The sequence below is a fragment of the Thermobia domestica genome, chromosome 14, assembly GCF_964235325.1.
Source record: "Thermobia domestica chromosome 14, izTheDome1.hap1.1, whole genome shotgun sequence".
NCBI lineage: Eukaryota > Metazoa > Arthropoda > Insecta > Zygentoma > Lepismatidae > Thermobia > Thermobia domestica.
Window position 1 is genome coordinate 165,541,920 of NC_137467.1, and position 72,089 is coordinate 165,614,008.

General features: G+C 35.8%; 2 protein-coding genes across 3 annotated transcripts; one reads left to right on the forward strand and one right to left on the reverse strand.

Moving 5' to 3' along the window:
- Window positions 1–2,603: 2,603 nt before the first annotated feature.
- Window positions 2,604–19,269, reverse strand: LOC145670443 (uncharacterized). 2 transcript variants are annotated; one of them, XM_081739121.1, is made up of 3 exons: window positions 17,925–19,269; window positions 5,231–5,355; window positions 2,604–2,772 (listed from the first exon to the last, which is right to left on the reverse strand). In XM_081739121.1, the coding sequence occupies exons 1-3, from the start codon at window positions 17,940–17,942 to the stop codon at window positions 2,610–2,612; spliced, it is 306 nt and encodes a 101-aa protein (XP_081595247.1). In that variant the 5' UTR covers window positions 17,943–19,269; the 3' UTR covers window positions 2,604–2,609. The 2 variants fall into 2 exon arrangements, with proteins under 2 accessions (XP_081595247.1, XP_081595248.1); XM_081739122.1 differs by lacking the exon at window positions 17,925–19,269 and adding an exon at window positions 13,826–13,919.
- Window positions 19,270–21,018: 1,749 nt separating this feature from the next.
- On the forward strand, window positions 21,019–57,205 carry LOC145670444 (uncharacterized). The gene is made up of 2 exons (XM_081739123.1): window positions 21,019–21,479; window positions 46,482–57,205. Exons 1-2 carry the CDS (start codon window positions 21,118–21,120, stop codon window positions 48,178–48,180), a joined length of 2,061 nt encoding a protein of 686 aa, XP_081595249.1. The 5' UTR covers window positions 21,019–21,117; the 3' UTR covers window positions 48,181–57,205.
- Window positions 57,206–72,089: the final 14,884 nt, after the last annotated feature.

Here is a 72,089-nt window from a genome sequence, read left to right on the forward strand (position 1 = left end):
TTACCTCCTGTCTACTTTGGACCCTCCTTGTAATCGGGGTATATCTGGAAACTCTATTGAGAGCATATCTGAACATTGCACCTTGTATGAAATACCATGTATACTTATTGAAAATTAACGAAACATGCACTTTTAAATTGTGTATGCGTGGCTTCCTTTACGCTGATAAGGACCAACATGCACAGTTTCTGGAATTCGAAATAGAACCTATTAAAATTTGGTTTTTTCGTTATTTTGGACAGCCCTAGCACTGAAATTATGCATTTTTCGCCATAGGTCCATATGAACTTTTTCTTATATCTTGATGTAAGGAATGACCTCTTCTAGTTTGTCGGTGTAGATCATTAACACTCTATAATATATATATATATATATATATACTGAGACAGCAAGTGCAATTAAAAAGAGATTACATCAGTTAAAAAGAGGTTTTAATACTTAAACATCACTTAGATTTCGAACTTTGCGTCGTTTTGAGGAGAAAACACGTCCCTGCCCATGTATACTGAAAAATTATTCCAAATCATTTGTTATTTTCTTTCATAATATGGTCCACTTTTTCAAAAACGTACATTGCTTGAATAACTTTTTTGCATGAATTTTTCATCAATGACTTCTCTTTAAGTAAAATCTAAATAAGGCAACAGTTGTCTATGACAACATTTTGACTTACACTCCTTTTAGACTCATATATCGACTACAAAATACCAGAGTACGTTTACAAGCTCGCTAACTATGGAAATTCATAGTTGCCCCACCTTTACAATAACTTACACATACATCGAAGGATTACTTCTTTCCTAAAGAAACATTTTGGCTCACACAAGCTGACAAACTGTGGGGTGCTTTACTTCTATTTTTTTCCACTTCGCCAGATGCCGTACGCTTTTTAGAATATTGATGTTCAAGTATGAACGAAGATTTTGGGGGTCTACCACTTACTACACACTTCCTTCCAGGCATACTACTTTTTCTTCTGGCAATAGCTGTTGGCTGAACTGGTATGTAGGTAGCATTTTTTCTACGGTAGTCATGAGCGCTGTCAAAATTATGCAAAGCTGATAAAATACCCGCCTCTGTTTTCAATTGGAAGTATTTCTTGTGAAAAGTTTTAATTGCTTGACAGAAGTGTCCTGGGTCGTGTTCGTATTTCTGCTTTAAATCTATGACTACTTCGTCAAGCATTGAAATTACACCCCCTTTGTCATGAAATGAATCGACACACGCGTCACCATCCATTTGATGTTGTTCTTGACGGATTTCTGCTTCAACATTACTGGTTATAATTGGGTTGTTTGTCTTGCTCGGGCTCTCAAAATTAAGTGAACCAAATCATTCCTCTGGGACATTGCTTTTGTTCGTTGCCACACAGAAAAACACTTTCCTCGTAAGGGAGTCCATAGGCAGCATGTTCCGTACTGCAACGTTTTCCTTCACTGACACGGCGTGTTGGTGTTTACACGGTGCACCAGTTTTTCCAACAATACAATCACATAAACCAACATCAATATCTACCAGATATTTAACATTCTCAGAAACAGATGAAGTTACTTCATACAAGGATCCTTCCTTGTGTTTCACTTGGAGCTTATCTGTCTTTGATGAGTCCGCCTTATAGCGGGATTGGAGGTGCAATTCCGTCCTACCATTGCAGATGTGAATTATTTTCCTTTCGTAGTATGAGCACATATCAATAGCAATAAACTGCATCAACTGAGGTATACTAAGTGCCCTTTTACGGAGAAGCACATTGTCCTTCAATACTCTAAATGCGGCTTCTGCAATGTTATTTGCATTGTTACCACATACCGGTAACTCTAATCTGTAACACATTGCCCAAGCCTTAGCTCTTTTCAGAAGATGATGCAAATACTTTTCGAACTTGGGGTATTTTCTGATCAATTCGGATTTCTCCTTTAAAATGTCTACAAATTCCTCTTCGCTTCTTGTATTTACTAGTGTCTTCACAAACGAAAACAATTCTTGTCTAGCTGGCTTAGGAATTTCATTGTTAGCGCTGCATAACCAACGCCATGTAGCTTGTAATATATAAAATATATAAAGAAGCAACGTAGCGTCAGGAAAACACTGGCGAAGAGCATTTTGCTCACTGGCGCTATCATCAGTTAGAAACAAAGATGGGCCTGCCGCACCACGACCACCAAAAGCCAAGTCAGACAAAAGTGAGATGTACGATTCTAACCTTACTCTTAGAACCTCCTCCGCTTCAGAGCTTGTGATGATGGCACCCACAAGAAGTCCACCCACACAGCTGTCCACCATTAATAAAAATATTCTACAATTATGTCTGTCTGCATTTCCCGTACTGTCAACAAAACAAATATCACTGCTGCTTTTCAGACGGTGCACCCTATTCATTAATGGTGTACAGATTGAAACTGCGAAATGATTGCCGATAGAAACAATTTTTGCAGATATGCCTTGTTCTTGCAGCTGTTTAACTTTTTCATCTATACTAACTACAAGACCTTTAGAAGAACAGCCGTCTTCCTTTTGCACAACTTTATAGTATAGTCTATATATCCAGTGAAGATCGGGACACAGTTCTCTATTTGCTGCCGCGATGTAATAGTCATCGTGTTCCTCCATTAAATCTTTCTTATGCACTTCCAAAGCTTGAGATGGTGATAGATTTGAGTATCTTCATTTGGCTCCTGATACCGCAAGGCTTCTGCTGCCCAAATCCTGTGATTGTGTTTATCGTAAATTGTAACAACCGTTGGATAATCCAGTAGAAATGGGTCCTTCGACCTACAAATCAAAGAAAGTAGATTTTAATATAAAGCAATTCTCAAGGTATAATTTTAAATTTTAAAAGCTAATCTACTTGCGTTTTTATAGAGGTTGAACCATTTATTTTTAACACCCTAATAACTTTTAAACTAATAGACCAAAAAGTTGACATTATGAACTATTCAAATATCGGTAGGGCGATATTGACATACTAGCTAATATCACTAAAATTACAGTGTTGTCAACTCATCACAAACTTCTTTTTTCAAATACCTCGCGTCAGGCTATTACAAACTTCAAATTTACATCCGAAACGAAAACACATAGTACAATACTTATTGTTCAGTGCTGCAAACTTAGGATGCCACTATCACAAAAACCATAAAACGATTCAATCTTGGAGGTCTCTATAACAGTAACAACGCAAATGAGACGGACGAAACATTGCACATCGAAGAATACTATAATCAGGATATAACATTTCTAAAAAGCAGAAACAAAGTTACAAGGAATTCAAACTTTGACTTTATTTCGAAAAAGTGTTCACATAGGTATCATATCTTATATCTAAAGAGATATGATAATTATGGTTAAATGAAATGAAATATCTAGTTTAACGTCCAACGATTATGCACTGAAGCTAATGGAACGGTGATGATGAGAAATGAATGAAATGATGAAAATGGGAAGCGGGAGAACCTCGAAACAACTACGCACACGATGTTTGTTCACAGCAAAGCCCACTTGGCGCGAGCTGAAATTGAACCAGGGAACCCACTCATCAGAGGTAAACGCTCTACCGCTGACCCACCGCGGCCAAAATTAATTTTAAAGTTGGCAGCACTGCATAGTCATGTAACTGCAAGAACATGTAGCAGTCACAAATACCAAAAATTATTGAAGTGTCAACGAAACAAAAGAGATTGTGAAATTTTGTATGTATAAAATAGGATACATGACGAATCGCAAGTATAGATGGAAAAATTACTCTTATGCATAAATGGATGTAATATACACTAAATTAAACCTGCATTGCCATATGATACGATAAAGACTGATTAATGTAAGGTAAACTACAAAATAGCGGTATAAATAAGGTGGGATGGTGTTATTAAAAGTTATATAGAAATGACCAAAATAGATATTAAAGCGACAATCAAAGAATCATATTAGGTATATCAAACTAGATAATCCACTCTAAGGGCTCTCGAAACACCTTAGGAAAGTAGTACTCGGAGTTAAAAGAGTAAACTGGAGTACAACAAACAACTATTGGTATTATATAAAAGTAAGGAATCCGCAATTTAATTTACATACAACAACTAGTAACGATCTACTTAAATAACTAATAGATCTATATATCAGGTGCCTCACGCAAATTCAAATGTAAACGCCTGTCATTGTGTTTCCATGTAAACCCTTCCTGTTATCTATTACCGTTCTCATTCTATGGCAAACACTGTTAAAACCGGAAGTGGCTAATTTCTGTAACTTTCGATTTAAATAGAGCATAGGTGAAGGAGGTGGAAACTATTCTTTAAATGCAAAATCGATTGCAGAAAACAGCTTCTTTCTATCTTTCATCATTTCTGCTCTATCTAGATTAATATGGAAACCGGAAGCAGTAGATTTCTACAACTTCTGCTTATAGCAGGAATATACAGATCAGGATGGTATTTTTCCTTAAGATGCCGAATCAATTCCAAGAAACCGTTTCTCGATATCTGGTACCATTTTTGCTCTATGAAAATCAGTATTAAAACCGTAAGTTGTTAATTCATACCTCTTTCGTTTTGAACAGATTATCGAATGAAATGGTACTTATTTTTTACACGCTTAATCTATTGTAGAAAAAAGCCGCTTTTTGTTTATCTTTTACCGTTTCTGATCTATGGGTCAATCTTGAAACCGGAAGTTATAGTGAAATTTAACCACATCCGGTTCTCAGTTTACTGTTACGCACTTTGATAGTGACTACGATGAAGAAAAAAAACGCAGTGAAGTTATAGTTGCCTTCACTGGTAGGACGTCTCTGTGAGAAAGGTTTGAAAAAGTTGATCAACCGCTATTACAAGTGTCTGAACATTGGTGGAAATTTTGTCGCCTAGTAATATTAATTTTATTTTGAGTACTTCGTGGTTGATAAAAAAAAAAGTTATGAAATTTAATTTGGTGACTGGCATTAAGCAACATTTTGTTCAATACCATTCAAGAGGAAAAAATAACGAAATCTTTCTTTTAACTTTCCACGTTACACACTGTATGAGTGCACCGTAATTGAGACATATTTTGGAATTCTGATTAACGAATTACTGGAATGAAAGTTGGCGAAAAACGTAAGTGCCCCGAAAAAGCACAAGCAACAGTGTTCGTGTAGCACATACACACTATTGGGTTCGAACTGAGGACAGGAAGTACCCATTTTTCACAACTACTCCGTCCATCACCCACCAAACAAAACAAAGTAAATTCATACCTATTTCTGGCATTCACTGCTTTAATTGTCACATGTATCTCTGCCGGACATCCTGTATGTTTCTTCGAAGGTTGCTTCTTTCCACGATATTCCGGATAGGTATTATGCTGACATCTGTATTCACACTAGAAAAACAAGGAAGTTTCACAACATTACACTTTCTATCCTCATAATGTAACACGTTAAAAAACACAATGTTCAGTATAATGTGAAGACGAAGATACGTGTGAATAATATGACAGTTTACAAAGAGAATAAACGAAAAACTAGTCCTACGACAGCAAAAGCTGCGAATATACCCGATGTCATTTGATTACACTAGTTAACAAATTTGAAGTTTTTGTTTGTTACATGAGAAAAATCACCTGATCTTAAAGGAATTTTTTGCGCTGAATTCGAATATGCACTCGGTTTCTCTCCACCACGTACAGTTTTCCCGTAACAGAGGGATTTTCGGGAAATTCCCTCAAAAATTTCCCTTTTTCAGATATTTTATTCCCCTAGCTCCTGTCCCCTTACATATAGTAACATAGAAATTATACCTAAGTATACCTTGATTTATATCTAATAAACCCTAAAAGTTTCGTAAAAATCGCTTTGTTCTTTCTAGAGAAATAAATATATTTGTATGTATACTGTGTGCACTGTTTATTGCACCTGATAGTAATGCTTTCAGATCTCCTGAGTTGGGGTAAAAACGATTTCCTTTATTACTACAAACACAGGCATAAAAATGAATATTTAAAATAGTCAATAACACACTTGTATTGCTCTCTGTAAATACTTCCAACGTAAATTTTTTTTAAACGTACAGTATATGTATATCTTAATACATATATATACAATTCTCCAAGTTTTTTCGTTTTGTTCATGAAATGGTTATCAATATTTGTTATCAAATGTAACAGAACGCAAAAGAAAGAAAGAATGGAATACAGACTCATTGTTTACAACAATGAACTAATGCAGTCTGAATTTTCCACTACGGTATCGTTTCCCCCCTCCCCCCGCGCATTTCTTTCTTTCTTGTGTTCTTGACACCTGGTGAGGGAGTTTTGTACATTTTTATATTGACGTGTGGTTTAACACTACTTCACTTTCAAAGTTGTCTTTGCTGCTAAGAGTGCTTTCATGTTTGATCTTAACGGCATTATACCCAACTAAGACCAGAAGTTTAGTTTGTGATCAGTACAATGGCGTCAAGAGGACGGCGTTCGTGTGTTAACTCACCAAATAGTTTTTGTTATGGATGTGGCCAGTTTGTAGTTAAAGGACAGTGTAGATCCATTACGCCATCGGTGAAACTAGCATATAATATATATTTCAGATGTCGTGTGGGAGATCAGGACAAAACTTGGGCACCGTGCTACGTCACTTTACTTGCACGGGCCAAAGAGAAACGGAGGTTCATGAAATTTGCTGTACCAATGGTGTGGAGAGAACCCACCAACCATCTGGATGATTGTTATTTTTGTCTCACAGTAGTTAAGGGACATTCTAAAAAAAGCAAATACACAATAAGTTATCCCAACGTTAAATCCGCAATTAGACCTATTCCGCACGGGGATGAACTTCCACTTCCCGAGCCCCCTACCAACTGATTCTGATGATGGCCAAAAGATTCTGATGATGATCATGACCTTGATGAACCATCGACATCAACATGTACATCCAAGGATCCAACGTTCATCCCTGACTGTTCGCGAGCCACATTTCATCCGGCAATGTGAACTTAATGATCTAGTCCGTGATTTGCACCTGACAAAACAAGAGGCGGAACTTCTGGGATCAAGGCTCCAGCAGTGGAACTTATTGGATGCAGAAACGAACATATCAGTGTACAGGAAAAGGCATGTTCAATTTTCAAGCTCTTTCTCAATGCAAGATAATGTGTGCGTATGTACGGATATAAATGGGTTGATGGCGGAGCTAGGAATTCCTTACGTTCCAGAAGAATGGAGGTTATTTATCGACGCGTCAAAGGTCAGCCTTAAAGCTGTCCTTTTACATAATGGAAATAAAAAACCTTCTATACCACTTGCGCACTCAGTGAAGATTAAGGAATTCTATGACACCATGTCAACTTTGCTAAATCTTATAAATTACAAGGACCATTGTTGGCAAATATGTTGTGATCTCAAGGTAGTTGGTATTTTATTAGGACTGCAGTGCGGTTACACGAAGTACCAATGTTTTTTATGTTTATGGGATAGCCGAGCTGATGACAAACATTATGAAGTGAAGGAATGGGAACCTAGAGTGAATTACGTACCTGGAGAATGCAACGTCAAATACGCTCCTTTGGTAGATCCTAATAAGATATTACTACCGCCACTTCATATCAAGTTAGGACTTATAAAAAACTTTGTCAAAGCCATGGACATATCTGGTGAAGGTTTCAAGTATTTGCGAGATAAGTTCCCTAACCTGAGTGATGCTAAGATTTCAGCGGGAGTGTTTATTGGTCCCCAAATTAGTTAATTAATGCTTGATGATAGCTTTGACAGCAAGTTAAACAGTGCTGAGCTAGCTGCCTGGACAGCATTTAAGTGTGTTGTGCGCAACTTTCTGGGCAATAACAAAGCTGAGAGTTACACAGAAATCGTACAGGACATGATACAGAAATACAAAGAGTTGGGTTGTAGGATGTCTTTAAAAATCCACTTTTTGCACTCCCACCTCAGCATCTTTCCTGCTAACCTAGGTGCTCTCAGCGACGAACAGGGGGAAAGATTCCACAAAGATATAATGGCAATGGAGAAAAGGTACCAGGGACGATGGGATCCTTCAATGATGGGGGACTATTGTTGGGGTCTTGTTAGAGGATGCAGCATTTCTTACAAAAGAAGGAAGTAGTGTACGTTTTTGTAACCCAATGGAAGTTTCATATATTGTGATAGTTTTGATTGTCTTTTCATGACCTTTTGGTACATTTGTATTATTGTTTATTGTAAATTGTCACACTTGTAAATTATATTGTATTATATTTTATATATGTGTTTGTGGTAATAAAGCAAAACGTTTTACCTCAACTTAAGAGATCTGAAAGCATTACTATAAGGTGCAATAAACAGTACATACAGTATACATACAAACATATTTATTTCTCTAGAAAGAATAAAGCGATTATTACGAAACTTGGAGGGTTTGTTAAATATGAATCAAAGTATACTTAGGTATAATTTCTTTGTTAGTATATACAAGGGGACAAGATCTTGGGGTGTAAAATAAACGAAAAGGGAAATTTTTGAGGGGTTTTCCCGAAAATCCATCTGTTATGGGAAAATCGTACATGATGGAGAAAAACCGAGTGCATATTCGAATTCAGCGCGAAAAGTTCCTTTAAGAACAGGTATTTCCTTTTATCTAACAAAACCTTTGTTAATTAGTGTTATTGCAAGCGATAATTCAATTCAATTCAAAGTACGATCTATCAATTATAATGTTGTCATTTGATATGTTCATGTTAGTGTAACAGTTACTTCGGTCCTACAATATACAGGTACAATAATTATTATAGAAAATTATCACCTGGGAGAACGTCTTTTTAGCACCACTCTTTTTCAACACGATCTAGTTAATTTGATTGACAAATCAATCTAATTTTATTTGAAATATTATTATTATTATTTGTCTAACACAGTATAACAACACTAAACAAATTTGAGTTGCCAGGATGAATTGGAGTTGTTCGTTTCATAGCACTGAGTAACGAAACCTGGAAGTTGGCCGGACATTCTTTTAAAGGAAGAACCACTGGGAAGGGAGCTAGGAAGAACCCTTTTTAGTAGCGGAAAACTCTTATAAACATACATCTCAACCAAGATTGGTAAAAAAAAAAAAAAAAAAAAAAAAAAAAAAACATAGCATCGGTTACTGAAAGGTTGAAGTGATTATTCTAATTACATAGTTAATTCTTTTTGCAAAATATATTATTCATTTCTTCACATATTTTCAAGTTTTTGATTTTGACCTTATAGCAAGGTTACGTTTAGTTCTGAATTTTGCCTTGCAACTATGGAATCATTAAAGAAAAAAAAATCAGCTCCACAAGTTACTTACAATATAGTTACGGGATTTTCGCATTAGATAATAAAATTCTGAAAACTTTTTCGTGGGAAACTAATAACGACGTTAGAGGAAATTTAGTGCAATAGGTATCCTAGTGAGTTTTAGGGCCCCCTCAGTTCTATGGTGTAATTGCACGGTACCCCTATAACCGCTGGGTGTTCTAACTTGGAATACTTATCTGTAACGTCTTTAAAATTGTGTAAGCAGTTATTTTTGAAATGAAATCTTTGAGTTTTACGTCCCACGGTTATGCCGATTAGGCTAAAGGAGACGGTGATAATGAGAGATGAGTGAAATGGTGGAATGAAGAAAGTGGGAGGAAACGGGAGAACCCCGAGAAAACCCACGAGGACGGTGTTTGTCCACCACAAAGTTCACTTGGCGGGGGCTGGGATCGAACAAGGGACCCCAAGCACCAGAGGTGAAAGCTCTACCACTGAGCCACCGCGCCCCCCGCAGTTATTTTTAGAATATTTTAAAATTTTATCTATGGAAACCCAATGGCATCCCTAATTCCTACTGGAATACCTAATTATATTTGCGTTTAGTTTCTCCTAAAGTCGTTATTACTTTCCAATAAACAGTTTTGGAAATTTTACCACCTAATGTACAAACTCCATAACTCCATAGTGTCACTATTTGACAATATCTCGTAGCATTTAGGTGTATGGTGTTTTCGTTTTCGTTGAACGCATGCTTGTGATGTCCTTCAGAGCTGTGTGGACATTTTAACAATTGCTTACCAATGGGGGGAGGTAGGTTCAGCGACTGTCCCAAGCAGATTTTGCTTGCTTGAGGCGAGAAAATCGCGAAAAAGGGATATTTTGTAAGAAAAATCCCTTTTTTGTACCTTTAGCCCCTCTAGACTCCCCCTGTTTTAACTCAGAGATCTGAAAAATACTAAGGGTCCACGGAATGTGTGTGCAAAATCTCAATCTTGTAGGTGCAAACCCTGCCAAAAAATAATGTTTTGTGTTTCAATTACCGTCAGGTGGACGGTTCGTTATCTTTTCCGGAGTTACGTTACTACATGCACTTTTAACAATTTCCCAAGTTTTGTTCATCTTCACCCCACCTGACGGTAGTTAGTTTTAAATAAATAAATATGTAAATTCAGTGAATTAATTGATTTTCGAACTCGGAGCTATCAAGGATGAGTGCAGCAGGAATTTTTGCGGATGGCATTTAGTATCTCCCCCAAAGTCCATCGACGGTTTCGAAACTGATATTACGATTCATAGTAAGCCGTTGTTATCGATCTCATTTATGTGTATAAAGACTATCGCTGACGCGCCTGCTCGTACGAACGCACCCCATTTCTACCACTTGGGCCTCACTGCTGCGCTCCTGCCCTGGCTCAGTTAGGCAACATTCGTGGTAATAGTATACATGAGAACCCCCTGATCTGCGTTTCTTCTGTGTTCTGTTACCACTTCTACATGAAATACCATAAATTTTCTACGTAGTGCAATAGTAAGAAGTATCCATGTGCACAAGTCATGCGATATGCTTTAATTCCCCCCTCCCCCACACCCACAGTCATAGATAAAGTACAACGGCACCATACATGCAGATGTAAGGTACAGGTACGTTCTTTTTATTTTCGTATCAGTCGATAAGTAAATAAAAGTCGCTTTGTTACCCCCTTTGTAAGTTCGTACATACTCAATGATTAATCCCTAAAAGTATGAGCGTCCTGCTCCTTCGGGAACTGATACAGCTTCATGGATACTATATCCCACTACTAAATGAGCCACATCACTAACAAGTGATTTGTGGAAGATACTAAACAATGCCCGGTTCTTGCAATGAAGTCGTTGGAATGAATGCATTGGCACTATAAGGGTAGTCACACCATTTTGACTATTAGAGCATATGGACCAGATACACAATGCATTTTAATATTGCTGCCAGGAATATTATTTGCACACAGGGGAATTAATTATTGCTTGAGTACCAGTATTCGTGTGTAAATGAACTTACAGATAATAGAATTTAACGAGGAAAGAATATAATCTGATTTAGCCCCCACATAAAAAAAAGTCTATCAAAAAGACGACACTTTGAATAATATGCTATTTTAAAGTATTCCACTGATACTGATAGTACAAGCATACGAAAACCTTTCTGGTGTGAATGTTGCCCTTTTGATCTTGGTACAAGATACTCAAGCACGTATCGGAAATATTGGACAGTTTTTTGCTACCTCTAGAAATACATTTAGGTGACTACATTGCAATGTCATGCCCTTTTACTTCAGGATATTCGGGTAAAAGACGAAAATCAATTCGATTTTACTTGATTTTCATACTCACATATCTTGATTAATACAAAAATCCTAAAGGGTTTCACCTGTTCTTAAGACTATATAGTAGCTTTCTCCCGCTAAATTTACTATTAAAACCGAAAACCACATTATTTTCGGTTACATTATAATTAATGCTACCGGTACCTATGGTTCTATTTGTTCAATTTATAATTATTTCTAGTTCTTTTCGCATTCAAACCGTTCAGGTTCTGTAATTGGTTCATTTCCTTCTAATTTATGCAGGTGGTTCAAAATGATTGGTTCTTTAGTAATATTCCTGGTTTTCCCAGTAATAATCCTGCTTTTACTAGTTTTCCTATGGCAACAGGTGAAATAAATAATGTTAACTAAACGTGTTACCTTAAAGATGTCTGACATTAGTCTTGTGGCATCACTCGAGCAAGAGATTCTATAAAATTTTGAAACATTTCTTACATTTTCAGATTGGGTCACAGCTTGTATTTTTTTGGCGGAGCATACACTAAATAAAAAGTTCCATCATTACTTGCAGATTCAGTTTTAGACGGCTCAGTATAAATACAGTGTGGATGTATGGCATAAAAAGTACAGAGAATAAAACACGAACCAATTTGTGCTAGGTGCCCACTAAAAAGAACGAATGCTATCTACCCGAATCGGATCAGGAGCGCAGCAAGGAGGCACGAACGGCAGCGACCGGGGTGCGTCCGTAAGGAGAAGGCGCGTCAACGATGGTGGGTATATGCATAAACGAAGTTTTTACAACGGCACTTTCTATGTTACAATATCGGACCATCCCTTCATTTAATCAAATCTGTTGCAATCGAAGATATAAATTGGAATACTGAATTGTGTGTGTCATAAACTATAATTCCTCCGCATCTTGTACCTACGTATAAAAACGGAAGTTAACCTCCGCTGGTATAGTGATTAGCGCGTGCACCTTTGGTGATCCAGGGTTCGATTCATGGTGTGAAACCACAAAACAATTTAAATTTACTTCACTATCCTCTAACATTAAACTGAAATTTCACTTCATCTGTCTTCAAAATTGGAAGTTAGTTAAAAATGGCAATACGGAAACTAACAGCTTCGAAGGTAATCATAATACTATATGCGAAGTATGATGTATGAAGTATCCCATTATAAACGTCTTTCAGGAAGCAATGTTATTTTTTTTAAGAAGCAATTAAGTTTTAGCAAACTAAACCTAACTTTCCCTCGTTAACTCTTACACGTAAACAACTTATTCGCCATATATTACTTTTGAAATGAATTGGCTTAAGTAAATATTTGCCATTTCGACTATATCGGCACGAAATTTAAGATCTGATCTCAGAAGTCAGACTTGCGCTCGACTGTCCATTCACAATGTAAAAGGCAATATTCCTATCGCCGAATTACCTGGTCCTCAACTGCGATCAGAAATTCTGCAATCAGTTTTAATGTATACAGTTCAATACGTAAAGACAAATAGAAGTAGCAGAGCGATTTTAAATTTCAAGGCACAATTCATTTTTTATTTACTTCGTTACAATAACCTACCATTTGGATACCTTTTTTCGTGCTGCACAACTTTTCAGGAGTATGCTTAGCAGAAGGGGTTCAGGAGCATGTAAATTTTTTTTAAAAAAAACAGGAGAAATTGATGATGCAGGTAGTTAGACGTAACATAACATAACCTAAACTAACCTAAGCTAACCTGAACTGACCTACAATTAGTAGAAATCAGAAAAACTCTATTTTTTTTGTTTTTGGAAAATTATGCTGGACCCCTACACTAACCTAACCTAAACTTACCTCAACTAACGTAATGTGAACAGAAATGACCAAAATTTTAATATTTTTTAGAAAAACAGAAATGGATCCCTCTGTTAAACATAGGCCCCTTTTTCACACTGTTTCAAGAATTACAACACTCCTTAGGATGTAATTTTAGGAAATGCGCTACCTTAAAAAGAAAGGAAAAAAGGCTAACGTTACAACGCCCGCTCCAGCAGGTATACTCACTGAGAAACGTGAAATTACACACTAATAATTTTATGAAAATGGATCAAAACTTACTCAACTTTAAACTAACCCGTTCCTAACTCCTACCCTACTTATTTACATCTTACTCTACTCTACTCTACTTTTTAAAAAGGGTAGTACTTATCGATGCGCAGCTGGAGCATGTCTTGTAAAATGTACCCAAAAATAGCACCTCCTTTGAACTATATTAAAATGAAAATACTCACCTTGAACAGCATGTATTTGCCATTTATCTTGAAAGATCGAAGTACTCTAAAAATTACGTAGGACTCCTTTTGGTAGGATTTAAACCTTCTTTTGTCTTTGTTCTTAACCCTAGAAAGGTAAACTACGTAAATTTTACGTGTACGAGTTGGAAACACTGATGTGACGTAGCAGGAAATGTGTGTAGAAATACAAACATCAAGATATGCTATCGCGGGTTAGTTGGCTTGATGTTCCGACGTTAATTACTTCTGTAGGTATTATATTCTCTGTACCAAACGATTGAGTGTAGAACCTTATACGTAAATTTGGCGTATGTTTACCTTTTAACGTAAAATCTTGCACGTAAGTTTAGCGTGTGTTTACCATTAGCGTTATTTTTCTTGCACGCATTTTGTACGCATGTTTACCATCAATGGACCATTGTCATTCGTAAAGAATCAATTATTACTACAAAAATGGACGAGTGTGGTGCAATAAATCGCGCGAAAGCTATTTTAGGGATATTAGGGGAAAACCTCAGATTCAGAAATGGAGGAAGATAACGTTGAATTTGATGTGAGCTCAGAAGAAGAAGATGACTCTGACAAAGATCCAGATTACTGCTCCAGTGAAAATGATATTGAACAACATTTTGTGTCAGCAATTTGAACTGTTGAATGTGAAACCTCAAATTCAACCAAAGAAGCGGAAAGTTTCCACATGTAGTATAAACTAAAATAGCAGTTTCGCCACTCATTCAAGAGAAGAATCTGGATAAAATTAGACAGAGGACAGCATATTTTAGAGATGAGAAGGCAAATTAACTTCCAGTTGACAAAAGGCAAGTGAAAGTTAGTGGTGTTACTGAATTGGTAGGAAAGAATGGTCCCTGGAACACTGCTGGAAATCCAATGACACTAATGGTCCCTGGAAATCCAATGACAGATTCAAGTGGAAAAATTCCAAGAAGGAACACTGCTATAACTGCAATAAGCCAGTATGTGGTGAACATCAGATCAAAATGTGTTATAACTGTGTGTGATTTGCGAACCAATCTGACATATAATGTGAAAGAACTATTCAATATGAATTCAATATTTCCTAGTAACAAAAATAATCAGTGATATATCTAGACTTTCTCAGAGGTTTGTTTTTAAATGTTAATAATGTTTATTTTGCTTTTTTTCTATGTACTTCTAAAAGATTTATGATAATAACAGCGCCGTAACTTAGATTTTTTCTGAGGGGGGCAAGCATTAATATGTGTATTTGAGCCCCCTAGAAAAAGTTGTTTTTATAATTCTTGTGCCCCCTCTCTTTCCGTTCCCTCTTACTCTTTATGAGCCCCGCAGCCTGTAGGCCCTCCCACACGGCAAGATCTGCGGGGCCGTTACTTACGACCCTGGGTCCGTTCCATACATGACAAATTAATTAAGGGGACAATATTGACAAATCTCAAAGCCATACGAATGAATATTATTTCTAGGGCCCCTAATAGTAAATATTTGTTTACTGAAATGGGCTCACGACTCATTTTTGTTTTATTTACCTTTTGTGTGCTTTTTTGTTTATGTAATGTAGCGAACCTGTTTGATGCTTCATTTATAATTTCATGTTCGTACCGTATATGAGGTTAGACAATTTTGTCTCAAAATGGAGCCTCTCAAACGGCGGGGAGCTTACCTAGGTTGCAGTTCCCACCCCTACCCCCACAAATTACGGCCCTGGATAATAGTTGTGCTGTAATACTATCTAAACAATACTATCTAAACAATTTTGGAACCTTGAGCAAAACAACAATAATAGTTTCTATATGAATCGTATATTTATAGATCATTATTTAGTGTGTACGTAAATATTACGTATGTTTACCTTTAATGGGTTGATAGTGAAGTTTGCCTTTCTAGGGTTAAACGAACAGTTATCCTATCTTCATTTTGGCGCTAATTTTATATGCGTAATTTTCTGGTAATGCCGTTTCCATTTTTTGTTCAACCGTTCTTTGAATGCTTCCCGTTTCTCAAGTTTTTCAACTTGAAATTTTTCTTTAAAATAGGCTGAGAACGGGAAATTATGACATTCTCAACTTTTTTGGTATGTTTTATCATTCATTCATTTTTCTTCTTTTGCTCTTCTCCTTCTCACATGAACAATTCCTTCACTGACTTATCTCAATGTTGACCAACTAAGCAGGCTTATAGCCAGCACAAGCGAGTAGTAAAGACAAAATGAAACCAAAAGGGTCTGGTACTATGGACTCCTGCTGTGAACTGACCGTGAGTAAATACCTGTTCTTTCCGCAGTGCTACCCCTCCCCTCGCACACGTGAGATTGTTTTATTGTTTCCAAAACAAATGGGTTACAGTTGTCTTGTGTGTTTTTCGATGTTTTCGCACGCACACAGGTGTCACTGCTATGTTTCGATAATGAAAGGAATTATCAAACCCATCCGATACATATGATAGGAAAAAGGAGGAATTGGGAATCGATACCAAAACAGCGAGCTCTTCTGTAGTAAAAATGAGCTTCAGTATCACACAAAAAACTTTAAGCATCTAGTTAATGCAACGCAATAGCAAAATACCTTGTCTATTGTTACAGCTTTTTTTCTTTCTTAGCAAGGAACAAGTAGTGTGCAGCAAAACAAAAATCTTGTTAAGACCAAAAAATTGTATTTTGTTTCTTTGCCGAACACAACATTCCCTTCCAAAGCATAAAGAAAAACATGGTGTTCGTTAAAAAAAAAATGTTCACAGTGTTCTTGATTTTTTTTTAATATTGTGGCAGCATCTTTGTGATATTATTATGCATAACTGTAAATAGTTGCTTCTACGTTACGAGAATGAGTTCAACTGCACCTTATATGTCCTCTAAAGTGATATTTTTCAAAATTATTTATCACTAGGTGTTATAAATTGTATCTATTTTAGTTGGAGGAAATTTTGCTTCCAATCGGGAAATTTCATGGCTTCGGACGGGAAATTCTCTGTTACAAAACTGGCATCACTGCATTCTAGTAACCTTGAATCACTCTACGAAAGAAATACGCAAGCGAAGAAGAAAAAGATTGGAAAAATAAAGTACTTTTCTGAAAGTTCTAGCGTTTGACAGTGGCTGTGCTAGTGAGTGACTCGTGGCTGGTGATGCTCCGTGAGGAAGGAGATTAAGTGGACCCAGTGATACACCTACACTACTCTTACACTTTCTGTTCCATTTACACGTACATACATTCCCTTCTTCTTTCTTCTTTTATCTACCCTTTCTATTTCTCCTTTGTCTTTTCATTTTATACTTCCCACTTTCCTCTACTTTTGTGCCCTGTTGACCTTGGCTTTTCGCCCTCTTTCCCTGTCTGAACTCCTTTCCCGACTTTGACTTTTACTTTTTCCTGATTTTGATTTTTTTCCGACTTGTGTCCTTTTCCCGATTGTGTCCTGTATTTTATTTTAGGTAATAGTATACAACGGGACCTCATCATCTTCTGTGCGCGTGGATACTTCCTACTGTTGCACTACCTATAAAAATGATTTTATTATATTTACAAGTGGTAATAGAACACGCAAGAAACCCAGATCATGCTGTATTCACACTCCAACATGAAGTGTGAATACACCGTGATCTGCGTTTCTTATGTGTTCAATTACCACTTTTACATCAAATAAAATCATTTTTATACGTAGTGCAACAGTAAGAAGCATCCACGTGCACGTGACATGCGATATGTGTTTCAAATGCCCCACATATACTCATACACAACGTACAAGGGCACATTATTATTCTTCGTATACCATATTTAAAAAAAAATTCTAGAAAAACATCTAAGTACAAGGGCCATTTTAAGAATGCAATAAAAATAAGGGAGGGAGTACCAAGCGAAAACGCGCAAAGAATAAGTACAAGGGGCATACTATTGTTAATCACGAGATATAAATCACTGTAAAAGTTAATGCCTACAATGACCTAGTCAGCAACATACAAGTGATTACCCCCTCGTGATTAAATTTTAATGAAATATATATCCTCAGAAAAGAATGACTTATTAAGTAGAATAAAACATAATATTAGCAACATTTGAAAGCAGGAATATAAATACAGATAAAAATTGTACGTCTTACTTACATGTGTTCCTACTGCCATGTTATATCTTTCCTCTCAGCGTGCTCCACCTACATTCAGAAAACAAAGCACAAGCGACGTCAATGCTCGCAGAACCATAACAAAAAATGGCAACTCCACGTAGGCGGAACCTCTAGCTAGAACTGCAGGACGTTATACGGCCCACAAGAAAATTCCCGAAAATGCAAATTAGCACTAAGTGAAAGTAAACAAGAAAAAAAGAAACTTCGCGTTGCGTTCAGCTCACAAAAACCTCTACGAAATGACTGCAAACCTTTACGAAACAATCCTTCAAAACCGGTAATCAATCACGGTAGACCTGCTACTACTGCATACAACTCTCAAACAGTTGAAGAGAGTTAGCCGTCGATCATTACAAACATGGAGTACGGTCACAAAGGTGAAATACGCAACTTGTTTTTTCCATTCGTACCACCACGAAAGTGAACGACACTCGCTTTTTTACCCCATTTTTAAGTTCCTACATGTTCAGTGAATAATCTGTAAAAGACTGCACTTCGTACGTCCTCGGGAAGTAACGAGGCACTGTCGTATACTATATCCTTATTTTATTTTGCTTTTGAATCATAAATCCTCTGTTTGAGGTACACATTTGACCATTTTTGCAATAGTAGCACATATGAACATCGAGCCGGTGCACCGACCTATTTGACTGATAATGGTCTACGACAAGACAAGACAAAGTTCTCGTAAATCAGGGCTGTCAACCGCACCATAATTATGGTACACATACCATAATTTCAAGTCCTCTACTATGTACCATAGTACTTTCATTATGGTACGCAAAAGTATCATAATCCAGGAGACGCGACTGTCTTTTTGCTTCACTTAAATATTGGAAAATCGAAAAAAATGGAATTTTTGTATTTTTTTTTCACATAGAATATAAAATTATAAATATGACACAGGTTTCACTTCCTTTGTATTCTCTGTCTCCACCTTCTGAAGTACGGTACCATAAAAATATACTATTCCTGAATGGCTTGATTGGCCTGTTTACCAAAAGGACAACTTTTTTCTACTTTAGAACGAAGTGACTGGGGTGGTTTTCTTTTCGGAAAATAGTTATTGGTAGATGAGCATTCTGTCTGTTCTTTAATACTTGCTTCTGCGCCGCATCAGAAACTGAGAAGGGAAGAAAAAATGCAATTCCAAGGGGACCACTGTATTGTACTGAATTTTAAAAAAAATAACTTTTCTCATGTATTACAGACCTCAATAGTGATACGGAGGACTTTTTAGAAAACTTCTTTAGAATGTAATTTTTGTAGTGGAGATTTATTGATGTAAATATAGATTTATTTATACATTTGAGTTCTGAGTATTACTGGCATCTAAGGGCTTAAGCCCATCGTGTATTAGAGATAACGAATCTCGGTGATCACACTATTCGGGTATGGGGAAGGAAGGAAGCGACTTGAGACTTATATGTTAGGTGCCATCCCGTCATTCGTGAGTTTGAATTAGGAGAAACCAGGACAAGCCTCACTCAGAACAATTGTTACGCATCTTTTCGACCGAGTGTCCCAACCAGAAATCGAACGCGGACTGCTCGCACCAAAGGCGAAGATTTTAGCAACTACGGTACTCGGGACGACGTAGTGCATAGAGCCCTTTCATTTTGTGCGTGTTAATATTACCCAATCTTCTTTATCATTTTTTTTTAAAGTATAGTGCGTGCTTGTTTTATTGAAGTTTTATTCCTTACAGCACATAGAGATGTAATGTTGAATCTGAGCAAGGTTTGGGGCTACCCTGTCTCTAAAAGGTGTAGTGAAAGAGCTGTCTCGTCTAGAAAAAAAGAACGCTGTTTTTACTGGAAGAGTTCTGTTCATCTCGTAATTCATCACGAAAATTCTGTCTTCCCTTGTCTCGTAAGCAATACTAGGTGCATAAATTTAATCGGGCCCGAACCACACGAAATACCATCGGATATCAGACTGTGGTTTCAAGCATCTAACGTAGTAACAGAGATCCTCTGCATATATAGCCTATCACCGAACGAGCGTAGGTAAGTGATAAGCGTGGGCTTTGCAATTGGGAGATCCTGGATTCAAATCAAGAAGCCGACCATTCTGACTGAGGTTTCCCATGGTTTCCTCACTCTCACCATGTGAATGCTGGAATGATACCTTTAAATAGGGCTATATAGGGCCTGGCTGACTTGCTTCCAAATTTTCCTTCCCTAGTTATTAATAGTATTTGTGTGTAAAATATCCCTTCAGTTGCTGCCTCTGAAATCTTGGTAATAAATAAATATTAAATGGAAGAACAATCAATCCTAAATGAGAGAGGTTAGTTTGCTCAAAGCTAGTATGTTATTCTTTGCAAGAAAAAAGAATTTGACGTGCTGAAATGCATTACAAATAAAGATGTACAACTTTTAAATTTTATGAGGAGTTAACGTTTCTGTGAAGCCACAAAAATTCTGTGAGCGTTTTAGCGTTTTCCTTTTACGTTTCTCATAATGTAGCATGATAAAACTGATAGTCTTCTTTGTAATGAATCTAGTGTTTTTTTTTCGTACACGATGGTGTAACACTATATATGAAACATTAGCTACTAATTTTCTTCCTTGCATTTGAACGTTGAATAAAATGATTTGAACTATATCTCGAGTTCTGTCAGTGAGTATTTTAGTTATTCTAATTTTAATGCACAATGTAGTCTAGTATATCATAAGCTTGAGACGATTTATTTCGTTCAGATGTTATTGTAACAATATGTAAGAGAAACGGCATTCATGCTATTGTCACATATTATTATTATTTGTATTATTATTATTATTGTATTATTATTATTATTATTATTATTATTATTATTATTATTATTACTACTACTACTACTACTACTACTACTACTACTACTACTAATAATAATAATAATAATAATAATAATAATAATAATAATAATAATAATAATAGAGCTCGAAATAAGTAGCTTTCCAATAGACAAATAAACAAAGTTGGGCGCAATAATAATTGCTGTATATCACGCTTGATTTTTGGAGCGTACCATAATACCCTACAAAATACCATAATTTTGACCATCATGCACAATAATTACCAGCTACTTAGTTGGCAGCCCTGTCGTAAATCATTTCATTAACACTGGCAAACAAAATATAAGGGAACTAAAAGAACAGTGTTAAATTCTTATATAATTTGAATTCACAATGGCTGGTGAGGCGTCTGTTAAGTTGAAATTGAAGTGCAAAGAAGAAATTGTTTGTGACTTACCTCAGGAAGATCCACTCGAAGGGAAAGGGTGGACATACGAACTGATGACTGACCACAAAGAGTTAATATTATCTACAACGGAAGGAGAGCAAACAATAGACAAGGGTACAGCTATGTATTCTTTGGATGTGAAACTGACCGTTAATATGCTGAAATCAGAACTTGCAGAATCAGATCCTGCATTAGAAAGTAATATAGAAACGCTACGAAAAAAAGTGGTTCAGGAGACTTGCGCGTCGTACTCTAACGACTCCCAACAATTAACCACTAAAAATTTAAATTTAGTTCGGCCAGAAAGGTAATGTTCAATTTTTCATATACTAAATGGCTCAGATTGACAATACGGTTACATGGGTTCGGAAAATTGTTGGTTAAAAGAAATGCTTCACAAGAAGTATTTAGATATGGGAGATATCTAGAACATAAGTTAGTAATCTACAATTTGAAAATGGCGTGGCACACATACACTAGCTGTATACCAAATAATAACAAGGAATCGATTTTTTTGTCAAGTTATGAAGGAGTATTTTCTTTTTCAAGATAAACACTACTACTCATACAAATCTTCTGTAGTTTATATCTTGATAAAAAAAAATGATTCTTTTATTATTAATTACACGTTACTCACTAATTATTGCACATATATAAAATATAGGTGCTCGATGATATTGTTTTATTTATATAGAGACTTTTGTAAAATAACAAATTGCGAGAATGATATTCATCCTATAATTTTCCAAATTAAACGTGGAATGTATTATATTGGAACAAAAACTATGCACGTTTGTAATTTTAGTCAGGATTTAGCTCAAATGAGTCTAGCCTCATTTCTCCGGAGGGCTTAGAAAGACATTAGCAAAATACAAAATAAAGAATATTTTTTACCAACAATGGATGTTCATTAATTATAGAGGTCCGTACACAAATCCATTTCATAGGTGCACTAATTTCTTTCAAGGAAGTCAAGTTTTTATATTCCCAGCAATCATTTCTAGGGTATGGACCTCCATTTCTCAATATAGGATCACTTTAGGGGTTTAGTAAACGTACATGATATATGAATTATTGTCGAAACAACTCTAACGAGCATGCGCTAGATCGCCAGTAAAAGGAAGATTGCTATGTAGATTAGGGCATTACGCAGAATGTTGGTAAACGAGGATAGCGCAAAATACTTCATTTAGGATAAACTTACATGTCTTGCGTGTTGAATGTGTACTTGAACGTTCCTAAGTATTTTATAGGTAACATTCTGAAATGCTTTCTCTGCTTGCATATTTGTGTACCGAAGTACCACAATGCATTAGGGACGTAATTTCTTAATTATATGGATTCTTTAATTCACAAACATTTTTCTAGTTCCGTGTCATGACTCATTGAATTTTGATACTCCATTACGTTTACAGTGGTTACTGGATACCGTAACACGGGATTACTTTGCACATCGGTCGTTACTTTGCACGAAATATGAAAAGGGTTTCACAGTCCTTTGTCGGTAAAACCATGAACTGTAAACAGGAAGTTTCAACTACGCTGTAAGATAGAACATGTAACTGTATTTTGGCTGTAATGTTGGGGGTTAGCATCAGTTCTAATTACCGGGAGTTTTTGTTCTAGTGGTATGGCAAGCAGTTACTCTAAAAACAGCATAAATTTAAAAGAATTTTCGTCAAAGTTAAGTCTGTTGGTAGAATACTAGTGCATATAATTGGACTTCGATGCAATTGTTGAAATTGAAATGTGAAACGTTTCACAGGTGAGGTTACTCTCAACAACATACAAAAAAGTATGTTGAACATGCGTTTCTGTGCAATGTTTTCATTCAGTATTTAAACATTTCACACTCTACACAAAACTGCATGCATTTTATTAACATCGAGATTATAATGATAGTAACGGTATCAGTACTTAGTTTGAATTATCGATATTTGTAAAGGAAATTATGTATTTTCTGGTATCGACTCTGGAACCACATTCTAATAGTTTAATATGTGTCCCACACAAATGCCAACTGACGAACAGAAAAAATCATTTTTGTAAACTGATTTGATTTGGGTATTCCCATTGTCCAAGAATATGATCCGAGCACTAATCAGTTTAAGATTTACGGGGTTGGTAACTTTCAGGCTCAAACCCACCCAAAATTGTATGATTTTTTTTTTAACGGCAAGTCTGCAATTAGACTCAAACAGTGACTTTAATCGGTTTTTACAGGTTTAGTCACTTCCTGGAACTGTTTCTGCGTGAGTCACTTGTTGGAACTGTTCGTGCCTTTGTTGTGGCGTATTAGTTCAGAGATTAGTGGTAGTTCATATTTTTCCCACTAAGTGTCTCTGTATAGTCATATGGCAGTTTGTTACTGTGGCGTCACATGTTCTGTCTGCTTGTATGTGTGTGCTGTTGCTTGTGGGATGCGGTGAGCGGGTAATTGAATTTTCGTTTCATGGCGACGATCCAGTGAGCAAGTGCGATTGAAAAACCGTAACATGAATTCAATACAAAGAATTTGAACTTGTCGTTTTTAAATAAGTTTGTATTAGACTCGGATATTAACTCATATCGCTTTTCAGCACTGTGTGGTTTAATTGAGTTAGAGAAAACCTGTGTAGTCCGTAGGATTAAGTCAAAATTGTGCATTTTATATGTAAAAGCATGAAACTTGCTGTACGTGTTATTTATATAGAATTAATAATTTTGAGCGTTGTAGGCATCGGCGGATTGCCCGTTGAGCCGCCATATTGGAAAATGGCGCCCAAAATTGGTTTTTAGCCTATAACTTTTGAACGAATAGTCCGATTTTCATTTTTCTTTTTTTATTTTAAGGCTCTTTTTAAGGCAAAACTTTTTTGTTATAACAAAGATTTCCCTAAACTTTAAGGTTTCAGCACAATTTTTAAAAATATATAGATTTTTCGATGAAAGTTGACTTCTTCATTCTAGAACTTTTATATGGTGCAGAAAATCACTTCTTATCTCTGAATAAAAGAAAATGATAATTTCAAGATCTTCCCTTTGATATATTTTAAGCTATAATTTGAACTACCGTTTCCACATAAATCGTTACTCAAAATAAGCATGTTAAGGAAATATAAGGTGCTTAGTTATAACGAACTCTTACAATTTCAAAGTTACCACTATCCAGTTTCATTCTTTTAGATATAAAATGAACAATTTTGTTTAATCCTCCAAACTGTAGTTAGAATCAGCACTCAAGTTCTTTTTTGAGTGCGTCAATTTCTATATATCCTACAGCATTTTGTTTTTGAAATCATGTAAACAAGTTTTCTTTTGTTTAATTTTGATATATTTGTACAAAACTTAACTTGAAGGTCATAACTCTTTTCTTTTTCCTTTTTATATCTTTCAGGTGTAGAGATATTAGCAACAGAAGTGAATATTATCCACTTCTGAACTGGTGAAATCTACTCTAAAGGTCTTCGCTTAGGATCAAAACATTTCGTAGTTCAAACGAAAGTCCAAAAAAGAAAAAGAAAATGAAAAGAACGTTCAAGTTAGTTGAAGGTGGTAGGCCTCCACCCCCCAAAACTACTAGTACAGATTGGGAAAAATGTATTTTTTGTCAAAAAACCAAAGTTGACAAGCTCACTTGTCCGGCGGACTGGGAATCCCGGAATGCAGCTTCTGGATATGGGACAATTGAGAAGAATCTCTTGTCGTTACAAGCGGTTCAGGGTCTTCCTGAGGAGATAGGTTCACTTGAACGACTGAACGACGGAAGTGGTATTAGAACAACTCTTTTAAATAACAAAGCAAAGTTCCACTGGAAGTGTAACTTACGTTATAATAAAAAAGAAGTTGATCGAGCTACTCAACGTTGGGCGAAGAAAAGGAAAGTGGTGTGTTCTTCAGAAAGCAATAGTTCGGAACAACCAGAAATTGAACAGAACGAACCTTCTACAAGTCGTTATACACGAGGAAGAGGTGCAACCTCACAGGACAAATCTGAAAAGACGTGTTTTTTCTGTGACAACAAAGATCCCCTGCTCCAAGACAAACCCCTGTCACTTGTTACGACCTTTAAAGTTGATAGCCGAGTGCGGCAGTGCGCTGTGAATTTGCAAGATGAATCTCTCATAGCAAAATTGACTGAGGGTGACATGATCGCTAGAGATGTTGTGTATCACGCGAAGTGTCTCACGAGCTTATACAATAGGAATGCAAAACTACATGGTCCGACACAGAAAAACGATTCACAGAAATTAATACTCAAAAGTTCTTTTGCGGAGCTTATGTCTTTTATTGAATTCTGCCTTGAAAATGAAGAAGAGGCGCCAGATTTTAAACTGAGCGAATTAAAGAGAATGTATTGCACAAGAATTAAGCAGCTCGGGGGAGAAGCATCTAATGTGCATTCAACTAGACTAAAAGAACAAATATTAGCTAACTTTCCTGAACTTGAGGCGTACCCAGAAAGTAGAGATAATCTTATAGTTATCAACAGAGAAGTGGGACGTTCTCTGAGGCAAACATGTATTCTAGGCAATGAGTCAGAAGTAGTTATCCTAGCTCGTGCTGCGAGAATATTGCGCAGAGATATTCTCAATCATAAACAGCCGCCATTTGATGGATCATTTTCAGAAGGATGTCAAGAGAGGTCAGTTCCTCATACCTTGGTGAGTTTCCTGTCCATGGCCATGCACGAACCCAGAATTCAAAGTGAAGAGGCAGCCAACGCATCACAGTCAAGTCTTACTTTAGCACAGTTGATTAGTTACCACACTCGCAAAGACCGGCGTCGTACATCTATAGAAAGCAGACATTCTCGAGCTCAAGAGACACCAGTTCCATTATTTTTAGGTAGTTATATCCACTCAAAAATGCGTTCGAAGGATTTAATTGATGTTTTGTTTAACTTGGGAATATCAGTGTCATATGATCGAGTGCTAAGTTTATCAGCAGATTTAGGTAAATCCGCCATTACCCATTTTTGCAACATTGGAGCTGTAGTCCTTCCAAATTTGAAGATTGGTATCTTTGCAACTTCAGCAGTTGACAATATAGACCATAACCCCAGTGCTACAAGCTCAGAAGGTTCATTTCATGGTACTGGAATTTCTCTTTTTCAGCAATCTGAAAAGACTAACACTAGTTTAAATCATATAATCAACTTCACGATCAAGTCCAGCAAGAAAGTCATGAAACTGCCAACAAGCTATTCAGCTGTCCCTCCCATTTCGATCACTAAACTAATAAGTTCTCCCCCGAAAATCAAAACTTTTGATCGTTCATCAAAACAACCAGCAGATGAAGATGTTGAAAGTGAATATTCCTGGTGCAAGCATGTTTCAGAGCTTGTTGACAAAAAGGGAACAAATGAAGAAACAAACACCAATGCAAGCTGGTCTGCGTTTCATAGTCAGAAGGAAACTGGAAATCCAATATGATCTACTAGAACTGCACTCCTTCCCCTGTTTCAAGACGATTCTAAGTCAGTTGCTATGTTACGACATTCCATGGATGTAATTAGAAAAGCAACTGACATTACTAACCCTGGACAAACGCCAGTAATTACGTGTGATCAACCATTGTTCAAAATTATGAAGGAAATACAATGGACTTGGCCTAATAGTTACGGAGAGGATCATTTTGTTATTGTTCTTGGTGGATTGCACATCAAGTTAGCACTACTAAAGTGCATAGGAAATTTGTTAGACGGCAGTGGGTGGACTTCCGCTCTGGAGGAAGCCAAAATTGCATCCTCAGGAACAGCGAGCTCGTTTTTGAATGTTATCCACATAAAGAAGACCTTGCAGGCACATCATGTAACAGCATGCGCATTGTACAAGCTTCGGAGGGAAGCATACAAGGAATTTTGTGAAGGAAAAGATCAGACTGCAATTATCTCTGAAGAAGAATGGTGTTTATCTCAGCAGGAAAGACACCCTCAGTTCAATTTTTGGAACCTCATTCTCCAAACAGAACTGGAAATTTTTGCATGGGATAAAGCAATACATGAAGGAAATTTTGAAAAGTATGTCGGAACATTATTTAAACTCCAGTGGCTTTTCCATGCTCTAGACCATCACAACTACGCAAGATATGTTGCTGTTCATCTTCGAGACATGATGCTATTGGAGAGAAAGCATCCTGAAGTGTATCAAGAATTTCAAAAAGGAAAATTTACTGCCAATAAAACTGGTCGCCAGTTTTCTAGTATGCCTCTTGATGAAGCTGACGAGCAGAACAATGCGATAGTTAAAGGTACTGGAGGAGCAATAGGCCTGACTGAAAATACCGATGCTCTGCTTCGATGGATGGTTTGTGGGCCGGAAGTCGCACGCATTATTGAGGAATTCAAAACCCAAATAAAACACCGTGAATGTGACGAATGGTCTCATCATGAAAACATTCCACGGAAACAAACCAAGTATTTAGATAGAGTTTGTAACTTGATTATTGCAATCAAAGAAATGGGAAACCCATTTACAGATAAAAGTGGCGATTTGTTGATCCTCAACACAAGGGAGATTATGTAGAAGGAAGTTGTTAATTCCTTAAAGTCAATAAAAAAGAATGGAAAAAAATTGAGTGAGAAGTTTTTCACGGAAAGACTGATTGACTGTGAAAAGCCAGTTGATGCCCCTATGACTCGAAACAAATTTCAACTCTTCAACTGCAAGCATAAGAAATCAAATAAATCCAATACCTCCACAACAATGAAAACTTTGAAACGGGATCGAAGTGTATTCTTAAAATTGTATATTGCTTGTCAGATTCGGCAGGGCGATATTGATGATTTTTTCTGCCATGAAAACCACGTATATCCTCCGTCGCTTTCAGATGATGGATCGTTAAACTGTAAGGGGAAGTCTGACTTGATGAAATGGTTAGAGACCTTGCTTGCAACAGAAGATGATAGTGTCGTTAGTGCGTGTGATGATCCTGATGGTCCAGATGTTGATATGATGATCCTTGATGGTCCAGCTGTTGTGCACATGATTACGCCAGAGAAAAATGATTTCTTCCATGATTATTCACAAAAGATTATCAAGTACATTGCAAAACAGTTTCAGAAACCTGGTTTAAGCAGAATAGACATCGTATTTGACGTCTACAAGTCAGACAGCCTGAAGTTTTGCATTCGAGCTAAAAGAGGAAAAGGAACTCGTCGTCGGGTTGAGCTGTTAAACTCCAACTGGTCCTAAAATACAACTAACTGGTCTGATTTCCTAAAAGAAGATTAAACAAGCGGGAGCTTTTCCACTTGTTGGCTACCCAAATAGCATCCGGATCATATGAAGGAGATGTTGTAGTTACTTTGGAGGAAGATGTTCTTTGCTCCTACTGAGATCCTTCAAGATATTCGTTGGATGAGTTACACCCCTGCACACATGAAGAAGCTGATACCCGAATGTTTCTGCATGCAGCTCATGGCGTTGCACAAGGAAGAAAAAGAATCCTCATTAGAAGTGTGGATACAGATGTGGTGGTTTTAGCACTACATTATTCTAATGTTCTGGATTGTCATCTATGGGTTGCTTTTGGCACATCGAAAACCTTTCGCACTCTCAACATAACAGAAATTGCTGAAGCATTGGGAAGAGAAAAATGCAAAGCCCTACCAGCTTTCCATGCCCTAACGGGCTTGATACTACTTTGAAATTCTCAGGAAGGGGTAAAGTATCTTGCTGGGCAACGTGGAATAGCTACCCAGAAGTGACCCATGCACTCAGTGTTCTTGCTAGCACACCTTCGGTACAAGAAGTTGATGCTGTTATGCCTTTTATCGAAAGGTTTTTTATATTACTATATGATCGTTGTAGCGAAGAAACTAATGTAAACAAAGCCAGACTTGTGTTGTTTGCACAGAAAAACAGGGATTTGGACAATATTCCACCAACGCTTGAAGCCCTTAAACAGCATGTCCTTAGAGTAGCATACCAGGCTGGTTATGTATGGGGACAGGCACTTCAAACAGCTCCTCATCTTCCTGATTTGCATATGTTTGGCTGGACTCGAGACTCGGAATCTTCAACATGGCAACCAAAATGGATCACACAACCTCCTGCTGCTGTAGACTCTCGTGAGCTAATTAGGTGCAAGTGTAAAATCTCGTGTTCGATGTTGTGCAAATGTGTGAAAGTCGATTTACCTTGCACTCATCTTTGTGCATGTGGTGGTTGTGACCAAGACTTCAACTAACTTTTCTTTTCCAACCTGTCTAACTACATACTTGAATATACACGTTAAAGATTGTGAAAATTAAGCAATCCTATAATTATTTTCATACTTTTTATGTTCACATGTAAAAGTGTTATTCTGCATTCAAGAAAAGTAATGCACATCTCTTTTTATGTTCATTTTCATAATAGGGTAATTATAATAGAGTAATTATAGAGTAATAGAGGAATAATAGAGTATAATATCTAAATATTTTTCTATTATTATTTCGTTCTGTAAAAGTAAACTTATAATAAAGAAATAATTACAAGTGCTGGTAGAAACAACCATATATTAAATTTAAAACTTCAGAGGCAGAATAAATTTTCGTAATGACATATTAGTTTTGATCAATGATTTCTATGGAAACCATTGCTCAAGTTATAGCTTAACATATATCAATGGAAAGATCACGAAATTACCATCTTCTTGTATTCAGAGATCAAAAGTGATTTTGTGAACCATATAAAAGTTATAGAATGAAGAAACCAATTTTCATCGAAAAATCTTTAGATTTTTAAAAATTGTGCTGAAACCTTAAAGTTTAGAGAAATCTTTGTTATAATAAAAAAATTGCCTTAAAAAGAGATTTAAAATAAAAAAAGCAAAATGAAAATCGGACTATCCATTCAAAAGTTATAAGCTAAAAACCGATTTTGGTCGCCATTTTCCAATATGGCGGCTCAAAGGGAAATCCGCCGATGCCTACAACGCTCAAAATTATTAATTCTATATAAATAACACGTACAACAAGTTTCATGCTTTTACATATAAAATGCACAATTCTCATAAAAAGTTGACTTAAGCCTCCGGACTATGTGATGGTTGTGGTCGAAGGCTGAAGATATTCCCCACGTATAGTAAAAGTGGGCGTTTATTGGTTAGTCTTGTTTGTAATAATAACAAGTTTGCTCGCTTTAATAAATCGACGTCGTGCAGAGAGGAACATTTTTCAGTAATGTGTAGTTGAGTATTGAGCATGTGTTCCTGCTATCTTACTTTTTCGGGAATCAGCAATTATAAGTTAATTATTCATGAGTGTTCTGATATGGCGAAACGGCGAGTGCTTTCGTTTTTTAATTGATATTTTTTATTCTTGATTTGCTTTGCATTTGAGTATTTGGCAAAGTATTTGTTTTGCTGCTGGTTCCATTATCTTGGTGATATGTAATTTATTTTTCCTTGTAATGCTTCACTGATTTATAATTAGTGATGAGTGTTTTTTTTTTTTAATTTTTTTTTCCTTCTTACGTTAGCTTTATAGTAGTGGTTTGACTGAATATTATTTTTTTGGGAAGTTTCTATGGTGCTTTTGTAGGGTGGGGGTGGGTGTTAGTCCCCATATAGATATCAATATTGATAGTCACCACTTCACCTCGATTGATTAAGAAAGGTGTTCAGTAACATTTTGGCACTTGTCTTTATAGTATAATTCTTAACATTGTACATTACTTTGACTCGGACAGTAACTATAACCGATTCAGCTGATCCAGTCCCGGGAGCAAATTGAAGCAGTTTAGAAATCATTCCTAAACTGCTCCCGACACCGGATCAGATAAATCGCTGCAGTCACTGTTTGAGTCAAAGTAAAGATTTGCCTAAGAATCCATTGCTAGTGACTGCAGCGATTGCATCAAAGTCCCATTATACATGGCAGTATCCTACGAAACTAATTTAACTTGGGCGGAAATTCTTGTAGATGATATCTGTTAAATTTTATCAGCCTTTACAGTGACTGCTTTCCATACCTCTACTAGAACAAACTTTCCCGGTAATTTGAACTGAATTTGACCGCAAACTTTATAGCCAAAATACAGTTACATGTTCTATCTTACGGTGACAGTTGAAACTTCCTCTCTACTGTTCGTGGTTTTACCGACAGAGTACTGTGAAATTCTTCTTCAAATTTTGTGCAAAGTATAAACCCCGTCTTATGGTACTTAAAAGCAGTTTTATGCAAGACATTATAGTTTTGATTAAACGGTAGGTTATATATCATTATTTAGTTTACGTTAACTGGGGAAAAGGAAGTGTTAAAGAAGATGTTATTAACTTTCTCTTTCTGTGTCATCACGTTAGGAGGATGTAGCTCGATTATTCGTATACTAATTCATAACAGCTAGTTAATATACACTTATAACTAACATTATGGAGTAGGGTATTATAGATGTGAAAGAGTAGAGATGAGAAAATGATCAAATAGGGCCACTATCACTTTCGAATCCATAGTCCTCTGGCGCAGTAGGTGTTGCTCATTAGTATATATTTTGTTTAATTTTTATAATAATAGTTATTATTATAATTATGATAAGGAATTGAGAATGTACCGGAAAGGACATTAGAATCGCGAGATTGTGGCTTCTCTTATTTATTCTTATCAGTTTTTTATTTCAAAATTTTTTATGCATTTTTTTTTCCTGAAGCTAGTGCTATTTCGCCTGGCGCGTGGTAAAATACAAGTTCGTGTAGTGTTATAATAAGAATTTATACATAATGCTGCGGAAAAAATTCGTAATGTGTATCATTTGTTTAACATAACATAAAAAGGTATAGCAAAAAAAATATATATTAATAATCATAATATATGGAGTAATCGTGGACAATACATAATGATTCCAGTTATATATAAAAATATTTATAATAATGTTTAAAATATTCAGCACTCGAAATCGAAAATGGCATCATTAATCACTACAGTTTGGAATCAAATAAATAAATAAAAAAAAGTAAGAAATTGTTTGAGATTCATATATAGGTCCATTTTTTCTGTAAGACCCTCGAAAATTTTAGTCATTTCACTTGTCTTTTAAATGGTGTGATTTCAAATTATAACCCCCTATGGTGAGAAGCAGAACGCACACTATCAATAGTTCCAAATTCTAAACATGCTACAAATAAGACGATTATGTATAATTATATAGCTGTTACCTAGGATATTATTATCCCTTCCTATATTGTAGAAAATGATAATTAATTATTTCATTCATCCGGTAGCGATAACGTGATTTGAAATGAAACATCTCCATCTTAGTTCCTCAGAGCGCGTAAATGGGAAGTCAAAATTTAGAGTAGATAAAAAAATAGAATAAATGGATAATTTTAGTTTTTGTTATCTACGGACATAATTGTATGGTTTATATTGTATCATATAGCAACAAATGTGTTTCTCTCAGTTATTACGGATAAGACAATTTCAAATTATATCCTTTGTGTTGAGAAGCGAAAAACTATTATTATGAACCACAAGTTTGATAATATTTCAAGAATATGGATTAGAAATATTTTCCTGACCTTTTTCGGATTTGTACCTTTTACTTGCAGCTATTCTACAACCAACTTTACGGAATAATAAATTTATTTATTTTCATTTTTAGTAGTTAAGTGTAACAAATTAGGAGTTCGTGCTTTCTACAATTTAGAAATTTGTAAGAATATTTTTAGCTGGAAACTACAAAGAAAGTTGTATTTTGTGTATTGTATTGTATTGAATTGTTGGAAGTTGTATTGAATTTTTATTTATAGGAATTGGAGATTTAATTATGCAGTTGTGCTTTGAAAGTTCTCCAGAAAGAACTGCCTAATAAATATCGTTGTAGTGCATATTTAGAAAGTTAGGCCCGAGAAATATGGTTGTATATTTAAAAGTTTACTACTCAGGCCAGGTGTAATTACAACTTTGTAGGAATACGCGGTTTTTTGCCTTTTCTTGTGAAAATGGCGAAGAAGTTGAATTTTTCACACAAAGGCTAATTACACATGATTTTCGAGTTTCCATGTGGGCATAACAAGTATCATTGTTGAAACTCTCACATTGTGTATTTTGTGTCTCGTTTCCAACTATAGCTTACATATTACATGCGTATAGGATATTTTTGTAGTTTTTTATACATTGTAAAAATTTTTCTCGCTTTGCGTAATTGATAGAAGTATATATGCAGTAAAATGTTAGAAAATATATACCAAGTGTTGAATGATACACACTTGTGTAAAGGGGAAGTTCTGTAGTTTATAAAATAGTATAATCAGTAGCATTGTGTTGAAAACTGAATTTTCTACGAATTTTTAAAATATGCCAAAAAACCGTCGTCTACAAGGAAAAATGAGGTATTAAAAGGCCCGTCCGGAATGGGTCAATTATGCACCAAGGCAGACGGTGATGACGGCAATGAATGAACTGTAGAGTGAGAAAAGTGGGAGGAAACGGCAGAATACCGCGAAAACCCACGTACATGTTTTTGTTCTTCAACTACAAAACTAGCTTGACGGAATCCAAACGAAGTAGCAGAGCTATACCATTCAGCCACCGTGTCCCCAGTAAAATAAAATAGTACCACTTTACAGCTCTCCTACAATACATATGCTACTGATATTAGTTTATTTTGGAATTCAGAATTTAACTACAATATGATATAATTAAGAACATGCTTCTCGAAACTATTGTCATAATAGATTTTGTCTTTTTTTAATCTAACTTTTGCGCTGATGACGGATAATTAATTAAAGAAGCTGATTGTAAAATTAATTTTTAGCACTTTTACGTCGGGAATCGAACTCGGGACAACATGCACCAATGGCACGCGCTAGCAATTCGAACAACGGTGAAGGCTTTATCCACATGCACAAACTGTCCTATAACGAGAACATGACAAGACTAGTGATGGGTAAATTCTTGGGAATATATTTTTCGGGAAGATTCCCAAAAATGGGAATTTTCTTTGAATTTATGAACAATCACAAATAAAAATGCATTCTATTTCTATATTATCATTTCAAAGGTAAATTCTTTTTTTATATCACAGTATATTATTACAGTTTTCCCCAGAGGAGTCTTTAAAATGTATATTCTGAATGATGTTATTTTATTAATATTTTATTATATTTAGAGAGTACGCATAAATGGATGTTTATTTACAATATGTTCTACGAAATAAAATATGTTTCAAAAATGGTATAGTAGGTTCACATACTTTTAAACCGCTAAAAAGTTAGTTATAAACAAATTAGGTTGGGTAACTGGCAGAAGACACATGTCCCACCATTTTGTCAACATTTAGGCATAAATATGTATGTTCACAATATTTGCAAGAAGAATTCTTATCTTTATAATTTTGCATGTAATATTGCCACACGACCTTTTTTCCTGCCCATTTCTCAAAATGTCATGCTTTAATTGACATGTAAGTGAAGTCCGAGTACCTCTTCAAGAATTCAAGCCAGAGACAGGAGACAGACCGACGTCTATTGCTAACGGTGTTTGAGGGTTTATTAATAGCGCTACATCTCCATTTCTACGTAATTCTATATTACTTAAAAATGGCTCCTTTTCATCATTTGTTATTTAGTACTTTGCTACTTTTGACTATTGTTTATCTTTGGTGGACCAGCATATGCTCCTACTTTTTGCGATATTCTATTCTGATGCGGTTGTTTTATGTTTTCATATGTTAAATTACGTTACCAACATTAAATTCACACAGCATTGCCAAGCGAGCGTTAGCGAGTGAAGGCGGGATATAGCCCCGCAGGGCACGTTCTTTTCTACCTTCGTTACCAGCAATTCACTATCTTTTCTCACATAAATCACTTACACTTACACTTACGGTTCGCGCAAATCCCATACCGCCCTAAAAAATTTTGTTCGATACTTTGTGGATTACTTGAACATCACTACCAACTCATTTGTTCCGTAAATTGTCCTACGTTTTGCTAGTGTTTGGCCCCTATACTAAACAGTTACTCTACTTTTTAGTTCAAATGGAAATTAAACTTAAGAAAATCATATTATTAATTATATAAAGTACAGTCAATAGTTTTTGATTTTTTAACGTCCAAGTTCTTTAAAAACTAGAAGTAAGTTATAATATATTAAAATAAAGGAATTAATCATATTGTTCTTATAATTTGGAAGATAAAGTAATGAAATGGAAATAAATTCCTTCCCGGGATTTTATAGGCCAGGGAGAAAAACCGGGAATATTTAGGGTCTCAAATAGAAAAGTAAGAAATTGTTTGTGATTCATATCTAGCCCCATTCTTTCTGTAAGATCCTCGAAAATTTTAGTCATTTCACTTGTCTTTTAAATGGTGTGATTTCAAATTATAACCCCTATGGGGAGAAGCAGAACGGACGCCGTTAATAGATCCAAATTCTAAACATGATACAAATAAAACGATTGGGTATTATTGTATAGCTTTACCTAGGATATTATTATCCCTTCCTACATTGTAGAAAATGATAACTAACTATTTCACCCATCGGGAAGCGATAACCTGATTTGAAGTGTAACACCTCCAACTTAGTCCCTCGGAGTGCGTAAATGAGAGATCAAAATTTAGAGTAGGTAAAAAAAAATAGAAGAAATGGATAATTTTAGTTTGTGTTATCTACGGACATAATTGTATGTTTTATATTTTATTATATAGCAACACATGTATTTCCCTTAGTTATTACGGATAAGACAATTTCAAATTATATCCTTTGTGTTGAGAAGCGGAAAAAGCATTATTACCAACTACATGTTTGATAATATTTCAAGAAGAATGATTGGAAATATTTTTCTGACTTCGGATTTCCTTCTTTCGGATTTGTATCTTTTTAATTGCAGCTATTCTACAACCAACTTTACGGAATAATAAATTTATTTATTTTCATTTTTAGTAGTTAAGTGTAATAAATTAGGAGTTTGTGCTTTCTACAATTTAGAAATTTGTAAGAATATCTTTAGCTGAAAACTACAAAGAAAGTTTCAACTCGTTCTATTTCAAACGCTTTCCAATTCGATTTTTTTTTTTTTTTTTTTTTTTTTTTTTTTGCGGTGCTCTGAGCTTATCGTAGAGGTATATATTTGACATATTGCTATTCCTAGTATAAGAGGCATGTAATTGGTGAGTATTTTTTTTAATGAAGAAGGAAGTATTAATGTCCGTACTGACAAACAATGAAATAAATTTTGATCGTAGCGTTAGACTTGTTTCAAACTTGGTGATCAGAACGGCTCCAGCTCTGCGGATGGTATAATTTGAGACCGTTTCTTTTAGGCGAGTGAAATGAATTGAGATCTTAGTTGAGAATATAAATGAATGTAAGAATATCCAAGGTACAAACTTTGAAAAAATTCTAACCATTCTATTTGATACATCTTTCGAAATTTAACAGCTATTGCCAGTTATTTTGCTTCTAATTGCAGAGAATGCAATTTAAGTACAAGATATTTCTTATTAGGTGAGGGAAATAATTTTTTTTACTCTGCTTTTAGATTTTAGACAAGTGAAAATGGCTTTAGATACAAGTCGCGCATGATTCTGTATTTTTTTATTTAAGAAAAGCTTTGGAATAGAAGATTAGGAATAGATTTATCAATAAAAAATAACTATGCAAAGTATGTTTTTTGACAAAATAGAATCCTAATACCTTTAAAGATCTGCCCAACTTCGGCCTGTTTTTAGTTTTCCTTTAAAGGGAGGTTGCCATTATGACTACTAATCGATTCCTAAGTGAGGTTAGTTTCAATTTTTGTTAAGGGGCAGCAGCATTTTATCAGATAATGTTCTCGTAGTACATTTGAAAACTGTATTTTATAATGGACTTTTCGTTCTTCTATATAGAACTCCTGTAGCCTGACATCATCATTATTATTTAATTTCATTTCAGAACGATGTTAAGTCGAATTTCATTGTGGGTTATTTAGATATACTCATAAAATGCCACCGAAACGTTACTTATTTATTTACAAATTAGCGCGGTACAGTCCAGATTAGGAATATAATCGTAAATACGAAATTATTAAGTACATCCCGCCTTTCGAACAAAATTTTTTAGTATCATAGAAAACTACACTGTCTAAGCTGAATTTCATTCTGGATTGCAGGTTTACATTAGGAGAGCACGATGATGGCTTTGAATCCAAGGTTTTATGAGAGAAAGATACAAACTGCTTTAAGAAACACTATTGTCCACTTTTATTATATTTCTTACACGGGGGAATATATTCGATGATCCAATCGAAAGTGTAGGAACGTGAGAGTACAATAAACCAAGACTGACGAGAAGGTTATGGAGCTAATGGTTTATAGTTTACTTGTGTATCAGTTCTTTGATATATTTTGTGTTTCCACGTATATTTCCCTTTCTTTAATTTGCACCTTTTCTAAATTTTTAAAAGTATTTTCACACTATTTTCGATTGAATTCCACCAAGATATGAGTTTTCTATCATTTTGTCAGTACTGGTGTCTACTGATAGCTTTTATCATGCTTCATACTGCCTTTTTGGACAGTTTAATATTTTTGCACTTGAAGATGTAAACGCTGAGCTATTCCATATAAAATCAGGAAGTTCACGAGTGAAGACTCAAAAATTAGAGTTACATTTTACATTTCAAGTAGCGTTACCAATTGGCGAAAACAAGTGGAAGGCAGAGATTTTTTTCAAAGTCAAAATTTTGAAATTACAGGCTCTCAAAATACTGATAATTTACCAGCAAAATATTCCATGCTTGACATTTGTTCGATTAGCACTTGCAGAGATCTCAAAGCTCATAGGATACTAGCAAGTATCAACATAGCACTTGCAACATATATATTTTCATTTTGTATCCAAGTAGTATGAGAACCGTCAAGGTAATTTGAATGATATTTTTATTACTTGTTTGTGGTAATGAACAACTTGTTAAACAACTAATTTATATTTTAACTGAGTGTGACGTGAAAAGTCACGAAATATCAAAACTGTATTCCAGGTGGCAATAATATCATAGTGTGATCATTAGCACAACGAATTCACACCTGCGGAACTATTTCCAAACAAGCAAACGGAGTGAAATGAATAGTATATACCCAGTCAGGAATGTCCAAGGGAATGGTAACTGTATTCGCATCAATAGTAATTGTATTTAAGCGCAGAACTGAACTTTTACAAACTTGAAACCAGGAACTTAATGAAACGACATAATGATCCTACCTTCCTCCAGACGCTGTTATATTTGGACCTTGAATTTACCATGAAACCATTGCCTCCAGGAATCTTAAAAACAGACAAATCTTGATAGATAAGGTTGGTAACTACTCTTTACATATCTTATACGTTACAACTTCTATACACTATTCACACAGTACACGGTGCAGCTTCTATACAATATTCATCTTACCTTTTTCTTCCAAACAAAAAGGGATAAAACACAGCGAAATGTTAGCTATTTCACAATAAGTTACTAGGTTTGGAAACTTGGAAACACACCTGCTCGAAACACAGGTACCGTAGTGAGTCATCGAAACTGGCAGAAGGCAATTTTATAACTTTTACGTTTGCATAGAAAAGTTTAATCGAATATTTCTGATTCAGACCTACACATCCAGGATAGCAATGCTACCAACTTGAAATGTGCAAAATATAGCTACAGAACCAAATATTTAAACGTACAAATTTTAGCATGAATTCCAAATTGAAAAGTTGAATATAATATAAATCAAAGATAGAGTAGTCACATAGATTGATTGTTTTATATCTGTGGGATCAAACTTCAGAAAAACGACCATGTGACATTTCACTATATTTGACCCAAAAGCCGTTGCTTGTAGGGAGCATAAACCCATGGCCGATAGGTTAGTCCGGCGTTTGGTCTACCATGCAGTAACATGTTTAATCATACTTGATATTTAATCTTCTAGTATAAAAATTACAGGAACCATGACCTGTAACAATTTCCATCGTTTCTTTGTGTAACTGTCTTTCCCCTTTCCTAATTTTAATAGTCGGAGTGTATTATTCCAATTTTTCCTTTTAAGGTTAATTTTCACCATGTTATGCATTTTCTTTTGATGATTGCGTTCAGTTGCATTACTAATCGGAATTTTTACAATTAATTCTTAAATGTTCACTTATTTCTTTTTAATCCAATTTTTTATTTCTTGTCCTAGTCAGCTAACCACTAACATTTAAGGAGGCTGGCGTTCTAAGAAATAGTAGTTCCTTTATCCAGGTGAATTGTTTCAGTGTATGTCTTATAGCTGGACATCGAACATGAGACGCCAGGATATTTCTCCAATTGAAGCAACAAAGAATGAGTATTTCTGCATCACTTAGAGAAGCACTAGATAGGATAAATTACATTCACGTTCTAAGAGATGAAAATTAATGCAAACAAAATGAATATAATAATGTGCATCATGCTGAGACAGAGAAAGATGGACAGAACCACGAAATTTAAACTCTTAAGCATAGACAGTCTGGATTTCCCTCCTGCCCCATCTTTCTGTTTGTTTTTTTCTCTTCCCTTGTGGAATAAATCGCATTTAGTATCAATAGCCAACATAATTTACAATGTGTAATTCATTGAAAAAAAAACTAGGCGAATCGAACGGAGAATATTTAGAATGAGTCTCACATGCTGTCCAAGTAGGGGCACAATCTAAGGCGTATATTCAAAACAGCCATGTAACTGCACTCTGCAATATAGTTGTCCCCGGTTCCATTTCAATTTTTAATTTTATTTACGGTTTTTAGATGTATGTGGCTAAACATCTGGCTCCAGAAAGAAACCATCTGACTCCAGATCTGTAGGTCAAAATCAGGCAAAAGTTTATCCACAATCTTCAGAACTTACTGTTGCGTCTACATACATGTAGGATTAATCGAGGATTTGCATTGAGAAAAGCTAAAATATCCTAGATAGAAGCACTTTAAATTTGGTATTGGCGCAGAATATTGCGTATAACATGGACCGAAAAACAAAAAGAAATGAACAAGGACTAAGCGACGCTAATGAAGGGCAAACTATCATGAAAATAATAGGAAAAAGAAGAAAAAGCATGCTTGGCCATCTTATTCGGCACTCCAATTGTATCACCATGCTGTTAGTTGAAAATGCAGTAGGAATACCAGCAAAACGAAGACCAAGGATATAGTATCTAGACAGTTACGAAGAAGTGACGTTATCAAATTTTAAAACTGATCTTTCATGGTAGAGAAAAATTTCATAATTTCCATGTTGCCCACCTACCTATGTTTGGGAGGAACAAGAAGGAACCGATGATTTAAAGAGTGATTTCCCAAATTTACGATATTGACACTACTTCTTAAGGATGATTAGAAAGTTGATTTCATAAATCTACGAAGCCAATTCTACCTCTTGAAGGAGGTCTCCTCAGCAATAATCCATGCGGAAATGACATTTCGTAGCTTTGTTAGGTAATGTTCGTGCAGTGTAAATAAAACTTCGAATATAATATGTGCAAGCTCTCACAGCAATATATCGCCTGGTACAAGCTATATTTTACTCTCAAAACACATTGTTTTGTTATTAATAATTTGTTTTCTGCGTTTCTTGTAGATATCTTAATTTTATTGACTAGTGGTTAGTGGAGGCTAGTTTTGGTCAAATATCTTTACACTTCTATTTCTTTCTTTTTACTGCATGGGTTCTTCCTGTGGCCGTGAAATCGTGTTTTTTGTCGTTTGTTGAATCTTGTAAATATAATCGTAACGTTCATATTGATCTTTACCTTTTTCCCAAAAGTTTACACATCCCTCTTTCACTTGTTTATTCCGTTTTTCCCAGTTTTGCTACGGCAAATCACGATTTCTTCTGTACCTACGTTTTGCATAGACCGAAGTTGGAGAGAACGGTAGACAATGCATAGATACCGTAAAAATGGAAAAGTGAGCAAATGATCAAATTAAGCTCAGATATTAAAAAAACTAAAATTATCTTGCGGTGCATATCACGAAACCTGGTTAAACTGTATAGAAAATCTAATAATACTGAATGCAATTCATACTAATTAAAAGAACATCAAAAGGTTACAAATGAACAAGTAGCTTTTACTGTATATGTTTACGGCCGTTTCGACTTCTTCATTTCCACCTTTATTTTATTTTTTTCTTTTAATACAGGTGGCTGTGTGGCACAATTGATAAATTAAGATTTCACTTACAATAAACTTCGACTGGTCAACTCCTTCAGGAGCGTTGCAGTTATAACAATCTCAGACGTTCCACGTCGGATAATCCCATGGGTCCGCTGGAGTCCTCTGCTGATAGTAATAAACGATCGTCTAAGCCGGAACAATTATTCCTTCCTTTTCAATGATTTGGAGCCAGAGTTTGTCACGCAAAACTGAAATTACTAACGAATGTTAAGGTGCTAACACATATGTACTAGTCACTTCACTGCTGATTTCTGCACAATATTAGAAAAAATATTTTACCCAAAGCGTATGCAAATGTAGTACAATCACTGATGGTAAACTAAAAAAAGTTGGCTATCAGGTATGCAAACAGCGATTAAGCTTGCGAAGCTCAATCCGTACAAGGATAGCACTCATAAGAATATAACGTGGGTTTACTTAGGAGCAATGCACCGCACTCGCCTTCATGGGTGTCCTTCCGAGCGACGACCAGGCGTTCGTGCAAAGCACTGAAGGTTCTTTTAGCAAACAAAAGCTTGTATATGGTCAGCCGGGAAAATCCCGATTTTCACTCCTGGCATCGGGACCGGAATTATCGTCCTATTAGCTTTTAGTTATAACTGCGTAGGTGGAGGGTGATTGTCCCGAAAGTCAGATATAAGGAAACTCACCAAAAATGCTGCACTCACGTGATCAGTGTCCCTGTCTCTTGAGCATATATGGCCGTAAAACCGGAGCTAGGCTTACTAACACAAATGTACAAAATACAAAACTGATGAGAAATGGTTCAAGATTTCTCCTCCATATACGAGTCTTGGTTAATAAAATCTAAAATTAACTTTGTCCTATATCTTTTAAATTCCCAAAAATCAGCCTCAGGTCGTCATAGCCCAAACGTTGTCTTTATGGGGTTATGCTATGTATAGTACGGATTTTTTGTACGAAATAATTTACATCTTGATTTAATTTCGCCTCTTTGCACAGTAAATAAAACAGACAAACCAAAACTTCCAAGGTTGATTCGGTGGTTAGATGGTTAACGCGTTGCTGTCTGGAACAAATTGTCGTGGATTCAAGTCACAGAAGTTGAAATATTTTCATTCTAAATATGTTTCTGTATGCTCACATGTATTATTAATATTACTTTTCTTGCACTTCACATGTTTTCTTAGACCATGTGTTCATGGATTAGGGTAGTTTACACGAGGTTTCGTTGTATATGCTTACAGTTTCCTATCTTTCCTTCAAAATGGATTTCTATATGTTCACATCTGTTAATATTTATTTAATAAGATAACAATTTAATAATTATTTAACAAGTAAGAATATATATTTGCAGAAAATTTAGAACGATGCCAAAGCACATTTTTTAACACAGGTATGCATTATTTTTCCTTTATTCCGAAAGTTACTGCGATTGTGTGCTATGCAGCCAAACCTTCCACTAACTGATACTGCCGGTGGCATCAGTTTTCTGGACGTACTTGCATTGTAAAATCAGTTTTTCTCTTCAGAAATGACCTATGGATTATTATTCCGATAAAATATAGAAAGTATCAGTGTTAAAATTGTAATCGTTTTTTTATATATGAACACATTTTAACACTATTTTAGAACAGGAATTCTAAAACTGGTATCGAATCTGGCGTAATATCACGACTATTTTTTTTAACTGTATACATGTCAAATACGGAAGTAGTTCAAATTTACTATTACATCCAATTTCATTACTTACTTTCTTAGAGGAAGAGTGCTGAAATGTATCACGTTGCAGTTTCTTGTAATCGATTCTGCATTCAAATAGTATGTTCATTTTTTCCATTGAAATTCAATTCAAGCTGGACGTGGTTAAAATTATCCGTCTCCGGTTTCAACATTTATCGCTACAAAACGAAAATGATAACAAGTATGTAGCAGCTGTTGTTTTGTAAGTGATTAGTAATCCTGTTATCTGATTTTCATAGAGAAAAACTATAAGCTGTGGAGCAGCTCTTCTGCGATCGGGTCAGCGTCCCAACTATACGTTGTGTCTTCTTCCTTAACTTTCTATTCAAATTAAGAAGTGCTTCAAATTAACAAGTTTTTTCAACATTTATCTCTATAGAAGTCAAAGAGAACCGTATAACTAGTAATATATATTTGAGATAGATCCAGCGTCCAAGGAAAAGATTTCTTCTTTGATCTTGTTAATATATGGGAACATGTTGTTACAGATGTACTACCTCATGTTTGAATATTTAATTCGCATATTTTGGAAGTCGACTGTGAAACGATATTCACTTGTTTAGTTTGGGTATTGTATAAAATATTTAATAAACCCCACCATGCCATGCATAAAAAAGTTGTAGCTATGTAATAGATATTTGGCAGAAGTTATGTGAATGGTTAAAAAAAATGTGCCGCCTTCACACTTTCTTTTTTACTGCCATGAATTTTAACCTTTATCCTGATTTGAAATATTATTTTACCTACTAGGCAATGCGGTTATTTGGTCGTTTTCGAGCCAGTGATGTATGTTTTAATCACTACAAGATTTTACCGTTCCGACATTTACGTTGGTTATTTCACACATTCCGCTAACACCGTATCAGTTGTTCATAAACGCAGATATTTACGAATTTTGTAACATTTTAAACTTGTTCATTATAGTTACCTTAGTGTAAACCTAACGTTCGGCCGGTATTGTATATGTTGGCGATTCTACCTACCTGCACAATTGTGTAGGTCAGATCTGAAAGGGTTAATGATGGTTATTAACAATAAGGAAAAAGACGTTAAATTTTGAATAACTTACTTAGCGTGAGATAAACGAAAAGAAATTTTACGTGTTATATATTTAGTTAACATTTACAATAAGAAGACATCACATTTTTATACAAATAATGAAATCGATATGTCTACGATAGGCGGGTCACGTCGCTTGCGTCAGTAATATGCTTGTGAACTAAAACGTTTGTGAAATTTTGGTGTCAAAAACAATAAGATAATATTATAGGATACGATACTCTAAGAATGGGCTATAATGATCGAAGTTGGCATGGTTTAGTGTAGGATGATACCCAGTCGAGAAGTTAAATTTATGAGGTGTGGGACTTCGGGTTTTGTCAATCACTGAGTGAATGAGTTTCGTATATTCTTGAATGTATACTAAAATTTAAAGTGAAATATATATATATATATATATATATATATATATATATATATATATATATATATATATATATATATATTTCATATATATATATATATTACTTTTTACGCTATTACTGCTAAAATTACACATTGAAAATTACTATGAAATCTTCAAATGAATGTCACGTTTCTTGCAATTAAGTTAGTCTTTTGACCTTCATTCACAATTTCGTGAACGTATGTTCAGTATGCTGTACTTTCTTCTAACCAGCGAAACAAACACCTGATCATGAGGGTGCTACCTCTGCAACAAAATGTGCAGAAAACCAATGTGTAACTTCAACTTTGAAATTTCACAGATAGTACAGTAAATACAACCGGGACCAAGCTTATGCCTATCGTCCCTGGTTCAGGATTTGTGCAGGAACTTGAACTTAACTCGTACTTTAATGAAATGTGAACTAGTTTCAAGACGCATTTATGCGAAGAAAACATATTTTGACTGAAATCTTATAAATAAAATATATACTTCCTTCGAAATGCGATGGTAGAGTCGAGAAAAGATTTTTTTGAAAATTTATTTCAAGTGTTAATTATTATTATTATTTTCTAGTTTTTTACGCTGTAAGTGTTTATAAGTGTCCAGTGTTCAATACAATATTATACGTATAGTATTACGTGATTTTATTCCTCCAAGTTTGTGTTTAAGGATGGTGAATTATGTATGACGTCGTTAAAGGTACGTAGATATACTTAGTGAAGAGTGTCCGTAAGTGTTCTTTTTAATCAAAAGCTTTCCTTAAGTTTCCTGTAGGAAATATTCTATTGTAGGTTTTCAGGAAAACAACTGTAATAAAAAGAAATGAATATCACTGAACACTAAGGGTTATAATAAACTAACATGTGGAGTTTGCAAATGTAATTATATAAGCTTTGCTACAAAAATATATACACAGACCATATCAGTGAGCTCTGAAATACAAAGTAACAAAATAATATATAAGATTCAGTCTACAGAGCAATTGTTACCTAAAGAGTAGTATATACTCTTTCGAGAATCGAGATGAGACGAGCAATGTTTACGATGCTTTTCGTTTCGTCTCGATTCTCATCTCCAAGACGTGACGATATTGTGAGTTAGCCTTGTCCCGTCTCAAATTAGGATGTTAACCCTCATCCTGATTTTGTTCGGTTTGTTTTAGAATCGAAATGGGAAATTTCCCTTCTTTGGACATCATTACACAAAACCGAAATATATTTTTTTTTTGCCTAATGTCACGTTTCTGCTTGTAATTGTATGACCTGTGCGATAATAAGTTTTTATTGTTTAAATATTTCACGAGATACTTATTATTATTACTAGTATTATTCCTGAAAATTTGATACTTCAAGTATTGAAACAATCGACTATTCAAATATATGAATGTAATAAAACGTCTGTCATTGCCGATCAATCGTAATCGAAATTCCTAGAGTTAAAAAAAAAAAAAAAAGTTGCTCGACGTGTATTCGGTGGAAGAACCTCCAGATTACTGGTCAAGCGTCTGGACCACTGAACCATGATCACTACGCTGTAAACGATAAATCTTTAATCTGGTTACGTTAAATTTCTCTGCCTCAGCTTGGAAAGTTGTATAGTACTCTTTTTTTTTTTTTCGTTTCAAAACATCTTCCATGTTCCAGTTATGATGATATAAGTGAATAATCTTCGGTAGTTGTTCTTAAACCTGTGGATCATAAGTTTATTTTTTTTCACGCGAAACTACAGATAAGACATTTAATTCTCATACTGTACATTTGTTTCAAAGCAGCCGCCATTATCTCGTCAAAGACATAACCGCCACGATATAAATGATTGTTAAATTTGATATAGTGAAACAAACTACAGCCACTTATCTTGAGAATAGAGAGATATGGAGACTTCTCAGTGGTACTCCATTTCATATTTTTAAAATAGTTCATGTAATAAAAAGACTAAGCGAAATTTTATCATGAAATATAGCGTATGATTACATTTTTTTTTTTTTTTGTTACTTAATGATTGTCTGCATTCACATTTCCTTGTGTGTTGAATTTGTTACAGGCGCGATAACCTATTAGCTGTCCACGGAGAAGGGGATACAGTCATTACATTAAAGGAAGCAGTTTCTCATTCAGATGAGGCATCACATACTTCGATACAATTTGGCGAAGGAATTCATCGATCACGTTTGTCAAGATATATGCTGACAAAGGAAAGTGAAAAGCGTCATACGTACCAAAAAAGTGGTAGACGCTTTAGTCGAAGTTCAACTTTGTCAAGCGGTAACTTATTGCATACAGGTGAAAAAACCCACATCTGCGGAGTGTGTGGAGTGAGATTTAGTGTATGTTCAAGCTTGGCTACGCACATGTTAATCCACACAGAAAAAAAATATTACACTTGCCAAGAGTGCGGTAAAGCATTTAGTCGACGTTCAAGCTTGGCTAATCACCTGTTAATCCACACAGCTGCAAAACATCACACATGCCATGAGTGTGGTAAGGCATTTAGTCGACGTTCAAGCTTGGCTAATCACCTGTTAATCCACACAGCTGCAAAACATCACACATGCCATGAGTGTGGTAAGGCATTTAAACTACGTTCAAGTTTGGCTAGACATATGTTAATCCACACAGGACAAAAACCTCACACATGCCAAGAGTGCGGCAAGGCATTTACTCAACGTTCAAGTTTGGCTACACATATGTTAATCCACACGGGAGAAAAATATTACACATGCCAGGAGTGTGATAAGGGATTTAGTCTACGTTCAAGTTTGGCTACACATATGTTGATCCACACAGGAGAAAAACCTCACACATGCCAAGAGTGCGGTAAGGCATTTAATCAACGTTCAAGTTTGGCTACACATATGTTAATCCACACAGGACAAAAACCTCACACATGCCAAGAGTGCGGTAAGGCATTTAATCAACGTTCAAGTTTGGCTGCACATATGTTAATCCACACGGGAGAAAAATATTACACATGCCAGGAGTGTGATAAGGGATTTAGTCTACCTTCAAGTTTGGCTACACATATGTTAATCCACACAGGACAAAAACCTCACACATGCCAAGAGTGCGGTAGGGCATTTAATCAACGTTCAAGTTTGGCTACACATATGTTAATCCACACGGGAGAAAAATGTTACACATGCCAGGAGTGTGATAAGGGATTTAGTCTACGTTCAAGTTTGGCTACACATATGTTAATACACACAGGAGAAAAACCTCACACATGCCAAGAGTGCGGTAAAGCATTTAGTCGACGTTCAAGCTTGGCTAATCACCTGTTAATCCACACAGCTGCAAAACATCACACATGCCAAGAGTGTGGTTCGGCATTTAAACGACGTTCAAGTTTGGCTACACATATGTTAATCCACACAGGACAAAAACCTCACACGTGCCAAGAGTGCGGTAAGGCATTTAATCAACGTTCAAGTTTGGCTACACATATGTTAATCCACACAGGAGAAAAACCTTACACATGCCTATTGTGCGGTAAGGCATTTAATCAACGTTCAAGTTTGGCTAGACATATGATAATCCACACAGGACAAAAACCTCACACATGCCAAGAGTGCGGTACGGCATTTAATCAACGTTCAAGTTTGGCAACACATATGTTAATCCACACAGGAGAAAAACCTCACACATGCCAAGAGTGCGGTAAGGCATTTAATCAACGTTCAAGTTTGGCTAGACATATGATAATCCACACAGGACAAAAAAGACACATGCAAAGAGTGCGGTGAGGCATTTAATCAACGTTCAAGTTTGGCTACACATATGATAATTCACACAGGACAAAAAACACACATGCCAAGAGTGCGGTAAGGCATTTAATCAACGTTCAAGTTTGGCCAGACATATGTTAATCCACACAGGAGAAAAATATTACACATGCTAGGAATATGGTAAGGGATTTAATCTACGTTCAAGGTTGGTTACACATATGGTAATCCACACAGGACAAAAGCCTCACACATGCCAAGAGTGCAGTAAGGCATTTAATGAACGTTCACGTTTGGCTACACATATGTTAATCCACACAGGAGAAAGAAACTACACATGCCAGGAATGTGGTAAGGCATTTAATCTACGTTCAAGTTTGGCTACACATATGTTAGTACACACAGAAGAAATATTACACATGCCAGGAGTGTCTTAAGGCATTTAGTCTACACTTAATTTTGGCTACACATATGCTAATCCTCATAGGAGAAATACTTCACACATGCCAAGAGTGTGGTTCGGCATTTAAACGACGTTCAAGTTTGGCTACACATATGTTAATCCACACAGGACAAAAACCTCACACATGCCAAGAGTGCGGTAAGGCATTTAATCAACGTTCAAATTTGGCTACACATATGTTAATCCACACAGGAGAAAAATATTACACATGCCAGGAATGTAAGGGATTTAATCTACGTTCAAGGTTGGCTACCCATATGTTAATCCACACAGGACAAAATCCTCACACATGCCAAGAGTGCGGTAAGGCATTTAATCAACGTTCAAGTTTGGCTACACATATGTTAATCCACACAGGAGAAAGAAACTACACATGCCAGGAATGTGGTAAGGCATTTAATCTACGTTCAAGTTTGGCTACACATATGTTAGTACACACAGAAGAAATATTACACATGCCAGGAGTGTCTTAAGGCATTTAGTCTACACTCAATTTTGGCTACAAATATGCTAATCCACATAGGAGAAATACTTCACACATGCCAAGAGTGTGGTTCGGCATTTAAACGACGTTCAAGTTTGGCTACACATATGTTAATCCACACAAGACAAAAACGTCACACATGCCAAGAGTGCGGTAAGGCATTTAATGAACGTTCACGTTTGGCTACACATATGTTAATCCACACAGGAGAAAGAAACTACACATGCCAGGAATGTGGTAAGGCATTTAATCTACGTTCAAGTTTAGCTACACATATGTTAGTACACACATTAGAAATATTACACATGCCAGGAGTGTCTTAAGGCATTTAGTCTACACTCAATTTTGGCTACACATATGCTAATCCACATAGGAGAAATACTTCACACATGCCAAGAGTGTGGTTCGGCATTTAAACGACGTTCAAGTTTGGCTACACATATGTTAATCCACACAGGACAAAAAACTTCACACATGCCAAGAGTGCGGTAAGGCATTTAATCAACGTTCAAATTTGGCTACACATATGTGAATCCACACAGGAGAAAAATATTACACATGCCAGGAATGTAAGGGATTTAATCTACGTTCAAGGTTGGCTACACATATGTTAATCCACACAGGACAAAAACCTCACACATGCCAAGAGTGCGGTAAGGCATTTAATCAACGTTCAAGTTTGGCTGCACATATGTTAATCCACACGGGAGAAAAATATTACACATGCCAGGAGTGTGATAAGAGATTTAGTCTACGTTCAAGTTTGGCTAAACAGATGTTAATCCATGCAGGTGCGAAATCTCACACGTGCAAAGACACTGGAATGGAACTTATTCAAAGTTCAAACGTGTTGACCCATACAGGAAGAAAACATCACACGTGAAAAACTGTGTAAAAGAAGAAAGTCTACGCTTGAACCTTAGAAGACATTTCAATAAAGTAAAGACTACAGAGATTCAAAGCGTAGATGGCATTTACTCAAAGCTCACACATGGCGGATCACATGTTTATCCACACAGGAAAATAATCGCACGTGCGGAGAGTATAGAAAAACATTTACTGGCAGTTCAGATTTGGCAAATGGCAATATTAAAAGAAAAAAACATTCCAATAACCAAACACATGCAGATGGTGTTGAATAGGATTTAGTCTGGAATCAGCTTTGGCAAGACATGCAACTAGACATAGGATATAGAACGGGATTTGACAAGATTTTAAGTCAAGTTTTGGAAAACGTGTAAAGTTTACGAAAAATATCCTACAAAAGAGTTCTACAATAATATTAAATATTAATAGAAACAGACCACATTAAGTCCTTCAAATGATATACCTCTCCTTTGCAACGAAATGTCTTTTGCAATACAAGTTTTAAGTTCGTAATTTTGGGGCATATTACGGCAAATTGGTTCCGCATCTACTCTACGAGCTGCCCTTCTGTCTTGCCGTCACAGGAATTGCAGCATAGTGAAAAAGTGGCTGACGCCGAGGAAGATTCGAATTAAGGATTCCACAAGTGAATTTTTGTCTGAGAATAGTGACTCCAAATATACCCTTTCTTGAGTCTTCATATATGTAATGAAGTTAGGGGTAACAACTTTAAGCGACATCGATAATGAGGGTGCACCTTCCTCATCAGCTACAAGTGTAGTTCCAGCAGAACAAACATGTTTTATGTCTATTCCAACACTAGGGCCCTCTGGACCATCTGCGATTTGGCTGCATCTTGCTGGCCAATACATGGTTGTACAGAGCCGTTTCACCGCATATATTTATATTTCTCAAGACGTTTTTTCATGCTCATTGGCGGAAAATTTGGGCAAATTGAAGGAAAGAAGCGATCAAAAAATCAAGTCCTCCTCCCTGTCACATGGGTTAAATTGATCAGACGAACTTCACTCAAAAATCGCATTAAGGTTGTATGTGTCAAAAGAACTCACTAACAATATTGAACATGATTTCACTCCAGTTCCTAACATCTTTGATTTCAAAGGACTTTAATGGCATTCTTATTTAAAGTGTTCATGACTTTAACGAAATTCGTGGTGTATGTTCGGAAAGAGTTTGTGTACCAAAAGCTCGTTACACAGTATCTTCTACTCTTTTTCCTCACTGTCGTTTCTGGAGCGCGGGATGATGATTTAAAGTGAATGTGCATGTGGGTGGTTAAAAATACAGTTCGTACCTATGTTTCCTATTCCTTACCTATTCTTTATTGTGTACTCAGAAGTTGTTGAGTATACGACTTACCAACTTTTCATTACCTTTATAAGAAAAGTTGTTAAATCAGGTTTTAAATTTTATTCAAAAACGTTCTGCTTACTTTGGACGTATCTGGTATTGTAAGAAAACGTCACACCTGTCGAAATGAAACAGCATACAAAATTTTAGTCCATTGTATTAATATAACTGTATTTCAACACATTTCTATAAGGATTAAAGCGCAATACTCTAAAATCTAGCAATAACGAGCTAGCAACTTCTGATTCTAGTGTCATTTCATTCACGTTCAAGCTTGGCAAGACAAATTGTAATATACACAAGTGGAAAACTTCACATATACGACGAGTTTAGAAAAGTATTCGGTATACTCAAGTTTGGCAGGACATTTTAATACACAGATGAAAATCTCACACACATGACAACACACAGTTAAAAAGAAGATTTATATGGAGTTCACATTTTGCAATGCACATGTTAAAACACAATGGAGAAAACATATTATTAAAAACTAAAGCGTTCTAAGTGTGTAGAAATGACTTAATTAAAGTTTATATTTCGCAGCAGATATATTAACACTAGAACGCCCGGAAATTCGTTTCACCTAGATCGCCCGTAGGGATCAATTTGATCCCTAGCTTCTTTTTGTACATACCTACTTTTCTAACAAACACTACTCGAGTTTTTTCTTTTTCTTTACTGTGTAGAAAAGCAAAACCAAGTTCCAGTAAAGTTTTATTAGCGTGTTATATATATATATATGTGTGTGTGTGTGTCTGTGTGTGTGTGTGAACATATATTTTTCGTGTGTTTACCACATAAGTACATAGTAGTCATTACTTACATCTTATTACATAATTTATTTCGGAAGCTCTGTAACTACTTCTATTTATAGTTCTGCTTACAACTTTGCTTTATCTTTGTTCACGAATATGTTCAATACTGCGCCGGTATCACCGTGATTACACAGATTTTCTGCATTTATAAGTTACTTTACGAACACATTTTCCACAAACTGCCTTTTTGCAAGTGCTACAGTTTGCAGACGCTTTGTTTCTCTTGCAGTTTACAACGATTTGACAATTACGTCGTTTACGCGGTATTTCTGAATTTCAATATGTGTCGCCTTCTGTTCTTGTGGCTTGTTTTGAATCCTCAGACCGAAGCTGCAGCTATTCTTTCCGGAGTTCTTGTGATAGCCTTTGAATAAATTCCTTTCGTGATATCTTCATTCCAATGACTGCTGTGTATATTACAACTACATTAATTACTGCAAGTTCAAGTACATTATAAAAAGTATGGATTGCCCATCTTCGTGATGACGCTTTCACTATATTGCTTGGCCATTTTGTCTACAACGTCAACCCCATATTTCGTTTCATTACAATAAGCAATGGTTTCAGGAACTTTCTTATTATTGTCGATTATGTCCACGGTATCATGAAGAGAGCTCAATACCAAAACATTCTTACTTTTCTTACCTTGATAAACGGTCATTGTTACGTCCTTGCTTTTGAGAATCTTTTTCGAGTACAAAGGTGCTTTCTCTGATATAATTTCTTTCGGTATTTCTCTTCTACTTTCATTCACTAGCCCAACAATAATAGATGACTTTGCTTTCAGATTGTCAGCGAGCTTTAGTGACATAAAATAGTTGTCTGTGGTAACGTTTCGAACTTTGCCAGAAAATGGCTCCATAAGACGCATGACAACGTACTCCGGAACTCTTGGATTTGCAGGGCGTTCTTCCTCCTTACTAACGCAAAGGAAGCCGTTCAAAATATATTTCCCATCTACATCTACAGCAGGCCAGAATTTCTGCCCGTACTTATCTGGCTTATTTGACAAACTGCGGAAATGGACAACCAGTTTTACTAGGAAACAACTGTTCATCTACTGTAATGTTCTGTCCTGGTTTATAGCATGCAATACAATTTTCAATGAACCTACACCAAACTTCAGAGACAAGAGCAAGTTTATCTTCCTTTACACGAATCAATCTGTTAGCTTTAATATCAAATCTTAGGAAGCTCATTATTTCGCAAAATCGATTTCTGCTCATAGTCTTGGGACAAAATGGCAATCCCCAAGACTTCGACCACATTGCATGAACCTCAATATTTTAACTGCCACTAACGCCACGAGCATACAGAATCCCTATGAAAGCTTCGAGTTCCGATAAACTTAGTGACGAAGTATTGTCCTTCAGCACACGACGCGCTTCTGTTTCAGTATACTTTTTTTGTGTGTGGGTAAGTATGCGTTTGTCTTTGAATACGCGCCATGCACTTGACACAGATTCACTACGTACATTTTTTCTGACATGCGGTGTTGGTCCTGGAATTTCTCTTAGAATGTTATGAAGACATTTTCTACCCGCGTTTCTAACATTAGCAGGTATTTACTCCCATACAGTACCGTTTGGAGCTGTGTACTGTTTCGCCGCCGCACTGATGCCTTCACTTGAACATCCACACATGTTTCCATCTTGTTCTGATCTCACCTTATTATGTACTGGAATGCCTGCAAAAAAAGGCAGATTCACTGCGACTGCTTTCGTATTTTACAAATAGATAATGTAAATTTATTACATTATTTTTATGAAATTATAAAATATTCATGCAAAGATATGATTGGTCCATAAAATGTTACTTCGCAATTGACCAAATAGGAAGAAATGTTATTACTTTCGCAATGAGTAAGGTTGTTTTAGCATTTATAAAATAAACAAATAACGCGACGAACCTGGAATCGATATATTGCATAGGAAGGACCAGTCATATCTAAGAGATGATTACGAGTAATAAAAAAATAATAAAAATATATCAACGTACGTAATATTATTTTAGCGGCAACTCTTTACTTTGACCATAACCAATTTAGTGGCAGACAGTCTGCTTATTCTTGATTTGTATTTTTGTACAAGGGCGATTGTTACTTGTCCTAGTACTGTACATGCATGATAGGTAGCAGCTTTCTTCGTAACATATTCGCCCTTGTACATAAAATTGAAGGGCACAGTTCTGCTCAAAGTAAAGATTTGAAATTTTAGCTAAACTTGATGATAGAATATATTATGTTTTTGGTATTACAGGGAAGTAAAATCTAAAAATTTACTGTTGATCCCAGTTCTATACAACGAATATTTCATCATATTTCTTCATTGACTTGTAAAGAATTTAAACTCATGTTGAATAAAAGAGACTGAAATAAAATGTACTCACCTTCGGGAATTTCATTTTCATCTGCAAGACTAACTTCTTCAGGAGATTGCTCTCCACAATAAGTATCCCATTCAAAATTGTCTTCTGAGTTCGATGACATTTCACCGCCATCAGATTTCTCTTCGGATATTCTTTGAAGCTCTTCAAAAACTTCATGAGAATTTAATTGTTTACTTTGTTCCATTTTCGTAGATGCTTCTTTACTATAACATTACTTATATATAGATTTTATTTGTCACACCTTCGAACAAAGTGTCAACTACTGCATTGCGCCAACCACGTAACGACAAATGACGCTATGAGTGCACATTCTAACTCAATAGTGCCCAACAGATATCCTGGTACCGGGGAAGGAAGATTTCGTAACGTTTGGTTTGACAAATTAAATCATTTTAACTAAAAGCTGCCCAGGGAAAAGCAAAATAATAGTCGATGAGAGAAAGTATAACATTTTCAACTTCAGGATCAATTTGATCCCCTGGGCGTTTAAGGCAAATCGATCGATATCAGACTATTGAATTGCACAACCACAATATCATTTTTTTCTTTATGCGACATAAACAATTTAGGAAAAGTCAGGTAATGCCGCCTTTCAATTCCTTAAAATATTATAGATAAGAAAAAATGAATTTCGAAAAAGGATCAAATTGATCCCTGTGGGCATTCAAATGTTAATACACGTGGGGAGGAACTGCTCGTGTCAAGACCATGAAGAGTGGTATAGTCGAAGTTCAATTTTGGGGAAACATGCTATCTCATACAGGTAAAAGATGGCTATGCATAATTGTGAAAATCATTTACATGAAGTCCATATTTTGTTAGTGGAAAGATATTGTAAGATATGTGAAAAGATTTACTGAAAAATAATGTTTGTACGTAAAATGGTATAGTCAAGTTACACACATGATAAAATATAAAAATGCGAAACATCTTAGTTGTCTTAAGTTTGCGATAAAATTCGTTAAATATCACGTTCCTTAACCTTCATCCGCTCACGTACTGTCAATTCACGTTTCCGCTCGCGACGACGCCAATTCGGCCGTCATCGATTAATCACGTTTTCCAGCATTGTGCATGTTGCAAAATGTATATTTTGGAGCATTTAGGTTTAGTAATTTAAGACAAATCATTGTTGACCAAAAGTATAGTTTTAATTTAAATTAAATTACAACACTGCTAAATATGAGTGAACACACTGAATAAAACACAAAAGAACAGAATCTAACCTAATCAATATCCATGTCACTGAGCTAGCTGTGATAATGTTGATATTTATTGCAGGGAGCAGTAATCATTGAGTGCTTTTTGCACGTTTTTCCACAATATGAAGACTCAAGGCGAGTTCAAAGTTAATCAACATCCAGGTCACTGCCCTCTTTCGGAGATCGCTGGCATGTATTGCAAGTAGTAGTAATTGTTGACTGCCTTCTGAACACGTTTTCTTCACGATCATTACATTCAAGGGGAGTTCTGTTTTCTCTTGACCCGGAGATGAAGCAATTATCTATTCGGATTGGTTAGACTGGTTCATCATCGGTAGTTTGCTTTCTTATTGTGCCAAGAAGAGCAAGATTTTTTTTTTTTTTGCAAAGTTGAGATTTCAGAACGAGCTTTCAGGTTTTCATTTATTACTTCTAATGCTAACTCATACAGATATGGTCTTCTTGTATTATTTTTGATATTAGGGCTGTTAAAAATGAAACAACGACTGAAAAATAATGAAAGTTTTACTTAAAATGCGAAACAAAAAAATCACGTTTTGGCTCCCTCTGACGGCAGATGGGCCGTCAACCCTCCAATACCAACTTTGGGATTGCACTGAACCGGAAGTAATGTCTTTGATAATTTTCTCGTAGAGGATTGATATATTTCAGAGTAGTGAGATATTGCTTTAGGATGACACATAACTATCTAATCCAGATTTATAAATGGGAGAGAAACGGGCTGTTTTCCAAGATCAGGGAAAACAGGTTTCCCTGAAACATCTATGAAAAATGAACGAAAGTGGAAAAGAAATAATAGATGACGTCGAACGCACAAAGGTTTAGCTTATATTGTGTGGCCAGAGGCTCTCAGGCCGCAGAGAAAATAAAAGTAACTCATCCTATGGAGGAGTGATAAATAAATGAGATAAAGTAGACGAGCAAACGGATTGAACAGGAAGTACGTTGATTATGCAGTTTAGAATTTATTACAAAACAATTCATTAAAATTTTATGTTCTTCCCTCAACTTCTGCACCTGATGCATCATTGTACATTACAAGAGGTATTCTAGAATTTTAGAAGGACCAAAATTGTTTAGTGTTGTTGATGCTGGTGTCTGATTTTTTTAAAAATATAGTCTAGGTATTTGCTGCATCTCAATAGCTTTTTTATATGAAGTCCTATATCAGAAATTCTTTTAATGATATGTGTTCATTTGGAAATGCACGCCACAGTTCCCAAAGCTTTTTCTTATTTCAGAATATATGACGACTCTGTTCGCCGTGCCTTGTTGTAAGTTTCATTGTTTTTACTTTTTTGAACAGTACAAAGTATTTATTGTTGCATTAACCCTTTCGGTATCTTATGGGAGGATTTGTACCATATGCACTTTTCATGCTACATTGCGTTATTTATCTTCTATTTGAGCTTTTTCGTCCGTTTTTTTTTTTTTTTTTTTGTTTTGTTTTCCAAGTCCAGACGCCTTGTAGAAGACATTACGTGTGGTTTCAGAGCGTCCTGCGTCCAGACGTAGGAGGTGATGACGTCACAAATCAAAAATTTATCTTCTCATTTTCTAAGCCTATGTTCAATATTTTTTGGCGGGCTTATTTTTCTACGTATAAGATTGAAATTTTGCACAAACATTCAGTCCACCGAGTAGTATTTACCAGATTTTTTGTTCCGATGTCAGTGCTAAAACAGGGGGGAACCAGAGGGGACCAAAAATCCCGTATTTCGTAAATTTCCCGCCAAAAACATGATAGGACCACGTGAGTCATACCGTCTGAAAGGCCGTTCCAATCTGAAGAGAATGACGGTCGAATTATTATTCTAGGGTAATTAGGGACGTCTCGGATTTTTTGAAAAATATACTTCTATATAGGGAAAAATGGGGCATTGTCGGTATATATATTTTTGGCGGGCTTATTTTTGAACGTAGAAAATTGAAATTTTCCACAAACATTCAGTCCACCAAGTACTATTTACCAGATTTTTTGTTCCGATGTCAGTGCCAAAACAGGGGGGAACCAGAGGGGCAAAGGGGTAAAAATAGGGATTTTTTACCCCAAAAATCCGGTATTTCGTAATTTTCCCGCCAAAAAAACAAGATAGGACCATGTGAGTCGTACCGTCTGAAAGGACGTTCCATTCTGAAGAGAACGACGGTCGAATTATTATTCTAGGGTAATTAGGGCTGTCTCAGTGAATTTTTATCTAAATACACTTCTGTATACGGTAAAAGTGAGGCATGGTAGGGAAATTTTTTCTGGCGGGCCTATTTTTTCACGTAGAAGATTGAAATTTTGCACAAACATTCAGTCCACCGAGTAGTATTTACCATAAGTTTCTTTCCGATTTCTGCATAAAAACAGGGGGGTCCAGAGGGGCAAAAGTTGAAAAAAGGGAAATTGTGCCCCAAAAGATCCCTTTTGTCAAGAATTTCCCGCCTTAGATACATGATGGAGACATATGAATGGTACCGCCTGAAAGACAGTTCTATTCTGAAGAGAATGATTGGCGGATTATAGTCCTAGGGTAATTAGGGATGTCTCAGGATTTTTTTTTCCTGAGATCATAGTGTTTTATGGTACTTTGGGGCACTGTGGGAATTTTTGATAAAAATTCTCCCGCCCTTACTATTCAAGACAGAAACTTGAAATTTGGCACACACATTCAGTATACCAAGTACTATTTACCAGATTTTTTTAGAAGGCTACGATCACAAAAGGGTGGTCCAGGGGGGGCCAAATTCGAGAAAAAAAATTTCCCTCTGAAATTTTCACTTTGACATTTTTTCCCGCTTCTGGTATATGGTATGAGCACGCAAGTGGTTCTATTTGAAAGTCAGCTCTATTCTGAAGAGAATGAGGTATGAACCATGATCCTAGGATAAATAGTGACGATACAGTAGCTGCTTGACTGAAAGTCTATAAAATAGCCCAAAACGCCAGGATCCGGAAAGGGTTAAAAATATCGGCAAAAGAACCCAGTGTCTCGTCTATTGTTCCATTCTAGTAAAAGTGTCCACCGTAACACCTGTAGTACTTTACAAATTTCAACCAAAGGGACCTTCCTTCAGTCAGGCACAAACTTTCTTTCTGAGTTGGATTGCTGGTTTCTGAGGTTGGGAGTAAGATATGGAACGGGGAACTCGCGGTCTGGGAGAAGCAACTCTTTATATGAGATGACACATTCTGTCTGAAAAATAGAGACGACATAACCTAAGCTGTTATTTTTAAGCGCGTTATGAATATTGTACTATCCCAAATCGAGTCCTTGAATAAAATTGTCGACAAAGGGATGTCATTTGTGTCTGGCGTTATCCCATGTTTACTGTCGATCCATATCTAAGCCCAACTTATAGTCACCAAAATGAGCAACTTTGTCACCTGGTGATGGCAACCATCGGCGCAAATCTGTCTTGAACATTGGGGGGGATGGGTAAGACCGTTCCCATAAGGTATATATATATATATATATATATATATATATATATATATATATATATATATATATATATATATATATATATATATATATTGAGACGAAAATATTGAGAATTTTATTTATTGTGTATTATTACTTCTTTGATAAATCCACATCATTAATGTACATTTTTATTTAGTAACTTGTAAGTTAAAAATTATTTCAAAGTAGTGGGCTCATCGAACCCCCTCCTTGGACTTCCATGTGACATAATTTCTACAAGTATATTTCCTGAAAAACTCCGTCGTAAGTCTTGACTAAAATATTGAGAATTTTATTTGTTGTCTATTATTACTTCTTTAATAAATCCCCATAATTAATGTGCGTTATTATTTAGTAATTTGTAAATTAAAAATTATTTCTAAGTAGTAGGCTCATCGAACCCCCTCCTTGGACTTCCATGTGACATATTTTCTACAAGTATATTTCCTGAACTTAGATTTTTTCGTTTGTATTTAACAAGGATTGTGTTCTTATGTTGGGAAACAACATATCAGCCACGAGTAAGTTCTGAATGCTTATTCTATATTTATTTCTTGTTAGATGGCATTAAGTATGTTATACTGTGGGTTCGAGGAGCTCCCCTTGGGCCTACTTGAGACAAAAAAATTTCGGACTTCCTAGGGTTAAGTTACAGGAGAAGGTAACAAAAACATTTCCATAGAAAATTAATAGATGTTTTAAAAATATTTTTGGAAAATATTTCTCATATTACGAACGAATTTATTTTTAAAATATTCGAAACATTTTTAAAATTATATTTTATACGTTTTCTCGTAACAAAAAAAAAAAAGATTGCAAGGAACACGTTGGAAAACATTTGTAAAATTATGGAATATATTTCCTATTCTGTTTTTTATATCATGTATGTAAAACATTTTCAGTGTTACTTTGAAAACTTTTTCTCTCTCAACATTGAAAACATATTGCATTACATTCAACACAATAGTAGAATTTGTGAAAATTTTCCTTAGATTATTTTCCTTCTAACGTTCTAAAAGTATACTTATTGTACTTCATAAAATGTTTTCCAAACATTTTTTAAAAATTATTTCCGTTAAGTATTTGGGATATTTCTCAGATATAACAAGAAATATATTTTCTCCAGTAACGGAAGAGTATATTCTGAAAACAATGTAATTTTGTTTTTTATTTATTAAAAAAATGGTTAATATTATACATTTGCATCAAACAGTAATTTACAGCAATATATGATTGTAAAAATATGTAAATAAGTTTCTGAGATATAGCGTATAGTATGTAGTATTTAGAAACAATGGATAACAATATAATATATATGTAAAATTTCTCTGAACAGTTGATATATTATTTTTATTATTCTATTGTTCGCTTGTTTCTGTTGCACTAGAGAAGAAACACCTCCTCCAGTTCCCTCCCAGGTGGCAACGTACGAAGAACTGACGAAACGTTGCCACGTTGGACCGCAATGGATATACGTTGGAATAAGAAGGATGCTGAACGAACATCTCCAGATTTCTATAATATATCAGAAAATGTTGTTCACTAAAAGCACAAAATATGTTCCAAAACATAACGGAAAACATTTTCTATTCATTTTTAATATGTTTACTTTTTCCTGTTTTAGAGTTTTATATTCAAAATCATATAAAATATTCTGGAAATAAGACTAAAATATTGTACGAAAATATTTCTTTTAAGTTATAACAGAAGGTTACCAAATACTTTTGTTAAAATTAAGTAAACCTTTTTAAAACATTTCTGAAAAATATTTCTCATATTACGAAAGACTTTATTTTTAAAATATTCTAAACGTTTTAAAAAATATATATTCAGTATGTTTTCTTGTAAAAATAGAAAATATTGCAAATAACCTATTAGAAAACATTTTCCAAATATATGGGATATATTTCCTCTCATTGTTTCCCACATCATATATTGAAAACATTTTTAATATCATTTCGAAAATATTTTCCTTCTCAATAGTGAAAACATATTAGATTACATCCAATAAAATATTTCTAATACATTTTGTGAATATTTTCCTGGATATACTTTCCGGCTAGCATTCTCAAAATGTACTTTCGGTAATTTCTAAAATGTTTTCTAAACATTTGTGGGAAAATATTTTCCGGAAATATTCGGAATACATTAGGGAAACCAGCATGGAAATCTCCAGAGAAGGAAAACCTTTTGGAAACCAAGGAAAATATTTTCTTTTGGTTGAGAAAATATTCCTTGCTGTGTGGGCTTTTTCTTATATATATAATAATCAACTGTTGTTATAATATTAGACAATCCTGCACGCCTGGGGCCGTGACGGCTTCGTGCTAGAGTGTTCACCTCATGTGCATGAGTCCATGGTTTGATCCCTACCGGCGCCAAGTGAACTTTGTAGTTGACAAACACCGCGTGCGTGGGTTTCCTCGGGGATCTTCCGTTTCCTCCCCTTTATTCATTCCACCATTCATTCATTTCTCATCATCACCGTCTCCTTTAGCCTAGCCGGCATAACTGCGGGACGTAAAACATATAAATATTTCATATTCGGTTCTCGATTTTATATTATTATAAAATAATTATATCAATAAGTAAATACCCATTCAATTGCTAACCGTGTCATCCCTTGCCATTTCAACATTAAGTCAGAACTCAGACTACCGAAAAGAAGGAAAATAAACAATACAACTGTTCAAAAAAATGTCCATTATAATAACACGTTTTACTTACTTCACTAATACAAGTAAATGTAATTCAGTGTTGTAAAATACGTTGTGTTATTATGAAAATTTTATTTGTTATCTAGACATATTAAGATACACTCTATATCTCCGTGTGAGGGGGTTGATGGTGGAAGACGGAACACACGCATTCATCTGTACTTGAGTCTGGTGGGGGAAAAAACTTCTTTTTCCTGTCAGGTTACGTGAAACAGATTATAGAGAAGAGGCTTCTGTTAACTTGTCATGTCGATTTCTTAAGAAGTGAAATAGACTGCGTGCAAAGAAAGTAGTGGATGTTTCTAAATTCATAAAGTTCTTAAATTTGTATCATTGAAAGAATATGCTAAAGTATAAAATTATCAATATAAATTAGTTTATGTTATAATAACTTCATATTGTAATATTCTAGGGCTGTCACCGGTAGGCCTGGTAGACCACAAAATACTCCACTGCGTTCTTACTGAAAATATGATAAACTTGACTGAAAGCAATGGCAGTAGACAATACTAACGCCTCAGAAAAAAGTGACGACGAGATGGAATACGAACAAGATTAGACGCATAGTATGTACACTCATGTCCAAAATTATTATCGCATATCTATAAATATGTTTTTGTAGAAATATAATTTGATAACGAATTCGTTCGCTATTTCTTAAATTGTTACTATGTTTATAATCGGAAAAGACATGTATTTGGAAAATTTCATGTCAAAAGAGCAGTATATAAGAACAATAAAACGAAAATAAAACTATTTTTCATTAAGCAATATTTTGTTTTACTCATTCTAATTTTGGTATTTATAATTCTTTTCCTATGAAATGTACCAGAAATATACATTTTTAGATTATACACGTAGTATCAGTATTAAAAGTACCCTGCAAAATCAGTATCAAATTGTATTCTTACCAGAAGACAGTTATAGATATGCGACAATCATTTTGGACATGAGTGTGCATAATTGACATTTTCTAAATATTTTACGCTACACGTAAGCCTATCATAATATATATAATTTACGTTAAGTAGTTATTATTAATTGTCTATGTTATATTCGAGGTTAGAATCGGCATGAGTTAGAAACACTAGCAAAAAGTTGTCCTTATTTCTCCGTTGTCCTCTCGCAAAGAATAACGTTTTTCTTACATCCAACTTATACTAGCTCATGCTATTTCATGCGCGCTGCTGCGAACAAACTGTTTTCCCAGGTTATTTCATGTCGGATGTTGTAGTAATTCATTGTTTCTCGTTTGGTAGTTAACTACCTTTGGTTAATGATTTTAAAAGTTACAGAGTATTCTACAACTTATGTTCAATGTTGCTTTTTTCTAAGATTCACAATTTTTTAGATAAAATATTATCATTCTAACATGCACTTTTCAATTAACTGTTAAAATTAGCATTGACTTCAATTTTACTCAAACATTATTAAAATACTTCCAGCTCATAGCAGAAATTTGTTGGAGTCGAAGAAAAATATAACCAAAATCATTTATATGCTGTCAATCTTCACGTAAATTTAATTTATCCCTACTCGAAAAATTAATACCAAAAAATCTTAAAAACTATAATTTTCCCCACCGGTTGACTTCAATGAGTGACACCGGGCGTGCTCAGCAATTTAGAAAAAAATGATCTAAAAGCTACTTAATTGTCTTACTCGTGCAAATAGGAGAATTATTGTTTCAGATTTCCATTAGTAATTACTGTTTACAGTAGATGGCAGCAGAGATAATGGTAGATATGGTTGCAAAATGTGTTAGCAAACTTAAAGTATACTGAATCATTTTTAAACTACTTACTTCGCTTAATACACTTTGTTAAAATTTGTACGTAGAATGCGGATTTGTATGAGCACCTTAATGAGTTAACAAGTACCACCAAAACAAGCACTATTATTTATTTGAAGCTTAGTCACTAGTAACCAGAAAGTTACTGTTGCTGAAGATACTCACCCAGAGCTTTGCTCTGAAGCGCCACTGAGCAAACAGTGACGATTTTTGAGAAAATCCTTCATTTTCCTGATCCTGAGCTCTTTCTCTGTCTCTTTCGTGGCGAATCGTCTGTCAGACTGATCTAGTCAAGGGCAGCCGATTCTACAGATCGAGATAGAGGATTTGCTCCTCCTGGACAACTATCCGAACGGGTTGTCCCACCTTTACATCAATACACTTCACTCTCACTCTCATTACATCGGTTTGAGGGCAGAACACAGAAGGCTTGTGCCAGCAATTGGCCTTTACGATGACCGACCCAGGCTCAGTCAGTGGATTACCTCTGGAATGCAGGCATGGAGGATTACCCCCAGTCTTCGCTAGCCCATCTGCTCCCTCCACGAAGGTGGAGAAGCGGAAGGACTATGTTGAAAGACAGCGACGGGCTTCAGAACGCTCGAATGCCTCCAGTGTGTCAACTGCTTCTAATAGATCTCGATCCAGATCTCCACGGAGCCAAACAAAATATTCTGATAGGGTCAAGAACTCGCCTCCCGCCAAGAAACAACATATCGATAACGCTTCAGCTTCATCAGACATGGAAGCCGATGTTACACCAACTGCACGCCGACCATCCTCATCATATCATCCTAGTTCATCACTTCATTGCTTCTTACTGCAAAATTTTGACGCCAAGTTCACAAACGAAAAGTTTATCATTCTGCAACTTCGAAAATACCTTCCCAGTATTCCCATTACCGAAGTCGTCAAGACACGCAATGGCTTCATTTTCAAATCTACCGATGAAAATTTCTTAACTACCGTCCGAAATAAGGCCTCCTTTGAGATATTCGGCAAAAACTCCACACTGGTTTCTCTCAACACCGCTCGCCGTAAGCAACCTCCTCCACCCAAACGTTCTCCGCTGCTCTCTGTGGTTATCCGAGGAATCGATCCCTCCTATTCTGATGAAGAAATACTCGAGGAATTAAAGCAGGAAGGGCACACCATAGACAGAGTAATTCGCATACGCAACAATACTGGCCCCACTTATATGGTACGAGTACTGACTATGTCTCAAGATACGATCGATTTCCTGCTCACTAATGGTGCATTCATTTACAAGAGAAAACATCGAGTTGAGCCTTCTCGCTCTTCTCCGCCTCTACCACTCCGTTGCGAAAAGTGCCAGACCTATAACAATCATGCAACTGTCAATTGCACAAACCCTACAGTTTGTGGGTACTGCTCTGGATCACATCTCACTAGAGTTTGTCCAAACATGCAGCTTCCACCCCAATGCTCCACCTGCGCAGAACGCCATCCTGCCTACAGTTATAAATGTAAACGCAAACCTTCACCGGACGAAACACACCCAGAACTAGTGGTTCCGTTACGAACACAGTCTACTTCCACAAACACGGAGACTACTATCAATGACCCAGTTACCATCGGTAAATTGCTAGAATTTCTCACCCTTGCACTTCAAAACATTCATCCTTTTCATCGTCCGCACATCCTTCAACAGCTCACTCTAGCCGCCAAATCGACTTTTAATGTCGCTCTTTACGCCACATATTCTAACAATTATGTTCACATTCATACTACTCCACTTGAAACATCAGTGTAACCTTCTGCTAATCATGGATTTAGGTTTTCTGTTCTTGAATATCCGTTCTCTTCCGAAAAACAAAGTCCTTTTCCAAGCACTTTTACTAGAAGAACACATCACCGCATTTCTCTTGAACGAAACTTTCCTCACTCCGTCCACACAGTGCAGACTTCCAAATTTCACTTTACTCCGACACGATAACCTCTTACCTACGTTACGGGCAAACGGCGGAGCTGCCATAGGTTTCCAGCATCATCTTCCTTTCAGACAGCATACTAGCCCTGTACTAAACATACCAGAATATGTTATTACTACTCTTTACTTTAAATCCATTGCTATCACTCTTGCTACTATTTATATCCGGCCCGGCGTACCCATACCATACGATTTCTTCTCTCATATCTCCAACACCTATAAGCATTTCATTATTCTCGCAGATATTAATATGCATAGTCGCACTGATCAGGAACGTACACACTTCAAAGATTTCATACTGACCAACACTACTGTTGTTCTACTTGACTTACCTTCACCAACTCGCCCAGCTTCTAATACCACACCCGATGTAGCAATTACTTCAAATACAATAGTTACGCATTGCACAGTTACAGTCCTGGATTTGCTTGGCAGTGATCACGCCGCAATTAAACTTACTTACCATACTGGTCTTGCTCACTCGCCATCCGCACGATCACCTCGTTTTTCTCCACGCTATGATAAAGCAAACTGGGATAATTATCGCTCTTACCTTTCTTCCGCCATCGAACCATATCATTCACCTACCACTTCCGATGAACTTACTACCCAAGTTGATGCTCTAACCACCGCTATTCAACAGGCCTCCACACTCTACATTCCACAAACTGAGTCCATACCTTTTCGGCCTAAATTACCACCTCAATACCTTGCTATGGTACGTCGTTCACGTCAATGCTATCGGGAATATCTGCAAACTAGAAATCCAGCTACTTTACGTCTTCACCACCAACTCCAACGGACCGTTCGCAACTACATTACCGCCTACAAGCAACGTCAATGGATAAAGACATGCAATCACCTTGCAGACACAGCACATCCCACGTTATACTGGAAACGTTTTAATGCTCTATGTGGCAAATTCACTAAGACGCCTTATCCAATTCTTATCAATAATACGCCTGCCCATTCTGATCAAGACAAAGCCAACGCTTTCGCTTCTCACCTTCAATTTATCTTTACTCCACCTGCACCAGATCCTACTACTCGCACTCATCCCGCCAATACAGTTAATACTCAGTCTCCACATCTCCAACCAGCTGATACTCATACACTACCTACCCACGCACTCACCAATCCCATTACAGTGGAGGAGATTACTTCTGTCGTTCGGCGAAAACGTAATACCGCTCCAGGTTTTGATGGTATAACTTATCGCCATGTAAAAGAAAGTCCCCATTCATTCCTCACTCTTCTTTCATTAATCTACACCTTCATACTCCGCACTGGCTTTTACCCATTGGACTGGAAAGTCTCCAAAACTCTTATGTTTCCCAAGCCGAATAAACCGCCATCTGATATTTCATCCTACAGACCAATCCAGTTAACATCCACCTTCAGCAAGATCTTTGAAAGGATTATTGTTAAACGCCTACACCCATACTTAGCCTCTCGAAACATAATCCCCACTCATCAGGCTGGATTCCGACCTTCGTATTCCATAAACGACCAATTACTTCGTCTTACTACACTCATTACCAACCACTATAACTCTGTTCACCCATCTTGTCTCATTCTCTTTGATCTAGAGAAAGCCTTTGATAAAATCTGGCATATAGCTCTCATCTACAAACTTACCAAGCTGAAACTTCCTGTTACATATATCCGTCTCATCTACCATTTTCTCACCTGCCGTCTGTCATATGTAGCAATCAATGATTCACTCTCACACCCTGTTTTCCTCATGTGTGGTGTACCACAAGGGTCAGCATTATCGCCTCTACTGTATATTCTTTTTGTGGCCGATTTTCCAGACTTGCCTCCGAATATTCACCTGTTTCAGTATGCAGACGATACAGCTTTTCTCGCTCTCTGCCGAACCATCCAACAGATCAATATCTCTCTTCAGGAAGCCATTAATCGCTTCACACGCTGGTGTCGCAAGTGGAATCTCTCAATCAATGCAGGCAAAACTCAAAGCATAATTTTCATCCCGCCTCGACAACGATCCAAAGTTCATCGCAATCCATCTTTGCTTTCATTAACAGTTAACGATATCCCCATTCGGCCTTCTAAAACTGTCACGTACCTTGGAATAGTTTTTGATCATCATCTTACTTGGGCACCTCATCTCAAATCTCTCAAGACCAAAGTCAGAAATAGACTCAATCTGCTGAAACGACTAACCGGCACTATCTTCACATCTCGTCCTGAATACTTACAAAGCGTTCCTCCGACCAGTCCTCACCTATGGCTTTCCTGCGTGGATCTCCGCTCCACTCTCCTACTATAAAAAACTGGACATTTTCGAACGACATGCTTTCCGTATGGCTTTTCGCATTTCTCTCCCTAGCCCTACTCGTGATCTGTACACTCTTATCTCCTTCCCGACTCTCAAATTTCACCTTGAATCACTCCGCCTGAAGTTTATTACTGGACGTTATGTTAATCATCAGCCTCTTCTTCTTGAAACTATGCACTACCTCGCACTTCATCCATGCCGCTCTCGTTATTATCACACACCGTTACACCTCCTCTTTACGCTTTATTGTTACACACTTCCCCCTGATCATCCGGACCTTGCGCTGCTCGAGGACTATCATTTGCATGATCATCTTCCGCATCTTTTCCTATCATAAAGCGCACAGTAACTACCTTTGTAATTAACAGGGCTCCCCATGTCTTCATCAGCCTAGCGTCGCCCCTAGGCAGAAGATAATCGCATTTGTCATACTAACTTCTCCTAAGTGTTGTGCCGTGCTTTGTACCTCACCTCATCCCTCATGCCCATTATCATTCAGTCTTTCTATTTCTCATTATACTTTCTTAACTCAGAACTTATACTTTCCCATCTCCATGCCTTTTCGTAATCGTTTATCTGCACTATTTAGTATTACTAATGCTTGTTATAATACATATTATTTAATATCTGCTTTGTATGTTATATATGTTGTACTTTCGTCCCACCTTACAGAATGATTATGATCGCAAAGATCATAATGACCTTATGGAATAATGAATAATAAAGAATAAATAAATACTGAATAACCTAACCTCACTTAGACCATCCATGAATTTTCATTCCACTCAGTCCTTCACTTCCTTTCCTGGAAGAGGGTGTACCCCTCTAAGAGGTGGCTAGCCTTCAGCTAGCCTTAAAAAAATGTTGCTGAAACGAATTATTTATCGATGCTTTTTGTCTTTGACTTTTTGGAAGGGCATGAATAGGCAATCTAAGCCTTTGCCCTGTACAACAATTGTACACCATGGTGACCACCGCTAGTACTTTCGTACTAGATCTAGTACGTTCACTAACAAATCTACTACTTTTCTTCTCCTTTTCTCATAAATACATTTGGGAGGGAAAAAGGAATGTCGTGAAATTTGGCAATATACGAAAATTTCAATGTTCATATTAACTTTTTTCTGCCTGTTTTTATCAACAGAGATATTTACAAAAGCGGAAGTGGGACGTAAATGAAGTTCGGTCGCCTCCTCAAACGAGAAGGATTTCTGGTAGTGGTTAGTTGTTCCTCGCTTGATAATTTACAGGGCTCAGGAAATGCGATGGTAGACCTGGTGTTTTTTTATGATCGCAGCAAACCTGAACTCTACGAAAGAGAGTCGAAAGAAAATTTAGACTTTAAAATATGGATTTCGAGACGAATGGAAAACATCAGCTGAGTACGGACTAATTAAAATACTGAAGAGAACAGACGAATCATTCTGGGTACAATAAAGAAGTTTCGGATTCTTTTAAGAATGTGGGAGTCACTCCCCCACTCATTAGGGAAGGGTAGCTACCGAAACCTTGTAATAAGATACTAATATCGTAAAACGTCATAAATAGGGTGAAACGGGAGCAGATAAAATTTTAGTACTTTTCCACCCAAATCTAGTACTTTTTTCTGCGTAGGTTAATACGAAATATTTTCGCTTGGTGGTCACACATATAAAGTTTGTTCTATGCGTTGACACGGTTATTTTACATCCGAAAACTTCAAAGAAGTTTCCGTAACTTGCTCATAGAATCACCATTTTTTAAACAGCAAGAATTAAATAACTAATTCTAATTTCGATGTCACATTGCTAAGAAATACAAGTTAGGAAAATGGAATACTATATTTGAAGGCAAAGTTCTCGGTCTATGTTTGTGCTGTGTAAAGATAAATATTTTATTTCATTATTTTAATGCTGCAATTCAATACATTTTTTTAAAGATCCTTATTATGGTTGGTATGCAAAACGGAAATCCATGTTTCGACCATTAACTTCATTTTGTATTTTTTCTTAGAAAAGATGGCAGAACTTGACTCTTCCATGATATGTCTAACTTATATATGATATATGATGCCATGATATATGATAGTTTAACTTATGTCATTAATGCATTAATACACTATTGAATAAATGACATATTTTCCCAAAATCAAAAGGACTTACCACTTAAAATGTCACGTCATTTCTACGTCTTATGTTTCTTAAATGTTCGCTGAAAATGCACATAAAAATACCATGACACAACGTATCTCACAAAAAATATTTTGTTAATATATATTCCTAAGTTTTGTTAATATGTTAATATGTCGACTACGAAAGCAGTGTTATGCTTGTGAAAAATAAATGAACTTCCACTATATCCGAGCTCGAATTTATTGTTGACCGGCTCCATCCTAAATCTTAAAAATATATTGTACAAGTGAAGGATACACGTTATAATTCCACTGAGTACTTTTCTGCAAATTTCAAAATACAATACATCATATAATCAATTTTTTATTGCCAATTCATTTTCTAAAGCACAACGTCAGAATTTTAAAGCACAACTCATAAATTCTTTGGTTATGAGGAATGTATCAAGTATAAAAATTGTTTTACTAAATTTTTTTCTAAGTATTAAGCTAATACAAAACTTATTACTTCTTGATTGGGCAACGCTTATGGAAATGTGAAAAGCTTGTTAAATGAAATACGATTTACAGTGGGATATTGCTTTGTCCCAGATTAATTATGTACTATACATTAATTCGTAAGTGTTGCTACGCGTAGCGTAGTCGCTAAAAATCTCGACTTTGGTCCCTGGTTCAATTCAAAGTAGGTACGGTAACTCAAGTTGCACTAAAAGCTCAGCGAGCCATCCTGAGTCAAATTTTCCTCATTCATCTTAGAAAGGTGCCTAAAACAATGAGCACAGGTATTTCTCTTACTTTCTCACTTATTTGTTGCTCTCTAATACCGCGTGCTGTGTGGTCGCCGAGAGACTTCATCCGTTATATGTAACTGCCTAATATCGTCATAGATCCCGAAAACTTAGACAACTAATTTTTAATCCTAGCAGAATCATAGGGGTTTTGTGAAATCATTATCTTTTGTGTTCGGGGTCTGAGTGAAAAAGTTCTCTCCTTGGCGGAAGGAAGCGAAATTTTTACCTATTTCTGATATTCTTATTAATTTCCGTCTTCTATTTATAAAAAGAAATAATCGTGTTTGTTAGTGTGTTCGTGACTGATTTAGTATGAATGTGGTTATTTGTTTATGTGAAGCGGTGATGCCAAAATGACGATCTGTGGGACTAATCTGACCCAAATATTTATCCTGCGCCCGGAAATAAAAATGTAGCTATAATCAGTCCTATTTTCTAAACTCTTGCCTGTAATATAAGTTTAGCTACCAATCATAATGCATCTGAACCAATAGAAGACCAATCGTTTTGGTCATCAAGCACTTTTTGCTATGTAGAGATGTCGCTTTAGAGCTAGTTTTTAGAAAGAAAAGGCACATTTTGTAGAGTTACTGTGAAATGTTCGTGTGTCACACACTAGGTGGTCTAGCGTAAATACATAAAACAAAAAGTAGGATCTATAGAATAAAACATAGGATTTATAGATTTGAGTATAAAATTGCCACAGTTGCATATTTAATTTTCTTTATTTTATAATTTCTATGGTACTGAAGTATCATTCTTATTTTGTCTTCCCCGGTACGTGAGAGGACTTGGCAGAATCAACTCCAGTCTCTTATTCCAGAAATTCTCACGCCAAAAATTACTATGGATTTATTATAACTAAATGGGAGAGAGGGTAAAACGTCAGGAAAATTATGAAAATGAGTTAGTAATTCGACTCGCCTTTGGATTTCGTTTTGATATGCAAAAGTTTTTGCTCTAGTTTTCTTCAAACTGGTGTTTTCTATATATTGTTGGAGATTAAGTTATTTTTTATGATGACGTAAAATTACATGAAACTAGTTGAATTATATTTATTATATTTTAATGTGTTTCTATTTAGTATATTATTTGTTAAAAGTATAGAAATAATGAGTGGATGCCATATTGCTCTTTATGCATTTGTATAATATATTTTGTGAATGTTAATGAAGTTTACTTAAGTAAGGTATTATGGATATTT

What these genes read in the sequence shown, in the direction of transcription:
- LOC145670443 (XM_081739121.1), bottom strand. An exon ending in GCAGTGAATGCCAGAAATAG is followed by an intron (nt 2,773 to 5,230) that starts GTATGAATTTAC and finishes TTTGATTTGTAG; the next exon opens with GTCGAAGGACCCATTTCTAC.
- LOC145670444 (XM_081739123.1), top strand. Translation starts at nt 21,118, where the DNA reads ATGGCTGGTGAGGCGTCTGTTAAGTTGAAATTGAAGTGCAAAGAAGAA. An exon ending in AATTTAGTTCGGCCAGAAAG is followed by an intron (nt 21,480 to 46,481) that starts GTAATGTTCAAT and finishes AATTTGTTACAG; the next exon opens with GCGCGATAACCTATTAGCTG.